This window comes from Rhinoderma darwinii, unplaced genomic scaffold (genome assembly GCF_050947455.1).
Source record: "Rhinoderma darwinii isolate aRhiDar2 unplaced genomic scaffold, aRhiDar2.hap1 Scaffold_957, whole genome shotgun sequence".
In the NCBI taxonomy this organism is placed as follows: Eukaryota; Metazoa; Chordata; class Amphibia; order Anura; family Rhinodermatidae; genus Rhinoderma; species Rhinoderma darwinii.
Window position 1 is genome coordinate 14,946 of NW_027464532.1, and position 72,089 is coordinate 87,034.

The 72,089-nt window shown below is 44.0% G+C and overlaps 1 protein-coding gene across 1 annotated transcript; it reads left to right on the forward strand.

The window, feature by feature from the left end:
• The first annotated feature begins 22,206 nt into the window (after positions 1–22,206).
• Positions 22,207–50,848, forward strand: LOC142733482 (cell division cycle 5-like protein). The gene is made up of 16 exons (XM_075849553.1): positions 22,207–22,386; positions 25,614–25,717; positions 25,853–26,014; positions 26,835–26,962; positions 31,006–31,105; positions 31,361–31,579; positions 32,565–32,712; positions 33,723–33,911; positions 35,288–35,436; positions 36,368–36,530; positions 39,916–40,080; positions 41,246–41,326; positions 42,106–42,345; positions 42,650–42,847; positions 48,690–48,902; positions 50,277–50,848. Exons 1-16 carry the CDS (start codon positions 22,342–22,344, stop codon positions 50,379–50,381), a joined length of 2,409 nt encoding a protein of 802 aa, XP_075705668.1. The 5' UTR covers positions 22,207–22,341; the 3' UTR covers positions 50,382–50,848.
• The last annotated feature ends 21,241 nt before the right edge of the window (positions 50,849–72,089 follow it).

The following is a 72,089-nucleotide window of genomic DNA, read 5'->3' on the forward strand; positions in this document are numbered from 1 at the left end:
GTACCTCAGGGGCTTCTGCATACATGACTTAGCACCAGAAAAGCTCCAGTAGGCCAAATGGTGGTCCTTTTCTTCTGAGCCCTCCCATGGGCCCAAACGGCAGTTTATCACCACAAATGGGGTATTGCCGCACTAATGACAAATTGGGCAACAAAATGGGGTATGTTGTTCCCTGTGAAAATAAGAAATTTTGATCAAAAATGACATCTTATTGGAAAAAATATAATTTTTTTCATTTCACAGCCCAATTCAAATAGGTGCTGTGAAAAACCTGTGCGGTCAAAATGATAACAAAAACCATAAATGAATTCCTTGAGGGGTGTAGTTTCCAAAATGGGGTCACTTCTGGTGGGTTTCCATTGCTTTGATACCTCTGGGCCTCTGCAAATGCGACATGGCACCCGAAAACCAATCCAGCAAAATCTGGACTCCAACAAACACATAGCGCTCCTTTCCTTCTGAGCCCTCCCATGGGCCCAAACGGCAGTTTATCACCACAAATGGGGTATTGCCGCACTAAGGACAAATTGGGCAACAAAATGGGGTATGTTGTTCCCTGTGAAAATAAGAAAATTTGATAAAAAATGACATTTTATTGGAAAAAATATCATTTTTTTCATTTCACAGCCCAATTCAAATAGGTGCTGTGAAAAAACTGTGCGGTCAAAATGATAACAAAAAACATAAATGAATTCCTTGAGGGGTGTAATTTCCAAAATGGGGTCACTTCTGGTGGGTTTCCATTGTTTTGATACCTTAACGCCTCTCCAAACCTGGCATGCTGCCTAAAATATATTCTAATAAAAAAGAGGCCTCAAAATGCACTAGGTGCTTCTTTGCTTCTAGGGCTTGTGTTTTAGTCCACGAGCGCACTAGAGCCACATGTGGGACATTTCTAAAAACTGCAGAATCTGGACAATACATATTTACTAGTATTTCTCTGGTAAAACCTTCTCTGTTACTAAAAAAAAATTGAATAAAATTGAAATTCAGCAGAAAAAATGAAATTTGCAAATTTCATTTCCACTTTGCTTTAATTCCTGTGAAATGCCTGAAGGGTTAAAAAACTTTCTATATGCTGTTTTGAATACTTTGAGGGGTCTAGTTTTTAAAATGGGGTGTTTTATGGGGGTTTCTAATACATAGGCCCCTCAAATCCACTTCAGAACTCAAGAGGCACCTTCAAAAAAAGGCTTTTGAAATTTTCTTAAGAATATGAGAAATTGCTGTTTATGTTCTAAGCCTTGTAACGTCCAAGAAAAATAAAATAATGTTCAAAAAACGATGCCAATCTAAAGTAGACATATGGGAAATGTGAACTAGTAACTATTTTGGGTGGTATAACCGTCTGTTTTACAAGCAGATGCATTTAAATTCAGAAAAATGCTATTTTTTGTAAATTTTCTCTAAATTTTGCAATTTTTCACAAATAAAGACTGAATATATCGACCAAATTTTACCACGAACATGAAGCCCAAAGTGTCACGAGAAAACAATCTCAGAATCGCTTGGATAGGTTTAAGCATTCCGACGTTATTACCACATAAAGTGAAATATAATTTATAGATAGATGTCTCACAGGAGCAAGTAAGTGGTTAGGTACCAATCAGCACATGTGTACAAAGTACCCCCAAATTGTTACATCACAGAGTAGCAGGACTCTACTATATCATACAAAAACAATGAGAAACACGAGTCACAGGGCTACATGTAATAAAAAAGACAATTTTTATTGCATATAAATACATAAACATATCAAATATAACATATATAATGATAAAAACACAACGAGGTATCTAAAAGACGACATGTAATAGCTGGATCACGTCGCAAGATGGCCAAATCGCAGGGAAAAAATGCATATAAGCACCTGGTCAAAAACATGACAAGATATATATTCCACCCATCCACAGGAATATGTATGTAGTGGACACTAAAAATGAATGGAAGATCAGGTGATCAGTGCGTATATTGCACAGATGTACGTTACACACAGTCTACTGACTAGCTCGTTACAGCAAAAGCACTGGACATGTTCCCATATATCATGAAAATCCCCCTTAGTAACTTTTAGAAAGGTTTTCCCAACAAAAAGAAGGGGGACCCCCCATATCAGGTATCACATGGGGAATATACCGTGTACACGGTATATTCCCCATGTGATACCTGATATGGGGGGTCCCCCTTCTTTTTGTTGGGAAAACCTTTCTAAAAGTTACTAAGGGGGATTTTCATGATATATGGGAACATGTCCAGTGCTTTTGCTGTAACGAGCTAGTCAGTAGACTGTGTGTAACGTACATCTGTGCAATATACGCACTGATCACCTGATCTTCCATTCATTTTTAGTGTCCACTACATACATATTCCTGTGGATGGGTGGAATATATATCTTGTCATGTTTTTGACCAGGTGCTTATATGCATTTTTTCCCTGCGATTTGGCCATCTTGCGACGTGATCCAGCTATTACATGTCGTCTTTTAGATACCTCGTTGTGTTTTTATCATTATATATGTTATATTTGATATGTTTATGTATTTATATGCAATAAAAATTGTCTTTTTTATTACATGTAGCCCTGTGACTCGTGTTTCTCATTGTTTTTGTATAAAGTGAAATATGTCAGATTTGAAAAATGGGATCTGAGCCTTAAGGCCAAAACTAGGCTGCGTCCTTAAAGGGTTAAAAAAATGTGATAAAAAGTGATCAAAAAGTTGCATCTACTCAAAAATGGTACCAATAAAAACTACAAGTCGTCCCGCAAAAAAAAAGCCCTCATACAACTGCATCGGCGAAAAAATAAAAACGTTACGGCTCTTCAAATATGGAGACGCAAGAACAAATCATTTAGAAAAAAAAGTGTTTTCACTGTGTAAAAGTAGTAAAACATACAAAAACTATACAAATTTGGTATCGTTGCAATCGTAACAACCCGCTGAATAAAGTTAGTGTTATTTATACCACACGGCAAACGGCGTAGATTTAGGACGCAAAAAAGAGTGGCGAAATTTCAGATTTTTTTCTATTCCCCCCCAAAAAAAAGTTAATAAAAGTTAATCAATATATAATATGTACCTAAAAATGGTGCTGTTAAAAAATACAACTTGTCCTGCAAAAAACAAGACCTTATACAGCTATGTCGACGCAAAAATAAGAAGGTTATAGCTCTTGGAATGCGACGATTGAAAAACGTAAAAAATAGCCTGGTCATTAAGTGGTTAAGACACTCCGTTTGGATGTTTGTAAACAGAAAAGCACGTGGTGTTTTCTGTTTACATTCAGAGTTTTAACAGCACTTGCGCGAATCACGCAGTTTGCATGGAAGTGCTTCCGTGCGACCTTCGTGGTTTTCACGCACCCATTGACTTCAATGGGTGCGAGATGCGCGAAATACGCAGAAATTTAGAACATGTCGTGAGTTTTTTTCAGCGCACTCACGGACTGTCTGCATGCCCCCATAGACTTGTATAGGTCCGTGCGACACGCGTGAAAAGCACGCGCGTCGCACGGACGTATATCACGTTCGTGTAAATGAGGCCTAAACCGCAGAACACGGCCGTAATAAGGCTTGCCCGTTCTTTCTGCGGTCCGGGCTCCTGGGCCATGCACGGACTGTGAAAACCACTGTCGTGTGCATGGCCCCATAGGAATGAATGGGGCCGCAAAAGCACGTTCGTGTGCATGAGGCCTTACGGTTATCAACCCATGAGCATCCTGCGCCTTTGTACTCGGGAACATAAAAACCCTTTTTAAACCCGTTGAGGAGCATTAGAGCCGTCTCCCTGTCTGGCTACATTTCTAACCATATTACCAGTCTTTGCCAGTTCACTGGCGCATGTGCCTTTAAGAAATGACTCCTTACTATGCAGATTTGTTTGGTTAGATCTCTTGAAGCATCGGAAAATTGGGTGCGGACCTGAACAAAATGAACATTCATGTGGATATTTACAATTATTTAACCACTTACATTGAGATTTGGTGTATGTGAAGCAGGGGCGTTGCTAGGGTCTTAAAAGCCGACCCGAAAATCACGGCCATGCACATGGCTACGGTGGTGTGAATGAGGCCTAAATTACTGGAGAAACATAAGGAAACTGTTCATCTAAAATTGAGCTGAAGGGGGGCTAGCTGGTCCACTCGCCTCTCCTCCTGTTACTAACTTTAGGCTGTCACTTTTGGGTATTGTCCCAAAGAAGGAACCAATGAATATAGGTTGATTCATCATCTTTCTTTTCCCGATAAGGCTTCGTTCACATCTGCGTTGGGGCGCCGTTCTGATGTTTCGTCGGAGGTTTCCATCAGAACGGGACCCTGAATAGACACAAACTGACAGCAACGGAAACCAGAGGTTTCCGTTTCCATCACCATTGATTTCAATGGTGATGGAACCAGTGCCCATGGTTTCCGTTTGTCTCTTTTGTGCACTGGACCCGTCGTTTTGACGGAAGCAATAGAGAAGCAATAGCGTAGTCGAGTACGCTATTGCTTCCGGCAAAACTACGGGTCCGGTGCACAACAGACACAGATGGAAACCATGGGCACCGGTTCCGTCACCATTGAAATCAATGGTGATGGAAATGGAAACCTCTGGTTTCCGTTGGTGTCAGTTTGTGTCTGCTCAGGGTCTCGTTCTGACGTAAACCTCAGACGGAACGCCAGAACGGCGCCCAAACGCAGATGTGAACTAAGCCTAAGACTTCTCTTAACCCTTTCAGGACCGAGGTCATTTTGGCCTTCAGGACCAGCCCCATTTTTTCAAATCTGACATTTGTCACTTTATGTGGTAATAACTCTGGAATGCTTTTGCCTATCCAAGCGATTCTGAGATTGTTTTCTCGTGACATATTGTACTTTATGTTATTGGAAAAATTTGGTCATTAAATTCATTGCTTATTTGTAAAAAACAAGAAAATTTAAAGAAAATTAGCAAAAATTAAAATTTTGCACATTTTTTATGTATCTACTTGTAAAACAGATAGTAATACCACACAAAATTGTTGCTAAATAACATCCCCCATATGTCTACTTTATGTTTGCATCGTTTTTTGAACGTGCTTTTCTTTTTCTAGGACGTTACAACGCTTAGAACTTTACCAGCAATTTCTCACATTTTTAAGAAAATTTCAAAAGGCTATTTTTTCAGGGACCAGTTCAGCTCTGAAGTGGCTTTGAGGGCCTTATGTATTAGAAAATCCCCAGAAGTCACCCCATTTTAAAAACTGCACCCCTCAAAGTATTCAAAATAGCATTCAGAAAGTTTAGTAACCCTTTAGGGTATGTGCACACACACTAATTACGTCCGTAATTGACGGACGTATTTCGGCCGCAAGTCCCGGACCGAACACAGTGCAGGGAGCCGGGCTCCTAGCATCATACTTATGTACGATGCTAGAAGTCCCTGCCTCGCTGCAGGACAACTGTCCCGTACTGTAAACATGATTATACTACGGGACAGTTGTCCTGCAGCAAGGCAGGGACTCCTAGCGTCGTACATAAGTATGATGCTAGGAGCCCGGCTCCTTGCACTGTGTTCGGTCCGGGACTTGCGGCCGAAATACGTCCGTCAATTACGGACGTAATTAGTGTGTGTGCACATACCCTTAGTATAAGACAGCACATAAGGATCTAGCAGGATCCCTATGTGCTGAGGAAATGAATGGAGAGGAGTGCATGATGCTGATTGGTCAGCGTCATACACTCCTCTGTACAACGCCCACTTGGTCTAAAGTAAAAACACGCCCACTTGGGCATTAAGCAACTCATTAGCATAAATCTAAAAACGCTAATAAAGTGGTAAAAATAGATTGTTTTATTAAATAATAATCATTACTGTCACCTACATTATAGCGCCCATCTCCTTATGTAGGGGACAGGACACTTATAATGTGGTGACAGAGTCTCTTTACTTATATAGGACATAGGACACTTATAATGGGGTGACAGAGTCTCTTTACTTATATAGGAGATAGGGCACTTATAATGTGGTGACAGAGTCTCTTTACTTATATAGGAGATAGGACACTTATAATGTGGTGACAGAGCCTCTTTACTTATATAGGACATAGGGCACTTATAATGTGGTGACAGAGTCTCTTTACTTATATAGGAGATAGGGCACTTATAATGTGGTGACAGAGTCTCATTACTTATATAGGAGATAGGACACTTATAATGTGGTGACAGAGCCTCTTTACTTATATAGGACATAGGGCACTTATAATGTGGTGACAGAGTCTCTTTACTTATATAGGAGATAGGGCACTTATAATGTGGTGACAGAGTCTCATTACTTATATAGGAGATAGGGCACTTATAATGTGGTGACAGAGCCTCTTTACTTATATAGGAGATAGGGCACTTATAATGTGGTGACAGAGTCTCTTTACTTATATAGGAGATAGGACACTTATAATGTGGTGACAGAGCCTCTTTACTTATATAGGAGATAGGACACTTATAATGTGGTGACAGAGCCTCTTTACTTATATAGGAGATAGGGCACTTATAATGTGGTGACAGAGTCTCTTTACTTATATAGGAGATAGGACACTTATAATGTGGTGACAGAGCCTCTTTACTTATATAGGAGATAGGGCACTTATAATGTGGTGACAGAGTCTCTTTACATATATAGGAGATAGGACACTTATAATGTGGTGACAGAGCCTCTTTACTTATATAGGAGATAGGACACTTATAATGTGGTGACAGAGTCTCTTTACTTATATAGGAGATAGGACACTTATAATGTGGTGACAGAGTCTCTTTACTTATATAGGAGATAGGACACTTATAATGTGGTGACAGAGTCTCTTTACTTATATAGGAGATAGGACACTTATAATGTGGTGACAGAGCCTCTTTACTTATATAGGAGATAGGGCACTTATAATGTGGTGACAGAGTCTCTTTACTTATATAGGAGATAGGACACTTATAATGTGGTGACAGAGTCTCTTTACTTATATAGGAGATAGGACACTTATAATGTGGTGACAGAGTCTCTTTACTTATATAGGAGATAGGACACTTATAATGTGGTGACAGAGCCTCATTACTTATATAGGAGATAGGACACTTATAATGTGGTGACAGAGTCTCTTTACTTATATAGGAGATAGGACACTTATAATGTGGTGACAGAGTCTCTTTACTTATATAGGAGATAGGACACTTATAATGTGGTGACAGAGCCTCATTACTTATATAGGAGATAGGACACTTATAATGGGGTGACAGAGTCTCTTTACTTATATAGGAGATAGGACACTTATAATGTGGTGACAGAGTCTCTTTACTTATATAGGAGATAGGGCACTTATAATGTGGTGACAGAGCCTCTTTACTTATATAGGAGATAGGACACTTATAATGGGGTGACAGAGCCTCATTACTTATATAGGAGATAGGACACTTATAATGTGGGGACAGAGCCTCTTTACTTATATAGGAGATAGGACACTTATAATGAGGTGACAGAGTCTCTTTACTTATATAGGAGATAGGGCACTTATAATGTGGTGACAGAGCCTCTTTACTTATATAGGAGATAGGGCACTTATAATGTGGTGACAGAGCCTCTTTACTTATATAGGAGATAGGACACTTATAATGTGGTGACAGAGTCTCTTTACTTATATAGGAGATAGGGCACTTATAATGTGGTGACAGAGCCTCTTTACTTATATAGGAGACAGGACACTTATAATGTGGTGACAGAGTCTCTTTACTTATATAGGAGACAGGACACTTATAATGTGGTGACAGAGTCTCTTTACTTATATAGGAGATAGGGCACTTATAATGTGGTGACAGAGTCTCTTTACTTATATAGGAGATAGGACACTTATAATGTGGTGACAGAGCCTCTTTACTTATATAGGAGATAGGACACTTATAATGTGGTGACAGAGCCTCTTTACTTATATAGGAGATAGGACACTTATAATGTGGTGACAGAGCCTCATTACTTATATAGGAGATAGGGCACTTATAATGTGGTGACAGAGTCTCTTTACTTATATAGGAGATAGGGCACTTATAATGTGGTGACAGAGCCTCTTTACTTATATAGGAGATAGGGCACTTATAATGAGGTGACAGAGTCTCTTTACTTATATAGGAGATAGGACACTTATAATGTGGTGACAGAGCCTCATTACTTATATAGGAGATAGGACACTTATAATGTGGTGACAGAGCCTCTTTACTTATATAGGAGATAGGACACTTATAATGTGGTGACAGAGTCTCTTTACTTATATAGGAGATAGGACACTTATAATGTGGTGACAGAGCCTCATTACTTATATAGGAGATAGGACACTTATAATGTGGTGACAGAGTCTCTTTACTTATATAGGAGATATGACACTTATAATGTGGTGACAGAGTCTCTTTACTTATATAGGAGATAGGGCACTTATAATGTGGTGACAGAGCCTCATTACTTATATAGGAGATAGGACACTTATAATGTGGTGACAGAGCCTCTTTACTTATATAGGAGATAGGACACTTATAATGTGGTGACAGAGTCTCTTTACTTATATAGGAGATAGGACACTTATAATGTGGTGACAGAGCCTCATTACTTATATAGGAGATAGGACACTTATAATGTGGTGACAGAGCCTCATTACTTATATAGGACATAGGGCACTTAAAATGTGGTGACAGAGCCTCTTTAATGTTTTAGAAGTAATGTTACCTTTTGTCTGTTCTTTAATTTAGGTTTAGGTTTTTCGTCTGGAGTTTCTTTCGAGGTGGTTGTCGTTCGTTTAATGATTATTTTCAGGTTAAACAATTTTTAAAAGGTTATTCTCTGTCTTTTACATCTGTTGATACTGGAAGGCCAATTTTTATTGACATTTTAGAGAATCTATTGGTTATTCTTCCTAAAATTTGTTTTTGAAGTTATGAGAGTATTTTATTTCGCACGTCATTTGTTCTGGCCTTTATGCAGCCCTGAGAATTGGTGAATTGACAGCAGTTCATAGGTCACCTGAATCGAGTTTGTTAATCAGTGATGTTCGCTAGGGATTTGTTCGGTATGGATATTAATCTGTAGATCTAAAACTGATCAACTAGGCAAAATGGTTGAAACTTAGAAAATGGGTTTGTTCCAATTGCTCTGTTTTAATTTGCCAATTATTTTTCAGTTAAACCAGTTTCGATTTGGATATTGTTATGACTGCGGTCGTGGACCGCTGCCACTCACCTTCGGCGAACGGCCGCGACCGCAACTTCCTGGCCGTCTGCCAGCGTCTCCCTTCCCGGAGACGCCAGCTGGCACGGCCCTCCCCATCCTGGACTGTGTGACATGGTGTGCCCGCTCGTTCCCGGCTTTAAAGGGCCAGTGCGTGCACTCTCTAAAAGTTCCCTAACCTATCCCCAGAGCTATAAAAACGGCTCTGCCCTTACTCTCCTTGCCTGAGCGTTGTTGTACTTCTCCTATGTCTGTATTGCAAATGGTCCGTTAGTGTATTTCCTGCTCCCAGTGTTCCCGTGCCCTGCTACCTGTCTCCTGTATCATGTGCTGGGTTTCGTTCCTGAGCCTGTCTAGTGTCGGAGTCGTGTTGTGCCAACTACTGGAATACACTATGTCTGGTGTCATCTGCCACTCCTGGTGCCATCTGCCCCATCTGGTGCAACCTGCCACATCTAGCCCCATCTGTGCCAGAACCTCTGCCGCCGTCTGGACTATCTCAGGTACCCTTGTGTTACGAACCTCTTCCATAGACTTTCATAGACTGTGAGTTGGTCAGCAGCCTCTCCGCTATGGTGGAGCAGCCTAGTGGGTCCACATACCCATAGATCGTGAAAGATATGTGGCCATTCTTTCATTTTCTGGGCATTGAAGAGAGCAGATGAACGCAATTCAATTAATTTATTTATGGATCCTGACCAAGTGAGAGTTTTCTGGATTGGTCGTAGGGATCTAAGATGGAAACACTTGATACAATATTTAAGAGTTGAAATTGACTTTTCAGGACCCTGATGCTTTCATTTTTCATGCAGGTGGGAACGACTTGGGCAAAGTTAAAACTTTAGATCTTATTTTTTAAATGAATCGAGATTTGTCTTTCATCAAATTAATGTTTCCAAATTCTATTATTTTCTTCTCCAAAATAGTTCCTCAATTTTCATGGAGCGATTCAGATTTTTCCTTCATGGAAAAAATCAGAAAAAGGATGAATAGAAATACGGAAAATGTTTTACCTTCTATTGGCCAGTGGTCGTTCAGGCATCAGGATCTTGAAGGTTTTGTTAGAGGTTTGTATAAAAATGACTTCATTCACTTACCAGATGTTGGTTTGGAAATTTTTAATTTGGGTCTAAACTCTATGGTTAAGAGAAAGCCGCAATGTTTTTGTGGGGGGGGGGGCCTTGTCGGAGTAAATGGGTTTAGTCGTCCAGTTTATGGGTGGACAAGGTCATGGATTATTGGTATAATATTTATTAGTTTTTAATATTTATTAAAATATTTGGTATTTATTACAGGTTTATTATTTATTTATTCTATTTATTATGTGACCCCTTAATAAATACCGCGGCCATTTTATTCCATATGAAGTGTCCCTTGGTCTTTATGTAAAGGATCTGCCAGGCATAGCTTCTCGGTGGAATGACCCTGCCTTAAGGTGCCAGTTTAGGTTGGGTCTGTCGAACGCCCTGAAAGACCTGCTAGTTAGCTATCCCTCTTCTGACTCCCTAGATCAGGTTATGGCTTTAGCGGTACGACTTGACCGACGTCTCAGGGAACGACTTGAACGTCTTGATGTTTTCTCCTCTGACTCCCCCATGATGCCTCCCGAGGTCCCGTTGCTTCGCTCCTCCCCGGAAGACTCGGAGGTACCTATGCAACTCGGGGCCTCCGTGTCCCCCCAACAACGTAGAGAGTTCCGCAGGAAGAATGGTCTCTGCTTCTATTGTGGGGATGACAAGCATCAAGTGAACAACTGTCCTAAGCGTAAGAATGCAGCCGGAGAACTTGCACGCCTAAGTGATCATCGGGGAGGTCACTTGGGCGCACAGGTATTTCCCGTAAATATGAAACGTAATAAAATATTGCTTCCCTTTCAGGTCTCTTTTGGTGGTAGGTCTGCTACCGGCAGTGCCTTCGTGGATTCAGGGTCTTCTGCTAATATTATGTCTGTGGAATTTGCTATGTCTCTAGCTATGCCTCTGATTGATTTGCCTAAACCTGTCCCGGTAGTGGGTATCGACTCCACTCCTCTTGCTAATGGTTATTTTACACAGCATACCCCTGTTTTTGAACTCCTTGTTGGCTCCATGCATTTGGAGCAGTGCTCTGTACTGGTGATGCAGGGATTATCGTCCGATTTGGTTTTAGGCCTTCCCTGGTTGCAGTTGCATAATCCCATGTTTGACTGGAATACTGGGGAGCTTACCAAGTGGGGTAATGAATGCTTGACGTCATGTTTTTCTGTTAATTCTATTTCTCCCCTTGAGGAGGTGAACACTCTACCTGAGTTTGTTCAGGACTTCGCTGATGTTTTCTCTAAGGAGGCCTCCGAAGTGTTACCTCCTCATAGAGAATACGATTGCGCTATCGAATTGGTACCAGGAGCTAAGCTCCCTAAGGGTAGGATATTTAATCTCTCTTGTCCCGAACGTGAAGCCATGAGAGAGTATATTCAGGAATGCCTGGCCAAGGCTTACATTCGCCCCTCTACTTCTCCGGTAGGTGCTGGCTTCTTCTTCGTAGGGAAGAAGGATGGTGGTCTTAGGCCATGCATTGACTACCGAAGCTTGAATACGGTCACTGTAAAGAACCAGTATCCCCTTCCTCTGAATCCTGATCTCTTTAATCAGGTTCAGGGGGCCCAATGGTTCTCTAAGTTTGATCTACGGGGGGCGTATAACCTTATCCGCATCAAAGAGGGGGATGAGTGGAAGACTGCGTTTAACACGCCCGAAGGTCATTTCGAATACCTCGTCATGCCCTTTGGGTTGTGTAATGCTCCCGCGGTCTTCCAGAATTTCATAAATGAGATTTTAAGAGATTACCTGGGGGTATTTCTGGTAGTGTACCTTGATGACATACTTGTGTTTTCCAAGGACTCGTCCTCCCACATTGAGCATGTCAGGAAGGTGCTCCAGGTCCTTCGAGAAAGCAAACTGTTTGCAAAGACCGAAAAATGTGTGTTTGGGGTGCAGGAGATACCATTTTTGGGCCAAATCCTCACTCCTCATGAATTCCGCATGGACCCCGCCAAGGTCCAGGCTGTGGCGGAATGGGTCCAACCTGCCTCCCTGAAGGCGTTACAGTGCTTCCTGGGGTTCGCTAATTATTACAGGAGGTTTATTGCCAACTTCTCGGTCATCGCTAAGCCTCTTACGGATCTCACTCGCAAAGGTGCTGATCTCCTCCACTGGCCTCCTGAGGCTGTCCAGGTGCTATCTCGGCCTCGGTGCTGGTTCAGCCCAATCAAATGGAGCCATTTATCGTGGAGGTTGACGCATCCGAGGTGGGAGTGGGGGCTGTCTTGTCCCAGGGTACCAGGTCCCTCACCCATCTCCGTCCCTGTGCCTACTTCTCCAGGAAGTTTTCGCCCACTGAGAGTAACTATGATATTGGCAACCGCGAACTCTTAGCCATTAAATGGGCATTTGAAGAGTGGGAGGGGCTGGTGATGATCCAGCTGTCGTGGTCCATGTCGGTACCAACGACAGAATAAATGGTAGGTGGAGGAGCCTTAAGAATAATTTTAAAGAACTAGGCTACAAGCTGAAGGGAAGGACCTCCAAGGTTGTATTCTCAGGAATACTGCCTGTGCCATGCGCATCACAGGAAAGACAGCGGGAGCTCAGGGAGTTAAATGCATGGCTGAAGTCTTGGTGTAGAGGAGAAGGATTTGGGTTCCTAGAGCATTGGGCTGACTTTTCATTGGGGTACAAACTGTATTCTGCAGATGATTTGCACCTAAATGGAAGGGGGTCCGCTGTGCTGGGGGAGAGAATTCTAGCTGGGGTGGCGGAGTATTTAAACTAGGGCTCAGGAGGGAGGTCAATGTAGAAAATAAAGGGGTAGTTAGGTTAGAGAGGGGTCAGACTATATTGGTGGGGGGAGAAACAGAATGTGGGGAGAGGACTAGACAACAAGATAAGGAGATCCTTTCGTTACAAAACATCAGTGTAAATAAAAAGGACCGATTAATGTCAAATCACATTTCTGATAATAAAAGTGAAAAACTGACAGGCAAGTTAAAGTGTATGTTCACAAATGCCAGAAGTCTAGCAAGCAAAATGGGGGAGCTGGAGGCCTTGATACTGGAAGAAAATATATATATAGCTGGTGTTGCTGAAACATGGCTGGACTCTTCACATGACTGGGCTGTAAATCTACAGGGTTTTACACTTTTTCGTAAAGACAGGACAAATAGGAAAGGTGGTGGTGTATGTCTGTATGTGAGAAATGATATGAAGGCGAGTGTGAAAGAGACAATAGTGGGTGAAGACTGTGAGGAGGTTGAAACCTTGTGGGTGGAACTAGAAAGGGAGGTAAACACTGAAAAAATTACTTTTGGTGTAATCTATAGACCCCCCAATATAACTGAGGAGATGGAAGGTCAGATATATAAACAGATGGAGCGGGCTGCACAGGCGGGTACTGTAGTGATAATGGGAGATTTTAATTTCCGGGATATTAATTGGTGTCATGGTTCGGCTTCAACTGCAAAGGGGAGACATTTCCTCAACCTGTTTCAGGAAAATTTTATGGGCCAGTTTGTGGAAGACCCGACTAGAGGTGAAGCTCTGTTGGATCTGGTAATTTCTAATAATGCAGATCTTGTTGGGAATGTCAATGTTCGTGAAAACCTCGGTAACAGTGATCACAATATAGTTACATTTTACCTATACTGTAAAAAACAAACGCAGGCTGGGAGGGCAAAAACATTTAATTTTAAGAAAGCCAATTTCCCCAGGATGAGGGCTGCAATTCAGGATAGAGACTGGGAAGAACTAATGTCAAATAATGGAACAAATGATAAATGGGAGATTTTCAAATCTACTTTGAGTTATTATAGTGCAAAATTTATTCCTACAGGTAACAAGTATAAACGACTCAAATTAAACCCCACATGGCTTACACCTTCTGTGAAAGGGGCAATACATGACAAAAAAAGGGCATTTAAAAAATACAAATCTGAGGGTACAGCTGCAGCCTTTGTAAAATATAAAGAGCTTAATAAAATCTGTAAAAATGTAATAAAATTAGCAAAAATACAAAATGAAAGGCAGGTGGCCAAGGATAGTAAAACAAATCCCCAAAAATTCTTCAAGTATATAAATGCTAAAAAGCCAAGGTCTGAACATGTAGGACCCCTAGATAATGATAATGGGGAGTTGGTCACAGGGGATCAAGAGAAGGCAGAGTTACTAAATGGGTTCTTTAGCTCTGTATATACAACAGAAGAAAGAGCAGCTGATGTAGCCGGTGCCAGTGCTGTTAATATATCAGTTGATATACTGAATCGGATGAATGTAGAGATGGTCCAAGCTAAATTAAATAAAATAAATGTGCACAAGGCCCCGGGACCAGATGGGTTACACCCTAGAATTCTTAAAGAGCTTAGTTCAGTTATTTCTGTCCCCCTTTTCATAATATTCAGAGAATCTCTAGTGACTGGTATAGTGCCAAGGGACTGGCGCAGGGCAAATGTGGTGCCTATTTTCAAAAAGGGCTCTAGGTCTTCCCCGGGTAATTATAGACCAGTAAGCTTAACATCCATCGTGGGGAAAATGTTTGAGGGGCTATTGAGGGACTATATACAGGATTATGTGACAATAAACAGCATTATAAGTGACAGCCAGCACGGTTTTACTAAGGACAGAAGTTGTCAAACTAACCTAATCTGTTTTTATGAAGAGGTGAGCAGAAGTCTAGACAGAGGGGCCGCTGTGGATTTAGTGTTTTTGGACTTTGCAAAGGCATTTGACACTGTCCCCCATAGACGCCTAATGGGTAAATTAAGGACTATAGGTTTAGAAAATATAGTTTGTAATTGGATTGAGAATTGGCTCAAGGACCGTATCCAGAGAGTTGTGGTCAATGATTCCTTCTCTGAATGGTCCCCGGTAATAAGTGGTGTACCCCAGGGTTCAGTGCTGGGACCACTATTATTCAACTTATTTATTAATGATATAGAGGATGGGATTAATAGCACTATTTCTATTTTTGCAGATGATACCAAGCTATGTAATATAGTTCAGACTATGGAAGATGTTCATGAATTACAGGCAGATTTAAACAAACTAAGTGTTTGGGCATCCACTTGGCAAATTAAGTTTAATGTAGATAAATGTAAAGTTATGCACCTGGGTACCAACAACCTGCATGCATCATATGTCCTAGGGGGAGTTACACTGGCGGATTCACTTGTTGAGAAGGATCTGGGTGTACTTGTAAATCATAAACTCAATAACAGCATGCAGTGTCAGTCAGCTGCTTCAAAGGCCAGCAGGATATTGTCGTGTATTAAAAGAGGCATGGACTCGCGGGACAGGGATGTAATAATGCCACTTTACAAAGCATTAGTGAGGCCTCATCTAGAATATGCAGTTCAGTTCTGGGCTCCAGTTCATAGAAAGGATGCCCTGGAGTTGGAAAAAATACAAAGAAGAGCAACGAAGCTAATAAGGGGCATGGAGAATTTAAGTTATGAGGAAAGATTGAAAGAACTAAACCTATTTAGCCTTGAAAAAAGACGACTAAGGGGGGACATGATTAACTTATATAAATATATTAATGGCACATACAAAAAATATGGTGAAATCCTGTTCCTTGTAAAACCTGCTCAAAAAACAAGGGGGCACTCCCTCCGTCTGGAGAAAAAAAGGTTCAAGCTTCAGGGGCGACAAGGCTTCTTTACAGTAAGAACGGTGAATTTATGGAATAGCCTACCGCAGGAGCCGTCACAGCAGGGACAGTAGATGGCTTTAAAAAAGGGTTAGATAATTTCCTAGAACAAAAAAATATTAGCTCCTATGTATAGAAATTTTTCCTTCCCTTTTCCCTTCCCTTGGTTGAACTTGATGGACATGTGTCTTTTTTCAGCCGTACTAACTATGTAACTATGTAACTTCCTGGAGGGGGCTAGTCACCAGGTAACGGTCCTTACCGACCACAAGAATCTGGTTTTCCTAGAATCTGCCCGGAGGCTAAACCCGAGACAAGCTCGTTGGGCGTTTTTTTTTACCAGATTCAACTTTGTGGTTACCTATAGGGCTGGGTCTAAAAATGTTAAGGCTGATGCACTGTCACGTAGCTTCATGGCCAGCCCTCCTTCGGATGAAGATCCTGCTTGTATTTTGCCTCCAGGTATAATCATTTCCGCTATTGATTCTGATTTAGTCTCTGAAATTGCGGCTGATCAAGGTTCAGCTCCCGGGAGCCTTCCTGAGAACAAGCTGTTTGTTCCCCTGCAATTCCGGCTAAGGGTACTTAGGGAAAATCATGACTCTGCACTATCTGGCCATCCAGGCATCCTGGGTACCAAGCACCTCATTGCCAGAAACTATTGATGGCCTGGGTTGCCTAAAGACGTTAAGGCCTACGTCGCCGCTTGTGAAGTTTGTGCTAGGTCCAAGACTCCCAGGTCCCGACCAGCGGGCTTACTATGTTCTTTGCCAATTCCCCAGAGACCTTGGACCCATATCTCCATGGATTTTATCACCGATTTGCCTCCATCTCAAGGCAAGTCGGTGGTGTGGGTTGTAGTAGACCGCTTCAGTAAGATGTGCCACTTTGTGCCCCTCAAGAAACTACCCAATGCCATGACGTTATTTACCTTGTTTGTCAAACACATCCTGCGTCTCCATGGGGTCCCTGTCCATATTGTTTCTGATAGAGCGGTACAATTTGTTTCATTGTTTTGGAGAGCCTTCTGTAAAAAGTTGGAGATTGATCTGTCCTTCTCCTCTGCCTTCCATCCTGAAACTAATGGCCAAACTGAGAGGACTAATCAGTTTCTAGAACAATATTTAAGGTGTTTTATCTCTGACTGTCAATATGATTGGGTCTCATTCATTCCCTTTGCCGAATTTTCCCTTAATAACCGGCTCAGTAACTCGTCAGGGGTCTCCCCCTTTTTCTGTAATTTTGGGTTTAATCCACGGTTCTCTTCCGTTTCACCTGGTAGTTCCAACAATCCCGAGGTAGAGGACCAGTTCAGTTCAGTTCAGAGGTCGTTCATCGGGAACTGTGCACAGTCTGGGCCCAGGTTCAGAAGAACCTAGAGGCGTCCCAGAGCATACAAAAAACTCAGGCAGATAGAAAACGTTCTGCTAACCCCTTGTTTATGGTCGAGGATCTGGTGTGGCTATCGTCTAAAAATTTGCGTCTTAAGGTCCCGTCCAAGAAGTTTGCTCCCCGGTTTATAGGGCCGTACAAGGTCATTGAAGTCCTCAATCCTGTCTCCTTCCGACTGGAGTTTCCCCCATCTTTTCGAGTACACGACGTGTTCCATGCCTCCCTCCTTAAACGCTGCTCCCCGTCCTTGGCTCCCTCGAGGAAACCTCCAGTCCCTGTTTTCACCCCTGAGGGGGCAAAATTTGAGGTAGCCAAAATTGTGGACAGCAGGATGGTCCAAGGCTCCCTCCAGTACCTGGTCCATTGGAGAGGATACGGGCCTGAGGAGAGGACTTGGGTACCCGCTCGGGATGTTCACGCTGGGATATTGGTCAGGAGGTTTCACCTTCGTTTCCCCAGTAAACCAGGTCCACTTAGAAAGGGTCCGGTGGCCCCTCATAAAAGGGGGGGTACAGTAAAGGATCTGCCAGGCACAGCTTCGGGGTTAACGCCCATAGATAATCAGTCTGCACCTGCTTCTATGTCTGTGAGACTGACTCCATCTTCCACCACTCAGGATGGCAGGCTTAGGAGTGGGAGAACCTATCCCAGCCTGGCCAGACGGAGCTAGCTCCCGCCATCTGTCTATTTATACCTGCCTTTCCTGTTCCTCCTTTGCTTGTGATTCTTCTCGTTTGATTTCCTGGCCCTGCTGCAGCTTCTTGTACCATTGTCCTTGCTTCTTATTGACCCCGGCTTGCTTACTACTCTCCTGCTCTGCGTTTGGTACCTCGTACACTCCTGGTTTGACTCGGCTTGTTTACTACTCTTCTGCTCTGCGTTTGGCACCTCGTACTCTCCTGGTTTGACTCGGCTTGTTCACTTCTCTTGTTGCTCACGGTGTTGCCGTGGGCAACTTCTCTTTCTCCCCCTAGCTCTGTGTACCCTTGTCTGTTTGTCTGTCGTGCACTTATTGAGTGTAGGGACTTTCGCCCAGTTGTACCCCGTCGCCTAGGACGGGTCGTTGCAAGTAGGCAGGGACTGAGTGGTGGGTAGATTAGGGCTCACTTGTCTGTCTCCCCACCCCCGTCATTACTTTTTATTTATTAGTTATGTGTGGCTTGTATTTTGGGTGGCGCTCGTGTTACCATGGCCTTGTTCCGGATGCTATTATACAAAGAGGAAATAGTGGCCTTTCGTCAAAGGTGTTCAGTCGCCTGTCCGTGTAATGAATTTAGTCTGTCCTTACAGAACTTCATAATTTGCATAATGTGGAAGTTATGGCTATATTTCTTTTAGCTCAAGCATAGTGAGCCACCTTGGGAATCCGGAGTGCATTAGATGTTGGGCAATCTTAATGTTCTTGTCCCTCCATTCTTTATAGAGACCATTTTCCCTACCCTGAGTAAACTACGGGTGGTCCCGAAGTGGCATCTATTTAGATAGTAACACCTCTTGCACACGACCGATTTCAGGCCATGAAAAACGGTCCGTGTGTCGGGACTCCTGGCATCATAGACATTTTATGATGCTAGGGGTCCCTGCCTTCCTACGGAACTGCCGCAAAATGAGACAGTACAGAACAGCAGTTCCGTGGGGAGGCAGGGACTCCTAGCATCATAAAATGTCTATGATGCCAGGAGTCCCGTTCACCTGTACCGTGCTCGGGCCGGGAAATCCTGCCGACGCTCGGACCGTTTTTCACGGCCCGAACTCCGTCGTATGCAACTGCACTAAGAATGGTACTTTAAAGAGGTTCCGTCACCAGTTTATAACGGCCCTATCGCCTACCTCATCTAATAGGCGCTTTAAAGAGGCTCTGTCACCACATTATAAGTGCCCTGTCTCCTATATAAGGAGATGGGCGCTGTAATGTAGGTGACAGTAATGCTTTTTATTAAAAAAAACGATCTATTTTCACAACGTTAGGAGCGATATTGGTTTATGCTAATGAGTTGCTTAATGTGGGTGTATTTTTACTTTCAACCAAGTGGGCGTTGTACAGAGGAGTGCATGACGCTGACCAATCAGCATCATGCACTCCTCTCCATTCATTTACACAGCAGAATCGCGTTCTTACTAGAACATGATCTGCATCCACATACACAGCGATTCTGCTTGATTAACGTTAATCAAGTGTCCTGATAATGAATACACATGACCATCGAGCCTGGACGTCGTGTGTATTCAGAATCCTGACACTTCTGACTCTTTTCTGTGAGATTCCAGCAAGTGAAACAAAATCTCGTTTATCTCCGTAATCTCACGAGATTTCGTTTCAATTGCTGAAATCTCAGAGCAAAGATTCAGAAGTGTCAGGATTCTGAGTACACATGACGTCCAGGCTGGATGGTCATGTGTATTCATTATCAGGACACTGGATTAACGTTAATGTCTGTGTATGAGGCTGCACATCGTGTTCTAGTAAGAACGCGATTCTGCTGTCTAAATGAATGGAGAGGAGCGCATGATGCTGATTGGTCAGCGTCATACACTCCTCTGTACAACTAATAACAGAAGACACATTAAAATTTAGAGATGATTGTCACAGTGTGAGTGAATACCAGACAGTGATATGCGCAGATATAATGCGCAGAATGTACATAAATGGTACTATATCAATATTGGAAGAATAGGACTGTGATGTTATATAATACCTTGAGTCCAAAATATTCTAAATGAATCACAAGGAAATAACAAGGTCAAAACCAGATGCACGGGATGCAAGTATAGCAACCAAATACATGTGTTGGTGGGTAATCTAATGGGTGTATAATGTAAGGTAACACCAAGAAGAAAGGCAAGAAAAGCCTATTGTATCGATAGCTCTAATTAGAGCACCTTACCCATATCACGGTCCACACTGTCTGGCATCAGCCCCGACGCGCGTTTCAGCCCTGGAGCCTTCGACTTTTTAATTAATTCTCGGTGTATCAGACTCCAGCTTTTAGGTTATTATTTCATTAAGAGAGTGCTTTCACCACTACCACCATGTTTATGATGGGCTTGTAAGCCCTTTCTTTCCCCTCTAGATATTATATTATATATCAATAAGGTTATTTATTCATTACATTTAATCTTTTGAGGGATTATGAATTAATTGATTCTGCTCTATTGGTGCCCTCCATATAGTCATACACTCCTCTGTACAACGCCCACTTGGTCTAAAGTAAACACGCCCACTTGGGCATTAAGCAACTCATTAGCATAAAGCTAAAAATCGCTCATAAAGTGGTAAAAATAGATCGTTTTTCTAAATAAAAAGCACTGCTGTCACCTACATTACAGCGCCGATCTCCTTATATAGGAGACAGGGCACTTATAATGTGGTGACAGAGCCTCTTTAATGTAGATAACAACAGTTTTTTCCGACCAAATTATGATCATTTTTAGTTTTATGCTAATTTGTTCTAAATGCCCAACTGGGCGTGTTTTTACTTTTCACCAAGTGGGCGTTGTGGAGAGAAGTGTATGAGGCTGACCAATCAGTGACCAATCAGCGTCATGCACTCCTCTCCCTTCATGTCCAGCTTGTTTCACTGCACAGCGTGATCTCGCGAGATAAGTGAAAAGTAAAAAATACGCCCAGTTGGGCATTTAGAACACATTAGCATAAAACTAAAAATGATCATAACTTGGTCAAAAAAACTGTTGTTATCTACATTAAAGCGCCTATTAGATGAGGTAGAAGATGGGGGCCGTTATAAACTGGTGACGGAACCTCTTTTTTCTCATTATCTTCCACGTTGCTATATTGTAAAGTGAGTGCTTCGTATAACTTGGGAGCTCGGCAAACGTAGTATGTAAAAGGGCCAGCGGGTTCCATGGGGACGCCAGTTGTTTTTCTAACTCCCAATTGGAAACATGATGAGTGCCTTGCCACCGGTCTGGCAGATAGACACGCTAGGTTATGGCTTCTTATGTTGGGCAAATGCATCCCGCCCTCCGCTTTATAATCCATGAATTTGGATAGCGCTATCCTGGGACGCCGTCCGTTCCAGGTAAATTGTGAGAAGGCCGCGTTACGTCGCCTCGTGTCTACATGTTTCAGCAGAATAGGAAACGTTTGTAATGGGTAGAGGAGTTTTGAAAAACTCATCATTTTCACCAGGTGGCATCGACCCTATACGCCAGTCTTAATAGACTGAAAGGTTGGCGCCAACTCTGACACATTTAAAGCCTCCTAATAAATGTATTGCATCTGTCAGCCGGGCCGTGCAGCACAACTGTGGCCATGCGCCAATCATTTCCCCCTTCAGCCGAAAATACCCCCCCCACATACTCACCTCAGCGCTCCTCTCCTCCCCTCTCCGGCTCCTTCATCATTCTAGCGAGGCTCATACAAGGACCTGACGTCGAGCAGCGCCAGGGCCTTATATGCGACGCAGCACTTTAACGCCATCATTACGTTGTATGAGCTGCGCCGGAGTGATGAGGGAGCCGGAGGGAAGGACTGGAGAGGAGAGTATCATTTGTTTGGGGGATTATTATTTTTTCTTTTATTTATTTAATAACTGTCCCGTAGAAGGTGCGGGGAAAGTAGACTGGTCGGGTGGTGGCAAGGTATGGGCCCAGCATGGACCACTACCTTGCTACACCCCACAGAGTGAAATCGGCTGGCGTAGATTTAGACTATAATGGCGTAAATGATCATATATTTGGTGGGCTGCTGTGGCCACGCTCCGGTTCCACAAAAGTGGTGAGGGTGGCGCAAAAAAAAGGGACTATTGGGCCCTCTTGCTACTTTTCTATGCCACTTAGGACAATCCATGACCCCTGTGGGTCTCCTGTACATTTCTGTAATAAAGTTTTGTGAAGCTGAGGGGGGAGGCTGCAGTAACAGTTCCGGCCTCCGGTCAGCAGAGGGCGCTGTGCTAATCACAGTCTTCACATTAGACGCTCTGCACGCCCCTGAACTGCGCGTCACCAGCAACCACAACAAGCGGCCGCGGTGTCGCGTGTTCCCGGTGTCGACCGATTACCGGACGTTATTCCCTGTGACGGAGAGCGCGCACCGCAGCCATGCCGCGTATCATGATAAAAGGAGGGGTGTGGAGGAACACGGAGGTGAGGAGAGAGCGCTATGCGGGGCCGGGAGAGGCCTCCATGCTGCCGGTTCTGCGGCCTGTGTGGTGCTCGGAGCCGCCGCTGCACAATGATAAGATACACGGCTGCTAGTCGGACTAGTAGTTCTTTACAGCAGCATGCTGGGAGCAGTTGTTCATTACACCAGAGCATGCTGGGAGCAGTAGTTCGACCTGTGCGGCAGAGCATGCTGGGACTACTATGGGGCTGTTGCTGGGACTTGCAGTGCCTCCTGAGCTTGTTGTTAGAATATGCTGGGAGTTGTAGTTCCTCTACAGCAGCAGAGGCCACATGCCTGGACTTGTAGCCCTTCGTATTTCTGGTAATCTTTTAGTGCTCTATGACTTGGAGCTAGGTAGAACTACAAGTACTAGAATTCCACAGTAACATACAGCGCCTATAGAGCTACAAGTGTCAGCAGGCTCGGTCAGGTCATCAGCGGCTTCTGTCCAGAAATCTATTTTTACCTGGGAGTTGTAGTCTTTACACTTCTGCTGGGTAGGTATTTAAAGCTTGCTGGGACTTGTAGTCCTGCAGGTCGTTGCCGTCTAGGTGGCAGGTCCCAATGGTCTGCGATCAGGAGAGCACTCCGAGCTGGTCTGAACTGTTCCTAAGCAGAGTCACTTCTTTACATTGTGGGTTTAAGAACCTCTGGGCAGTCAAATGTCAGGAGCCCGACTCTCAGAAAGACCATGAAGACTCGGGACAGATTATAAAAGTCGAAAAAAGAAAAAAAATAGTTACGTAGCCGCGCCGCATAAGTCTATACTTGCCCACCCCTTCCTAGCGCTGCCTGTCTCTGCTGCCGTCGTGTCACATATTGATGGTATGCAAAAAAAACTTGAGGACAGAATCCGTATGGCAAAGGTGTAAACGTGTTTAAAGAGGCTGTCACCACATTATAAGTGCCCGATCTCCTACATAATGTGATCGGCGCTGTAATGTAGATTACAGCAGTGCTTATTTTAAAAAAAAATGATCCATTTTCACCACTTTATTAGCTATTTTAGATTTATGCTAATGAGTGTCTTAATTCCCAACTGGGCATATTTTTACTTTAGACCAACTGGGCGTTGTACAGGGGAGTGTATGACGCTGACCAATCAGTGACCAATCAGCGTCATGCACTTCTCTCCATTCATTTACACATCACATAGGGATCCTGCTAGATACTTATGTGCTTTCTTAGACTGGGTTCACACACACTATTTACGGACGTAATTCGGGCGTTTTAGCCCTGAATTACGTCCGAAAATTCGGCTCAAAAGCATTGGCAAACATCTGCCCATTCATTTGAATGGGTCTTACGATGTTCTGTGCCGACGGTCATTTTTTTACGAGCCGCTGTCAAGAGGCGGCGCGTAAAAGACGCCCGCGTCAAAGAAGTGCCTGTCACTTCTTGAGACGTAAATGGAGCCGTTTCCCATTGACACCATGGAAAAACAGCTCCAATAAAGCGCCTGCACATGCCATGACGGCTGAAATTACGGTGCTGTCTTCTCCTGAAAACAGCCCCGTAATTTCAGCCGTTACGGACGCTGCCGTGTGAACATACCCTTATACTAACACATTAACGATACTGAAGTGTTTAGACAGTGAATAGACATTCCGCGGGATGTCTATTCATAATCTCTGCACTTTGTTACTCTGTCTGTGGTAGTTACAGCAGAGGAAGCGTGATCTCGCGAGATTACGCGGTAAATGACGGGTTACAACGAGATGACGCTTCCTCTGCTGTAACTACCACAGAAACAGCAACAAAGTGCAGAGATTGTGAATAGACATCCCGTGGAATGTCTATTCACTGTCTAAACACTTCAGTATTAATGTGTCAGTATAAGAGAGCACATAAGGATCTAGCAGGATCCCTATGTGCTGTATAAATGAATGGAGAGGAGTGCATGATGCTGATTGGTCAGTGTTATACACTCCTCTGTACAACGCCCACTTGGTCTAAAGTAAAAATACGCCCACTTGGGCATTAAGAAAGCTCATTAGCATAAATCTAAAATCGCTAATAAAGTGGTGAAAATAGATCGTTTTATTAAATAAAAAGCACTGCTGTCACCTACATTATAGCGCTGATCTCCTTATGTAGGAGACAGGGCACTTGTAATGTGGTGACAGAGCCTCTTTACTTAATTAGCAGGAGTGGTAACGTGTCACTTTGTTATTAGGATGTGTTCATTGAACCCTTTTACACCTTTGCCATACGGATGGCGTCCAAGTTTTTTTGCATCAATTGATCGTCCAGAAAGGATCTCTGGACTTGGAATTTGCATCCCGCTGAAATCGAGTGGAGATATCCCAAGTGAGTGAGTGCTGTGGATAACCAGTACACCGCATATTGATGGTGTGTGACGTGGCCGAGGCGGGGACATCCTCTCTGTACGGAGGTTCCATACATTGCACATACAGAGAGAGGAGGGGGGACATGCACGGACCTGAGCCCCGCAGCAGTGTCGGAGGGAGGGCATTTTTTTCTTTTATACATGTAATTGAGGAGCAGTCTTTCTTATTCATCATAAATAACACAGGCTACAGATTTGCGCACAGAAAGTCCGCCGCAGATTACCGTCCCAGCCATGCGGATGAGATCTGATCCACGTGCTGCAGAACATTCTCCACACAGATATCAGAGCACGCTGCTGATTTTCATGCTCATTTTGTTAAAGGGTAACTGAATTTAAAAAAAACAAAACTGGACATGTCATAGTGACGTGACAGAAGTCTTGGTCGGTGGTGGTCCGAGCACTGCGACCCCCACCGATCCCTAAAACGAAGCAGCAGAAGCGCTCGTCTGGGAGCTGTGCCCCTTTATTTCTGATCGGAAAGCTGAGCGAGCAGTATAGACTTTCTATTGAGCCCGTACACCGCTCCGAGGAAGGTCGATCAGAAACGAAGCGGCACGGCTCTCACCTGAGCGCTTTTGTCACTTTGTTTTAGCGATCGGTAGGGGTCTCAGTGCTCGGACCCCACTGATCAAAATTTCTGACTTGTCACTGTATGTCAAAAGTCTTTTTTTTAAAAAGTTTAGTTCCCCTTTAAGGATGTTCACAGGGGATTTCACGCTTTTTAATATAGAAGGGGTGAATCCGCACCACAATTCGCGCTTATTCCGTTTGGTTTAGCTGCGGATAAATCCACTACAAATTGGCCACGTGTGGGTGCACATTTTACTTATTACATTTTTTTTATTTCTCTAATAGGATGAAATCCTGAAGGCGGCTGTTATGAAATATGGCAAAAACCAGTGGTCTCGTATCGCCTCTTTGCTGCACAGGAAGTCCGCCAAGCAGTGCAAAGCCCGATGGTAATGTGGACGTCTCGTGTCCTAGTGAATCATCATGCAGAAAGATAGCGCCCTTTTCTCTACCAACCAGACGTGGCACCCAAAAGCTGCCGGCTGGGAAGTGTCCTGACTGCTGTTCTCTCCTGTGATCTGTAGGTATGAGTGGCTGGACCCCAGTATCAAGAAGACCGAGTGGTCACGTGAGGAGGAAGAGAAGCTGCTGCATCTGGCCAAGCTAATGCCCACGCAGTGGCGAACGATCGCCCCGATCATCGGCAGGACGGCCGCCCAGTGTTTGGAGCACTATGAGTACTTACTGTAAGTAACACTGGGTATACAGGAACCCTGCACACTAATGGCTCTCCGTCCTGAGGGGAGCCCCCACCTATGACGTGTATATACCCAGGTTATGTATATAGTGCTTAGTCATTGCATACTGCAGTAATTCACAACTTTTTTTTTTTTAGCATTGGGCGACCCCCCTACATACATACATTCCCCTGTGTGTTTTCAGTTCTTCACTAGTGAATAGGATTTTTCTTATTTGCATTCAGAAGTGGGAAACCAGTACAAATCTAGTACTTCACAGCTCTCCGCTGACTTTTTACAGCTGAGATTTTGTTCCAGTTGTATCCAGTCATATTTTACCTGCCCTGATACATTGTAGCAAACTACCAGAAAAAGAGATTTTTGCTGTATTCATCTGAGGACTCCCCAGGAAGCAGTGCATTATGGGAGTACAGTTGATACACAGTTTTACTTTAGTTCTGCGAGATCTGCTCTCCTTTTATTTTTTTGGGGAATGTTATTCTTCTCCATCGCAGCCCTTGATATGAATGGACAAGGCAACGTTATATGGAGATCGAAACGGAAATCTCAGAAGTGCCGTTACATGCTGGTAAACGTAACGATCGACTAATGTTGGCTTGCTGGGAGTTGTAGTTTCGCAACAGCTGGAACCGCAGGTTGGAGACTCCTGATCTATTGTGTATGGGAATAGCCTGACTGAAGGAAGGGTCAGAAAGGTTGGATTTAAACTCTTCCGATACGGTTTCCTCCAGAGATAAGTAGCGGCAGACGTGTCTGGTAACCGCTTATCCACAATTGAATTCAATTATTTTTCATTTTCCCTTTTCAGAGATAAGGCCGCTCAGAGGGATAATGAGGAGGAGGCGGCCGATGACCCTCGAAAGCTTAAACCTGGAGAAATCGACCCAAATCCTGAGACCAAACCTGCCAGGCCGGACCCTGTGGATATGGATGAAGGTATAGTAGCGGTTTGGGTTTTTTATATACCAGTGGATTATGCTGTAGGGACACTGATATCACCCTCTGCGCATTGCAATTTACCACGACATCTTTCAAGCTCTTGTATTATCTTCTACTGGTGAAAAACCATAACACTGATTTTCATTGAAGGTTTTAATGGGATATAAAGGGTATGTCCACTTTCGCACATTTTTAAAATATGATTCCAATGCATAGAAAATAAAAAATGAAGCAATTTGAAAAAAGCCAAAGATCCCCCTTTTTGTGTCTACAGTTCATATACATTCCTGTATATCCAAGGCAACAGACTACAAAGAAGCCCTGCGTAGTCTGATCCTGCAGTCACACTCCCTTCCGTCAATCCACTACTTACTAACGGAAAGCAATATGACTGCAGGGTCAGACCAGGCAGGATTTGTTCGGTTACCAGGGAAATATATAGGCCTGTATAGTAGCTGTAGACACAAAATGATAGGGATTTTTTAAATAAGATCATTTGCCTTTAAATCCCCAGAGCAAGCTTCCATTCTATTCGTGCATCTACACGGTGCCTCAACAAAGTTGAGGTGTTTGGCACAGTAGCACCCACTAAATGGTGAGACAGTTGGGGGCACCGTGTTCAGAGGCTGCAGAGATGTGTGTCCTGTGGGCCTTCTCTACTTCTCTGAATGGCTGAGTGGGCTCATAGATGGGAGTTTATTGGAAAATTATTTCTTATCCCTTTTATCATCACTTAATGTACCGTTCCTCTGTTATTCCACCTACAAATTTTTAACTAAATTGATAACTGGGTGAAACCAGTTGGAGGTGTGTCCCTACACAGACTGATGCTGTCCAATCACCAATCAGTGCTGACAGACTGTGTAAAGTCCCAGTTGTCAATTTTTTTTATAAATTTGTAGGAGGAATAATAGAGGAACGGCTCCATACAGAGTTCCAAGAAAAGATGTTGCAGAATAGTTATTAACCCCTTAGTGACCACCAATACGCCTTTTAACGTTCGCCTAGTCTAAGTCCTGCACGGGTCTCCTGTGCAGGCAGGAGCCGGGGCTCTGCTGTCTGATGACAGCTGAGCTCCTGCTCCAACGCCCGCGATCGAAGTTTACTTCGATCGCGGCCGTTTAACCCGTTAAATGCCGCCGTCAATAGCGACCGCGGCATTTAACTTTGTTTACAGAGGGAGTGCGCTCCCTCTGTCACCCATCGGCGGCCCGCGAATGCAATCGCGGGTCTCCGATGGGGTGTCATGGCAGCCGGGGGACTGATAAAAGCCCCCAGGTCTGCCCTGGACATATGCCTGTTAGGACGCGCCGGAGGCACGTCCTAACAGATTGCCTGTCAGATTTACACTGACAGGCAATAATGCTCTGGTATACGAAGTATACCAGAGCATTATAGCAGCGATCGGAAGATCGCACAGTAAAGTCCCCTAGTGGGACTAATAAAATCAGTCATCAAAGTGAAATAAAGATTATTAATAAAAAGTACAGTAAAAAAATAAAACATTTTTTTCCATAAAAAGTGGTTTTATTTAGTAAAAGTGTAAAAAAAAAAAAATAATTACACATATGTGGTATCGCCGCGACCGTAATGACTCCATTAATAAAGTTAATATGTCATTTAAACCGCAAGGTGAACACCGTAAAAAAAAACGCAAAAAACTATGGCGAAATTGCAATTTTTTTCCATTGCCCCCCAAAAAAGTCATAATAAAAATGAATTAATAAGTCCCATATACCCCAAAACAGTACCAATCAAGACTACGTCTCGTCCCGCAGAAAACAAGCCCAAAAAATCACTACATTGATGGAAAAATAAAAAAATGACAGCTCTTGGAAAGCGACGATGCAAAAACAAATAATGTTAGTTCAAAAGTGTTTTTATTGTGCAAAAGTCGTAAAACATAAAAACCTCTACACATGTGGTATCGCCGTAATCGTACCGACCCATAGAATAAAGGTAACATGTTATTTACGTCGCATAGTGAACGGCGTCAATTTAAAAACGCATTGAACAATGGCGGAATTTCAGTTTTTTTTTTTTATAATTCCCCCAAAAAAAGTTCATAAAAGTTAATAAAAAAATTATATGTACCCAAAAATGGTGCCATTAAAAAGCACAACTAATCCCGCAAAAAACAAGTCCTCATACAGCTATGTAGACGAAAAAATAAAAACGTTATAGCTCTTTGAATGCGACTATAGAAAAACGAATAAAATAGCTTGGTCATTAGGGCCTAAAATGGGCTGGTCACTAAGGGGTTAAATGGGGAATACAATTATTTACTAAAACAGACATGTCCGGAGAGGTGACCGCTCCTCTTTAAAGGAAAAGTGTCATGAATTTCATTTTAGTTTCATTATTTAGATTTAAGTATAAGGCTATGTTCACACGGAGTATTTTGGGGGAGGAATATCTGCCTCAAAATTCCGTTTGGAACTTTGAGGCAGATATTCCTCTCCCTGCATGCCGATTTTCGCGGCAATTATCGCGCCATTTTTCGCCCGCGGCCATTGAGCGCCGCGGGCATAAAACAGCGCAAAATACGCTTTCTCCTGCCTCCCATTGAAGTCAATGGGAGGTCAGAGGCGGAAGTGCCCGAAGATAGGGCATGTCGCTTCTTTTTCCCGCGAGGCAGTTTTACTGCTCGCGGGAAAAAGACGCCGACGCCTCTCATTGAAATCAATGGGAGGCGTTCTCGGGCCGTTTCTGCCGAGTTTTGCAACGCGGTTTCCGCGTCAAAAAACTTGGCAAAATACCCCGTGTGAGCATAGCCTATAGATGGAAAATGAGTTTGTTTTATTTTTAAGTGTTGCAGGTATTTATTTATGAAAACGTCATTGTGGGTATTGTCTGTATAGAAAGTGCAGCAAGAGGTGTGTGCTTTATGGCAGCTGAGAAGAACAGAAGTTCATTGACTGAGAAGTCTCTAAGATTCTTACAGTCTGCAGGAAGAGATGGAGCACAGCCTCTCCCCCGGAGACCAGGGTGTGACGGGGGAGCTGTATGCAGAGCCTTATCAGTGTATATAGAGTTAGGGTTCTGTTACACCGGCCAATTTTGGTCATAAAAACGAGCGCGGATCCGATAAATACAATGGAGCGGACCTCAATAGTTGGTGGGCAAGCAACAGTTAAATTTAAAAAAAGCTGCCTGCCGGCAGAAATAACGTTGGCGTTGGCCCCGATACCCCTGAGGACGCTACATCATAGCGAAACATGTCGGGGGGGCTTCTACCTTTGAATCTAACTAATAACTAACTGCATGTAGCGCTCTGTGGTTGTGGTACTTAACCCTTTCTAGACAGAGCTCTTACGTCTGGCACTGCTAATTGCTGTCAGAAATGGACATTAACTTTTAAATTTCATGTGGTCTGTCCTTGTTGCAAATTGAATAAAGACTTTTTTTTATTTTTACTCTTTAATAATGGTTGGAAAACAGGGCTTATTTCTGCCGGCAGGCAGCCTTTTTTGAATTGAACGGATCCGATAAATGAGACTGATCGGCACTTGTTTGCTCCTTACACAAGGAGCTATGTATGGAGACGAGCGCTTGTTGGTACGATCGCTCGTCCCCATACATTTCCATCATGTTGGCAGCACATCTCCCTGCTTACAGACGTGCTGCCGACAATGATAATATTTTGAGCTGCGTAAACAATACGATCAGCCGATGAACGAGCGGTTGCTCGGTCATCGGCTGATTTCCCTGTTTACACCGGGAATGATCGGGGAAGTGATCAATGTTATTCAGGATACAAAATCTCCACCCTGAAGGGGACACGGCACATCAGCGGGCGGGGCCTGTCATTCTACAAATCAGTAGGGGTCTCCGCTGACAGACCCACCATCCTATCTATTGATGGATCAGAAGATCGTAACGAGAAATACTTTCAGGGCCGTACCAATATTCCAATTTCCCCCACGAATGTAGCGACCAATCTGTTACTTCCTGTTTTTTTTTTGTTTCTTTTTTTTCTTTGCACCTTGTGACTTTTCTGACTCTGTAGCCTGAACGTATGCGATATCTATTACTTGCAGATGAGCTTGAGATGTTGTCTGAGGCCAGAGCTCGTCTTGCGAACACCCAGGGTAAAAAGGCCAAGAGGAAAGCCAGAGAGAAGCAGCTGGAGGAAGCGAGGTGTGTTGAGCACACAGGGTTATGGATGGATCCGATCTCCTCCTGTATTCAGTATTGTTACTTGTATGATTGAGCGGAGTCTTTTACTAGAGATGGAGACACTTCTGTCCAGCATTCTTATCCTACAAGGGTTAATATGTTCTGTATTTGTTGGACAGGTTAGTTTTAGTGATGTACCAGTTATTCCTTGTTGTGCCTGTAAATGATCTCCTGTCTTGTCTACACCTTTTTGACGATCATGTTGGTCGCTCTCAGGCGTTTGGCGGCTCTCCAGAAAAGGCGAGAGCTTCGAGCAGCGGGGATCGAGATACCGAAGAAAAGGAAAAAGAATCGCGGCGTCGACTACAATGCAGAGATTCCGTTTGAGAAGAAACCGGCCCCGGGCTTTTATGACACCTCTGAGGAGAACTATGACGCGCTGAACGCCGACTTCCGAAAACTGCGGCAGCAGGACCTGGACGGGGAGCTCCGATCGTAAGCGTTCTCTGCTAAAGACTGCGTTTAGGATGTATTCACACTAGCAGGTTTTGTGGTGCTTAAACAAAAACAAACTGCGCCACACTGCGCCGTTTTTGCCAGGCTTTTGCGTCTCAACGGCTTACTGACGCGTGACTAGTTTGCTCGTCCAGAATGACAGGATGTTGCCGCATCATGACCTGCAAACGTGTCATGCTGATCACATGGGTAGCGGCTGTAATGCACATCCGCAGCCTCGCTCTAACGACAAAGATAAGAGAAACCTCTAATCTCCGCTGTTAACGCCTTGAATGCCGTGATCAACGCTGATCGCAGTATTAAAGGGAAAGATTGAGGGGGAGGGGACCGTCCCCCCTTTGCTTGCGTCACAGGGACTCCCTGCAAACGAGGAACATGTCCTCTAGTAACAGACAGCCCCAGGTCTTATTGATGGACCTCAGGGCTGCCTGGCCTGTTAGGTTATACTTCGGTATTCCGTACACAGGCTAATGTCATAACGTATCGATATATGCCAGGACATTAAAGTTATAACATAAAAATCCTCCTTTGGGATTAAAGTTAAATTAATTTAAGAAATAGTAATGTTAAGTACAAAACATTTTTGTAAAAAAAAAACACCCACAAATGCTAATTTTTCACAATAAACAAACTTTATTATATAGAAGTCCCAAAACATAAAATAATATATACATATTTGGTGTCACGACCGTAACAACCTTTCGGGGACAAATTTGCCACTTGTGAATATGCCCTAAATGTGTTTTATGCAAAGTTAGATATTAAGTCCCCCTCCTTAATAATACAACAAGCCATAGCAAAGAACGACTGAAAGATTAATTGACATCGATTACTGAGGTCCACTTGTCCAGTTTTCCTTCGCACCTCATATCAATGGGTCAGCGTTACATTAGTCTATAGCGGGGGAGACAGAGTTTGTCTGGTTAACACAACTGAATTAATCATTTCATTATTTTGCGGCCAGTGAAAAAGAAACAAAAGAGAGAAAGAAGGACAAGCAGAATATAAAGCGGAAAAAGGAGTCTGACCTGCCGGCCGCAATCCTGCAGACTACTGTCGGGGTGTCCGAGCTGACGAAGAAGAGAAGCAAGCTGGTTCTTCCCTCACCTCAGGTTTGTATTTGTCTGTAAAGTTTGGAATTTTTATCTCTCCTTTCCAGACCTCACAGGGAACAGAATAATCCTGTGGAATAATGTTCCGGTTTCCTTCTTTACTCCCTATAAAATGCGGCACTGCTTACTCGTTGGCTTTGAAGTTACAAAGTTTTCCCAGAATCCTAAATTATAATTTATCCACAGGATAGGTGATCATATTTTGATCTGTGGAATCCCTACCGATCGTGAGAACAGGGGTCCCGATTCCCGGTATCCTCCTCACTGCACCCCCCCCCACCCTGCAGCGAGGAGGAGCTAGAATGGAGCGGCGGTCAAGCATGCGTGTGCCGTTCCGCTGACTGTCTATAGGACTGATGGAAACAACCAAGCTCTATACTTCACTGTTTCAGTCATTCACTTTTAATGGAGCAGCATCGTGCAAAATCGACCGCCGCTCCATTCAATGTCCTCCTCACTGCGGTTTGGGACCCCCGTTATCAGTGGGAGCCCCCAGTGATTCGAGTATTACGTATTCTATGGATTGGGGATAATTTATCAGTCAAAGGGGTATACAAACTACTGACATCTATGGCGTAGAATGCGCACATCTAGGGAGAATTTAGTGCTGCGAGCTGCAATTTGCCTAGCAAAAAGGCTGAGTAGCATTCATATGCCGCTCCTAAACCACGTGGTGGAGCCCTGTGGTCCCTCCGGCTAGGAAGCAGCAGCAACTACATCACTTCTATGCGCTTATTCAGAGTTGTACCTGGATATTCTTACACCTGTGTCTATTATTTTCTTTGTCGGGATTTCCGCACCGCGTGGCGCTTTTTCCTTCTGTTCTTCCTTCTTCCTCCCCGTAAGCTTGATTAACCATTCGCTTTGTGCTAAGGAATCTAAATTCCCTTTGACGGGTTTGTCCACAAGGGGGCGCTGAATGCGCCGTACTCTCACTCTGGTGGAGATATTAATAAATGTATATTATTCTACTCACAATGACTTTTTTCCGTAATCTCTTTTCCCTTTAGATTTCTGATGCAGAGTTAGAAGAAGTGGTGAAGATTGGACAGGCCAGTGAGGTTGCTCGGCAGACAGCTGAAGAATCTGGAATCACGAATTCTGCATCCAGCACCTTGTTATCGGAATATAATGTCGCTAATAACAGCATCGCCCTCAGAACACCCAAAACACCGGCCGCCCAGGACCGCATACTGCAGGTGATATAATAGCTGTCAGCCATAATGTCGTATGTTCAGAGTCCGGTAATATTATCAACCAGATATGATGCGTCCTAGTACAGTATGCCGCAACAGAAAAGTTTACTGGTCTAATCAGGAAATTGCCATTTCTGCATTCAGATGCATTAGAGCTGCGTACACAGTGGCCGGAAATCACCTGATAGGTGTCTGATTATCCAGTATTCTGAGTAAAGTATATAAACCCCACTTGTTAGCGATTTGGGGATTTAGGAAGATAGCCCAACGTAGAATGTAAAGACGCTATCCGTACAATGTGAAACAAACACGTGCCGGATTATTAGATTTTCTGAAATGAATGCTGGGTTATAGAAGATTCACTATACTATGACCTGGCGGTCCAAGTAGAGGAGTAATTGTCACTGAGACGTCATAAAACTTCAAGTGGAGACATGTCAATGTAAATATTGGCAAGCATGTGACTATGCTGCACATCGTCTATTACTATGAGGCCTGGAACTTTATTTACCTTGTTAGTTACAAGACTTAAATGGGTTTTTCAGGGACATTAATGACGTAGCCACAGAATACGCCATAAATGTCAGATAGATGTGGGACCCACCTCTGGGACCCGCACCCATCTCTAGAACGGGGCCCCATAAACTCCGTTCTAGCTTTCTCGGTTCCCGCTTCCACTTGTAATTTCCAACCATGTAAGTAGAAAACAGCATAGCTCGCTGAGCTGCGCTGTTTCTGTAACACCCATAGAAGTGAATGGCAGTTATGTGGATATGCCATAAATGTCCATGATGGGAAAACCCCTTTAAAGAAGTCCTTTTGTGCAGTAGAGAGAACCTATTTTCCTACATCCTATTAGAGAATTCTGAGTTAAAGGGTTTTCTACCTTCTGAGAACTGATGACCGATCCACCGTGTTGCAGAACTGCAGGTCCGCTTCTATTCACTTGAATACCCCAGTACTGCAGCTCATCCGCTCTTCCGTGGCCGGAGCTATCTGCTTTCGGCATGTACGGCCGGTGCACGGAGGCGTGTCGGACCCCCACAGATCATGAACTGATCTATCCGGTGGATAGGCCATTAGTTGTCAGAAGGTGGAAAACCCCTTTAATATATAGTGGGTCCTCTGTTCAGGATCCTCATTTCTTGGCCAGAGTGGATTGTGATTATAAAGACTCTCTCTTTTTCCTTATTGTCAGAGGAACCTTCTAACAGTAGGATTGTCCAAAGTGGACCCCTTTAACCTGTGGCTCTCCAGCTTTTGTAGAACTAGAGCATGCAGGATGTTGGGAGTTGTAGTTTCACTGCAGATTATGAGCCCCAGTTGTTATAGATGGACGTAAAATTGCATTTCGTCGTAATATTTTTGTGTATTTTCAGGAAGCCCAGAACCTGATGGCACTTACAAATGTGGATACTCCTCTGAAGGGTGGGCTCAACACCCCACTACATGAGAGCGACTTCTCCGGCGTTACACCACAGAGACAAGTCGTTCAGACTCCTAATACTGTGCTGTCCACACCATTCAGGTGAACCAAATTGTCATCATTCCATGTATACGGTGTGAGGTCTCCTAGAAGGAACATAGTCCTCCAAACGGCATGAGTGTCAGTAGTCAGAGACCGCAGCGTATATCTATGTATACAGGATGCAGAGCTGCTCGCCTGGAGGACCCAATTCTTAAATAAGGTTCTTTTTTATCTATACATTTCACATGGCTAAAAACGGCACAAAATTTAGTGTAGCTAAAAAGTTGCACTGTGATTGGTCAATGTGGGTGAAAACTTTTTTTTATTTTAACCGATGCTGCAGCTTTTGTTTCTTTTGCTGTTCTGAACAGTGAAGAGTTATAGGGGATCAAGACAACAACCCATCTATTAAACTAAAGATGGCCAGGTCGTCAACTAATTGCCCGGGTCCCCGACTAAATCAGCTGTTACTGTCCGAGGAGCTGCAGTCAGCCAGACATTTCACGCTGAAGGGCAAATGTATTATATGCTGGCCATTAAAAAGAATGGCTGGACCGGAACACCAAAGCAAGAGCTTCTGATTTGTCTCATAGAGAGGAGTCCGGAGTGAGTGTCCCTCTCCATAATGTCTTATCCCCATGAGATACTCTCTTTTTGGGATTATCTCATGGGTGTTCCTCCATTTTATGTAATGGATCGGGGCAGCCTTGCAAAGTTCTTCCGGTGGGAGACTAAGCCGGGGCAGCAGCCGGTCTAGTTTACAAGGCCGTCCTGCCAAGCTGGAAGCCTCCCTTGCAAACCTCCTATAAATTGTGGCTTTACAGTGGAGGCTTCTACATTGCCACATACTGACCCTATGGTCTGATCGTAGCTTCCACTAGTTTTTATACATGAGGCGCTGTGCGGTTTGCTCTACGTTAATAATTGCTGGGACTGATACGATTTAGTATCTATAACTGGTTTTGACCGTTTTACTCTTTCCGTTTTCTAGAACCCCATCTCAAAGTTCAGAAGGATTGACCCCGCGAAGTGGCATGACCCCGAAGCCAGTTATTGGAGCCACCCCAGGGAGGACGCCGCTGCGTGACAAGCTGAACATCAATCCAGAGGACGGATCAGTGGATTACAATGATCCAACGTATATTAAACATCTGGTAAATAACATTAGAAAATATATATTCCGGTACTAAGACGTACTAGCATTTAAAAGATGGTGAACGTGCTTCAGGGGCAACATTTTTACACTTTGAGGGCCTTCGTTTAAAGGAAAAAGGTGTCATAAAAAAAAAAGTAGTGTTTTTTTTTTAAAGTGTTTTTATTTAATTAAATATTTGATTTTATTTTTCTTTTATTTTTATGGGGACTGCCATTTTTTATTGCATCTGTGTATGTCTCTTCACGACACAGGGCATAGGAAATGGGGTCGGCTCCCGACTATCTCCTCCTATGCTTCTGTCGTCCTGACTGCGCATGCTCCGGCATGCGCACTTCATAGCGACCAGCATAGAAGCCAGGTTGTAGGGGGAAAGCCGGTAAGGTGTGTGTGCGTGCGTGCGTGCGTCAGTCAGTCAGTCCTTTGTTTTTTTCGTCTTGCATGTTCCGCTGGACCCATTGGACTACGTCATAGATTCGCTGGACTACTGTGATGATCATACATTACTAAGGCGGGGCTTAGTGTCAGCCAGTAACAAGGCTAGCACAACCGCCCTATTACCCCGCTACCCACCGCCACCAGGAGTGTTGGCAAGAGCCGGGTGCAGTCCAGTACTCCACCATCTGGAGCAGTGGTCGGGTAGTGGGGTGACTGCAGGCTGGTGGTATTATGCTGGGATGAGCCAAACACCGTGGACTTTCCCACCCTTGTAATGCGAGGCTGTGGCTGCTGATTATGAAAAATGGCTGGGGACCTGCAGTCGCCCCAGTACCCGACCATTGTGGCAGAGGGTCGGGTACTTGATCGTACCCGGCTCTTCCCAAACTCCTGGTGGCAGCGGGTCCCGGGGTAATAATGGGGGATAGTGCTAGCCTTTCCTAAGCCCTGCCTAAGTCATGGACGCTGTTAAACAGAAAACTGCCGTTACTAAGGCACTAATAAAATATTGACATAATGACATACGAAAAAAAAAATTTATTGAAAAAAAACTCCCCCACACAATCCTCGTTAACCATTTTATTTTTTAAAAAAACCGTAGATGATCGCAGTAGTCCAGCGAATCGATGACGTATTCCAATCGGTCCAGCGGAACCAGCTACACATTAAAAGAAAGTTAGTAATATGAAAATTTCCCAAGAACGGATTTCCGGCTTCTCCCCAGCGCTGCAATAGAAACTAGGGGTCAATGAAAAATAATTCCCTTAGGGCATGTTCACATGACGCTCCAAAAAAATAAAAAAAATGACGTGTAAACGTGTCAAATACACCAGCATTTCTCGTGAAGCACCTTTTAAAATAGACTTTTTTTTTATTACGCATTTTGTGTGCGCTTTTTTTGCACGGAATTAGGGCTCCCACTGACTAAGAACATTTGGCGCATTTTACGCACCGCAGAATTGACCACATGCTGCTTTTTTGGTGCTGGGCGTTTTTTTTTGTTTTTATTTTAAAACGCTTGCGTAATAAAGCATGTTGTATGTACTAACGCCTCGCTTTCCCATTGATGTAAATGGGGCGCTTAATCAAGCCTTTTTTGACGTGTTTTTCAGAGCACCAAAAAATGCATCCAATAAAAGTCATTTAAAACAGGGTCTTCCCTCTGGACTCCTCATTCTCAGCCTTTTGGTGTGACCTAGAGCTGCTGACATTGTACAATCACGCCCAAAATGGAGCTGGACAATGCTTGGCGTTTTGAAGACACCTTTTCCTGGCTTGTAGCCAAAAACAGGGAGGGGGCGGGTGAGTCTCCCTCCAGTATTTGCAGCGGCTGTGAGTCGGGTCACTTTGCCTGGTTCACCTTGCTGTAATTCTGGGAAGAGCTCCCTCTGGTGGCCAACATAGGAAAATATGTAAACGTATTTAATTTTTAATACTTCCCACCTTGTGGAAAGAAAAAAAAATACACTCAAAAAATATAATAAGAATAAGTAACTTTTAAATTTACGACAGATTCCCTTTAAAGAGAACCTTTCACCTGCTCATGTAATAGGCAGGGCTGTACAAACCTCACTATAAACTTTCTTCTTATCTTCGTTATTTAGATATTGGTGCTGTTATATTTGGCACCTGATATTTAAATAACCCCCTGAACTGTCAATGGGGCGTGTAATTGGCAAGGGGGCATGTAACATTTCAGTGACACTGTCCAATCTGCTACGGACTGTGTCACAGCAAGAGCTGGAGAGGTGAGCGCGTGTGCACGCAGCTCCACCGCCAGCACGGAACAGAAGAGGAGTAGGGAGTATCTGCGGCATCGGAGCTGTGCGCGCGCTCTCACTCAGTTTTCAGCTCTTGGCAGACAAGTACAAGACTGTGACCTGTCGCCAGAGATCACACAGTCCTGTCCTTGTCTGCCAAGAGCTGAAAACTGAGTGAGAGCGCGCGCACAGCTCAAAGCTGATTGGACAGTGACACAGGGATGTTACACGCCCCCTTGACATTACATGCCCCCTTGACATTACACGCCCCCTTGACATTACACAGGATTATTTGAATATCGGGCGCCAAATATAACGGCACCGATATCTAAATAACGGAGGAGGGTAGGAAAAAAATGTAAGTGCACCAGAGTCTGTGCAGCCCTCCCCATTAGATGCTGCACATAAATGGGCAGGTGAAAGGTTCTATTTAATGCAGGGATTTAATGAACACCAAATGGAATCGCTGTCATACTCCGTCCCCTCAGGCCTGGCACTAGGTATATATCCGTTTTGCCTGGAGTGTCCCTTTGAGTGAGTCCCTCTCGTCTGGTTGGCTTCATGTGGAGTGTCTCTTTAAGTGAGTCCCTCTTGTCTGGTTGGCTTCATGTGGAGTGTCCCTTTGAGTGAGTCCCTCTTGTCTGGTTGGCTTCATGTGGAGTGTCCCTTTGAGTGAGTCCCTCTTGTCTGGTTGGCTTCATGTGGAGTGTCCCTTTGAGTGAGTCCCTCTTGTCTGGTTGGCTTCACGTGGAGTGTCCCTTTGAGTGAGTCCCTCTTGTCTGGTTGGCTTCATGTGGAGTGTCCCTTTGAGTGAGTCCCTCTTGTCTGGTTGGCTTCACGGCTCTGTTCTTGCTAAGGGGAAGTTAATGCAGCCAAGAACGGCTCAGTACTTTTCATCGAGCGCACGCCTTTGGGAAATAGGGTTGGTGCGGTTCCTCCCGCTATCTTGTTTCTATTAGGACATCTAGTAGGTGCCCTTATTTATAGAGTTTTTGCCACTTTGACTAAATCGAGTTTTAAAATCTCAGTCTGAATACTATAAACTTTACCTTTCCGATATTCAGTCCGGGCTCACTAAGTTTTTAGATAAAGATGAATGTGAAGACCAGCAGAATAGGCATCGCGGGGAGGCAAGATGGATAAATGTGATGAATATATTTCATATCGTTTTTTATCTGTTGCTCGCAGGAAAGAGAGTCCCGGGAACAGCTACGTCTTGGCCTAATGTCTCTGCCAGTTCCGAAAAATGACTTTGAGATCGTCTTGCCAGAAAATGCAGAGCGAGAACTGGAGGAGCGAGACCAAGAAGACTCATTTATAGAAGACGCAGCAGATGTGGAGTCCCGCAAACAGGTACTGATTTATCGATGGATCAGACATGCCGTGTGTGTGTGTGTGTGTGTATGTATATATATAATATGTCTATCAATACCACTTTATTAATACATATTAATAAAGGGCTTTTCTGCCAAACAACCTATATCAAATCCCACCGCTGGTCACCCAGACCAATCACCAGTACGAGAAGTTTGACTAGCTGTGTGCTGCTGCGGAGAAGAAGCCGGGTGAGTTGGGAAAACCCCTGCCAAGTAATGCAGTGGGTACTGTTGAATCGGCTGAACAGAACCGGGGGATTGTCCAAGAGGCACCACCAGGCTGCAGCTGCAACTAGTTTCAGCACACAGGTGCCATGGCCGTGACCACATGGGGTATCCCAGCCAATCGGGCTGAGAGGCAATGTATTTAGAATATAGACCCGCTTTTGAGCGGTGCCAGAACTTTATTTCAGAGCGTTGTTCAGCATGTGCAATATCACTGGCATATGGGGCCCTAACAATGGCCGTCAGGTCTGCCACGTGTGAGCGCCTATGTTGCCCTGCCTGACAACCATGGTAAATTACTATACAGAAGAATTGCAGTGTATTATTGAAGCCATCAGCAGATCGGATTGGAAGTTAATACCAAAAAAAACAATGACTGATGTGCTTAAAAGTATCTATATATCTTAGTATTTCCCAACTCTTGGAAATTGTTATAATGGAATCCATAGTTGTAAAGACGATGCTTTCCTAAAAAAAAAAAGAATCAACTCTTCATCATAAACCTTTTTCATAGGCCGAATTCAGACGGACGTGGGAAAACTCGGATGTGAAAACCATGCCGGGTCCTATTTTCACGGATTCCTGTAGACTTGAGTCTTATGAGGGATACGTGAAAACGGAAGAAAATAGGACATGTTCTATTTTTCAACGGACCCTTTACATGGTTGTCATCGGGGGGGGGGGGGGGGGGGTACAGGCCTCAAACCGCTGCTGGCTTTACTTGTGTAGCTTGTAACCATCCTGCTGTCACAAGCCTGATCATGTTTAGTTGGTCATCGCCGGCATCACTATGTACACTAAGCTATGAATTATTAAAAATGAAAAATAAATGGTAAAGTGCTCTTGTGTATTTTACATGTGACATGTTTTGTGGGGGGGAAATATTACTGTCCGAACTGAATTCTTTATATTTTCAGGCAATTCGAGATGCACAACGAGCGAAGGAACTGAAGCAGAGACATAAAGCTATTCAGAAGGACTTACCAAGACCCTCTGAGGTGAGCAGGCGCTCCTTTATCTCCTTGTAATGGAGTTGGTGACTAGAATAGACCATATAGTTTTACTGAAGGTCGGCCCGCTGTATGTTTATGGCATTACACCGCTGTCACAGACTGCCGAGCACCCAGGAGAACAAAAAAGAGAAGAAGCCGTTCAACACTTCTGTCTGCTGATTCCTATGTACAGCACTTAATGTTGGCAATTTATTAAGACTGATGTTGCGCACACCTGTCCTAAACTAAAGTACATTGCAGTGAAATGCGCCTTAATCATTTAGGCTCATCTCGGGCAGTCCTAAAGACAGAAAATTAAATCTACACTCCCCACTTTTTAAAAGTGTTGAAAAAGGAGAAAGGGACAACAATTTCCTGTAGCTTTTTTAGATTTATCCTCTGGGTTAGTCAACCTTTTGCAGTTAAATTAATCAACTTTGCAAATATTAAGTCGTACTGTTTAGTGTATACAGCGATTTATGCAGAGCAGTGTGTCTCCATGGTTACAGACTACAAATAAACCCTGTGTAGTCAGATCCTTCTGTCACACTTCCTGCCATCTATCCTTTATTACTTGCTAACCTACTGATTGTTAGAAGTGGGAGACAGATGGGTGGGAGTGTTACTGCAAGATCTGACCACACCGGGTATGTAGTCTGTTACCGTAAAGACACCTAGGCCTGCAAAGGGCCTGTCGACACAAAACGATCGCAAACAGTCTTCATTAAAAATATCCTTCGTTTTTAAATGTTTGGAATAATACGGAGATCATTATCGGTTTGCAGGTAAATGAGACCATCTTGAGGCCCGTGAATGTAGAGCCGCCGCTCACGGACTTGCAGAAAAGCGAAGAAATGATCAAGAAGGAGATTATCACAATGCTGCACTTCGACTCCATGCATCATCCATATGGAGACAATGCAGCGAGCAAGAAAGGGAAAACTCCCGGCTCCACCAATGCTGAACATGTGGGATATTTAGAGCACAATCCATATGATAAGTTCACAGAAGATGATCTAAAGCATGTGAGTGTCTACATGATCTTATAAACCTGGTCCCTTCTGAGATTGGGGTGTTTTATCGTAGCTTCTGTGGTGTACATTTGGACAATCGCTTTCCGTATGTACGTCATAGCGGACAGTTACCAAGGCGGCCGTCCGATGTCCAGCAATTATCATGCGCGTGTCCTATTGGGATAGAATATGTGCATGGTACTTGCTGGGTGTTGGTCCCGTCTGGGGGGCAGCAGCATCGCCCCACCCCTGATGTCCGATCAGAAGAGGGGCGCGATGACCCCTTTTAAGCTTTATTTTCATGTTCCCTGTGCAGGCTGAGGAGCTCCTGCAGCAAGAGATGGAGGTGGTAAAGCAAGGTATGAGCCATGGAGACTTGTCTCTGGACGCCTACAACCAGGTGTGGGAGGAATGTTACAGTCAGGTGCTTTACCTGCCCGGACAAGGACGATACACCAGAGCTAACCTGGCCAGTAAGAAGGACAGAATAGACTCTCTGGAGAAGAGGCTGGAGGTGAGTGCCCCGTCATCATCACTACTTACATCGTGGACTTGCAGACCCGGCAGGGCAGCGCTGAGCGATACCAAGTAGTGACCCGCAGGATGTAAATTGTCCAAATACTGCCCGTTACTCCACTGCATCTGCCCCTCTTCTTAGTCACCTACAAACCTAGAGAAAGACAGAGGGAGTGGAATAACATAGGGCTGCATTTGGGCACACAGGTCTGCTTAGGAGCTGTATACACAAAAAGGAAGGAGAGTAACCCCGTGATGACCTGTGCCGTAATACCACAGCACAGGCAGGAGGCATCAGAAAACCTATGGCGTATTGTTATGGCGCTATTGCCACGTGGCACTGTCATGACATATGACATACATACTTGGCAGTAAAAGGGTTACGTTTCTGTTTACACGAAGTACACATCAGAAATATTCCACAACGATGCATGCCGCAATACCGCACCGTTTTTCGTCGTGGTGGCCAACTGTATAGCAAAGCGCAGTCTGCTGTGCTACCTTATACAGTCCAAAAAAATGTTTGCCATCCTCACGGAAGCCAAAAAGCCACTCTTTTGGCCTTTGTCGGTAGAACGGGGGCCTATAGCACGTTCTCAAAATTGAAAGTTGAGATCTCTGGGACCAGCTCTGTATGCGGCTACTCACATACTCGCCCATACGGTTTATTCTAAGAAAATGGCGCGTACATTTCTTTTTTTTTTTTATATGTTGCTTGAATGTAACTCCTCCATAAAGGGAGCTGTATGGATGAGCGTGTGTAATACAAACCACCCAGCGGAGGGGCCCTGAGATATCCGTTTTAGCAACTGGATTTTTAAAATGACTACATCGCGTCGTTCTTTAACGTTTACGTTTGAGGCTACACAGCCACACAGTAAAATTGTGGGTTTTCCGCAACTGCCGTATTTTTTATATGCAACAAGTTCACGGACAACTATGCTTACCAGAGTGAAATGTTGAGGTCACGGTATTTTACAACCAAATGTCGCTGCGTAGCCACAGCCTAAGTGTTCAGTACAATTAGCTGTAAATGTTAATATCCTGGTGCCACGGTGATGTTCTCGGTTTCACCACCAGAGGGCAGTAGTGTTCTTCACAGCAAGACTTGTCATCTTAGCGATTTCTGCTCTCCGTTTGTAGATATTTTGCGCGGTCTGTTTAGCTGCCGCCTTTTTGTTTCAAATGTTAATGGTTCATATATCCAAAAGATAATCACTTTCTCGTACATCATACTCCCTTAAAGGAGCCACTAAGTCAAAGAAGTTGTCTCATGTTTCTGAGAACATCTTAATATATGTGACCTCTTCATACATCTGAATCCTTCAGTATGTCCTGCTATAAAGGGGTTCTGTGATATAACGAGGATCGGTGTTTATATTGGTCTGTACGCTTCTCTGCTCGCATCTCCGACAAGAGCCAATCGCAGCCGACACGGGCACAGCATTTCTGCCCCTTTACATAGACGGTCGGTAAGGGTCTTATGACCCGGACTCCTATCCTCAGACACGTCATCAGGATGTTACTTTATAAGAGTCACATATATATTATTGCTAAAGCAGTATTCTCATCTAGGACATTTTTGGCATATCCACAGGATATGCCATAAATGTCCGATAGATGCGGGTCCCACCTCTAGGACCTGTCTCTGTCTCTAGAACAAGGCCCCCTGGTCCCCGTCCTACCTTCTCGCTGTGCTCCGCTGTTTCAGTAACTTCCATTTGCTTCTATGGGAGTTTTCGGAAACTAGCAAAATGTGCTCTCGCTGTTTCCAGAAAACCCTGCTACCTCGTCAGTCAGTGGCCGGGGACCAGCGACAAAAGGTAGGGCGAGGTTTAGGAGACCCGCATTTATCTCTAGAATGGGTCCTAGAGGTGGGACCTGCCTCTATCAGGCATAAATGGCCAAGATGGGAATACCCCTTTAAGCCGACAGCGTGGTCGTGATCCCCCCCCCTGTTCTTCAGGATTTTGATGATCATTAGAGCCTCCTGATTCAAATGAAGGGGCAGATATTTGCCGGCGCATTGGAGCCGTATTTTCAGACGTAATTCGAGGTTAAAACGCCCGAATTACGTCCGTAAATAGTGTGTGTGAACCCAGCGTTACAGCGAAAAAAGATGGTGTAAAAGAAAGAGAAAAAAATATATAAAGTTTCCCCAAAGGTCTTTTTTGACCTCTGAGGAACAGACCACAGTAATAAAAAAATAATAAAGTAAAGTGCAAAAAAAATTAATAATAAATACACAAAAAAAAACCGTTCCCCCCCGCTAATCACTGTTGTAAAGCTAGCGCTGACCCAATTACCCTAATATAGACATGTAATATATTAAAATTTACGGTAGACAATGACGATCACAAATAAAAGGTTATTTTAGGGTAAAACTATGTTATTACCAAAAAAAATTGCTGAAACGTAAAAAAGCTTATTTTTTTACTATTTTCAAACTTTATAAATAAAAATTCTAAAATAGCAAAAAGGATGTGTATAAAAGTGATAAAAAACTAAACCTGCATTGTCTACGGAAAAAACGTCGCAAAAATCACGTCGTTCGCCCAACAAATAAAAACGTTATAGCCATTTAACTAACACGTGCTAAAAATGGCTAAACGGTGTCTGGTCCTGAAGGCTCAAAATAGCCCGGTCCTGAACTGGTTAAAGAGGTTTTCCCATCAGGGCCATTTATGAGCTATCCACAGGATATGTCAGATTAGATGCGGGTCCCACCTCTATCTCTAGACCGGGGCCCCCTAAACTCCGATCTACCTCTGTGTCCCGGCTGATTTCCAACCATTGGATGATTTTCTTACTTTTTTCAGTTTATTTAACGGGAAGGAACACCAAGAGATTATGGAATAGATTTTCTCTATATAAATAACTTTTTAACATTGTATTGCTATAATTATTGTACGTAACCTCACAACTTTTAACCTCTGAAAATACAGGTTTTTTTTTTATATCATAAATAGAATTGGAAAAATATCTATCAATATATTGATTATAACTTCTGTGTTCCCAGCAGGGAAAACAGGTTAGCGGAATCTATAATCCATTACATACTACCTGCGCTAACCTCCCTCCGCCCGGCACCACCTCCGTCTCTGACATTGCACGCGCGAGCAGTGTCAATTGCAGCATGATCAGGCAGATGGCGCCGCGCGCGCACTCTGGGGAGAGATTACATTATAGGGTCAGGTCTGAGCAGGACCCCGTGCAGCACCGGGGGAAGCAGAGACCGGACGGGGCAGACCAGGCAGTGACGAGGCGGCGGGGGTGGAGCTTCCTCCTGCAGCGGAGCGACGCTAAAGAAGCGATTCAACCATTGTTAGAAAAACAGAATTGTGAGAGCCTTGAGGGCCAATTAATCAAATTAATTTGATTGCCAAGCCCTACTTTTAAATAAATATTTTTATAGTTTGGGCATTTTAAGACGCGGGGACACTAATGTGTGTTTTATTATTGTTTATTTTTCTATGTGATCTAGGGAAATGGGGGGTGACTGCTAAAAAAAATGTTTACATTTTAACTTTTTTCACATTTTATTACATTTACTTCGCTCCAATAGGGGGCTTGAACCTGCGATCATTAGATCGCTCATGCCATAGACTGCAATATCACAGTCTATGGCAAAATCCATTCATTGCTATTGAGACCTGTATTGTAGACCTCTCGATAGCCGGGTTGGGAGCGTTCACAAGGCTCCCTGCTGCTAGAGGAATACACTCACGGGAGCAGTTGACTGGACCCAAATTGAAAGGGGAGGTAAAAACCCCTCCGGTACCGGTGGTCATAGCTCACACCGGCATCCTGAGGGGTTAAATGCTTGCGATAAGAAATTTTTTGAATTGCAAGCATGGCCGCTGGGTCACACAGCAGAGACACGGAGGCTATGGCGCTGCTTCTGAGTGGGCGCCGTATTTAAATACCCTTTCCCAATGGAAATCGCCGGTGGAACGACGTTGAAAGTGTTAAAGGGCTTGTCTTCTGGTTTTTGGTTTGAAACATGGGCTGAAAATGCATCCGTCTGCGCCCGATGGCCTCCCCTCCACCTGATCGTTGGGATCCCGGTTGAATAGTTTTTGTCTGAGAATTTTTTTTTCTTGTGCTACAGCGCCCTATAAAAGTATCCACCTCCTTGGTGGTTTTAATTTTTGTTGCATTAGGACCTGGGATTAAAATGGATTTTCAAGAGGATCTGTCATTTCTCCTGACAATTCTAAATCACAATTCTGGAACACATTTTCTTAGAACTCTATGTTGTGCAGTTCCTCTATTATTCCTCCTAGAAATTTATGAATAAATTGTCTACAGTGCGCTGTTATTCCACCTCTGTCATAGGGGCGTGTACCTACAGTCTGTCAGCACTGATTGGACATCGTCTGTAAGGACACACCCCCAACTGCTAGTACTATGTCCATTCATTCATACATTTCCAGGAGGAATAACAGAGGAACAGCACAATGCAAAGTTCAAAAGAAAAGATTCTCTAGAATTGTTTTTTAATGGGGCATACAAGTATTTACTAAATTAGACATGTTGGGAGAAGGGACTGGTCCTCTTTAAAGTTGATTTTATGTAATGGACCTGAAAATAGTCAAATTTGTTTACAGGGGGGGGGGGGTCTTGTTTAAAAAAAGAATTATAAAAACTGAAAAGTTGTATCCCCCTTTGCTATGAAACCCCTTAAATAAGATCTTGTCAAACTTCTGAAGTCACATGGTGGTGGCAGGGTGTAAGGGGAAATGTCCTGCAATGGCCGAGTCACATCCCAGAGAACCCTATAGAGAATCTGTGACATGATCTGAAGACGCTCAACACAAAGATCTCACCTGAAGGAGTTGGAGGAGTTTTATCGGGGAAAAAATGATGTGATAAAATAATAGAGACAAACACCAAGACACTCGTATCTGTAAGTGCAGAAAAAGGCTCCACAAAGTGTTGACTTCCAGGGGGTGAATACTTATCACATCAAAGTGGTAGACGTGTTGTGTAAATCAAATGGTACAAATCCCCCAAAAAATACATTTTAATTCTAGGTTGTAATGCAAGAAAACGAGAAAAACACCAAGGGGGTGAATACTTTCGCAAGGCGATGTATCAAACCTGTGGCCTGGATATCCTGCCCTGTTCTCTTCTATATACCCTTTGTACCTTACGAGCAGGGAACATGTCTGACTATCCTCTCTGTTATTCTCTCGAATCATCCGTGTCCCGTTCTGGATAGCGCAGCGCAGGGATCCGGCAGCCAGGCCTGACACAACGATCTCCGCACCTCGCAGGCTGATGTGTTGCGGCATCTGGTGTGATTGTGGGTCTGGCAGCACTAGAGGCCCGGCACGCCACACCTAACTTGTACGACAAGGGCCGGCTATCCGCCTGCCATAGCACATCATCCATCTCGGTGTGCCGCCATTTCTTCTTCTGGAAATGTCTTTTAGTAGCATCTAAAAATTGGGATAATCTTGATCTTCGGGGCAGAAAACGATCCCTAGTGGGAACTCACATATACAAGGGAAATATCCAGTGCAGGTCCTGTAATAATCCTGATATCATGGAGCAATGTAAACAACCACACGAACACTTGGCATTGTGCATGGTCATCTCAGGTCATGGTTAGCCAGGAGTCTTGATTATAAAGCTCCTACTGTTTTGTGTATACAGCTCCTGTGCAGAGCTATGTGTCTCCATGGTTACAGACTACAAACCCTGTGTAGTCTGATCATGCAGTTATATTGCCATATTTTCCCTACTTCTTACCTACGTATATTTGTTAGGTTTCATTTAAGAAAATTGTGATTTAACATAAAGCTCCATTGTTTTTTTTTTTTGTTTTTTTTTAGGTAAACCGAGGTCACATGACTGCGGAAGCCAAAAGAGCGGCAAAGATGGAGAAGAAGTTAAAGATCCTGCTGGGTGGTTACCAGTCCCGAGCAATGGGGCTTATTAAACAGCTAAATGAAGTATGGGATCAGTATGAACAGGCCAACCTGGAACTCAAGACATTTGAGGAGCTGAAGAAACATGAAGATATCGCCATCCCCAGGAGGATGGAGGTAAACATGTGGTCTAAATATTTAAGATACCTATTTAAACATAATAAGATGTTAACCTGTATTAAACTCCAGAGCTGCATTCACAATTCTGCTGGTAACAAAAATCTGGCCATACACATGAGATAAACATCGGTCTTATCTGCTTATTTCGGCAGGCGAGTCCAACAATCCAATGTATATGGGGGCACCCCCGACTGTCCCCTGTCTGTAGAGGTCAGGGGAGCTGCTAAAGAGGGATCCGGCATGCAGCCCGAGGGGTCTTATACCCCCTCCCATTGAAATAAACATTCACACTCAATACAGTTCTTTTATTTTTTTTCTTATTACACTTTGTACCTGAGTGTGGAGGTCACTAAGAACAAATGGAGACTTCTTCTTCTATGGCAGCGGTGCACAACCTGCGGCCCGCAATGCCGTTTTATTTGGCTCCCGTCTCTGGCACAAACCATGTTTGTGGACTCTGCTCTAGAGAGGAAGAGATGAGGTGGCTGCGCATGATGGCGGCTGTGGATATGTTATAAATGTCCCTGGTGGTAAAACCGCTCTAATCCGGTTCATCGTGATTGCATCCAAAAGATGGCTGAGAGTGGGCGCCAAAACAAATCTTAATGATGTTGGTGAAATTGCCCCTCTGTCATTTTTATTGACATCAAAAAGGCGACTATTTAAAAGAAGTCAATTATGATGTCCAACCATTGTCCCGTTGTTTACAGCAGTGGTCTGCAATGCCTGACTCAACAGCTGGGGTGAAACTACAACTCCCAGCCAGCATTCCCCTGCAGCCTACCACCTGGGGGTTGGTATAGATAAAGGAGTTGGTCCAAAGGAGACAACTGGGCACAAATTTGTGGAGCCCGGGGAAAGGGGTTGTCTTTTTCCTCCCCCCCCCCCCCCCCCCATACAGCACTGGACACAACTCCTTTATATATTAGTCCAATTTATGAGATCCTGCATTTAGCACAAACTAATTGGGGGACTTTTTAATAAAAATTAAAACTGAGGGCAGGTCATTTTGATTTTACCACTTTTTGCTTAATGTTCTTTAAGGTCTTGTACGACCGTCCGACAATCCAGAATATCTTCACTATCAGGTCCCATTAAAGGACCAATATCCCTATTGTTTTCATTATCAGCTGGCTGAGGGGCACGGCTTTATTTCCTGGTCTGCTTTTTTTAGTGCGAGCAGTGGGGGAGGGCTCCTGCTGCAGTCAGTTGCCTTACAGGTTTGCAGAGAGAAAGGAAATGGTTGATCTCAGGGGACACAGAGTGCTTTTTATTCTTCTCACAATGTTCATTGCAGTTCAGCTTACCGGTCGTGTATTTTTCATACAATATACATGAAATTCTATACTTTTTCTTTCCCCCCCCCCACAGTGTCTTAAAGAAGATGTGCAGCGACAGGAGGAAAGAGAACGGGAGCTTCAGCAACGATTTGCAGAACTACTTCTGGAGAAGGAAGGTTCAGTACACAAATACTAAACAATGTGACTGTCTCCAGTTCACCGCCCACCACATCTGCATGTGCTCGTCCTGCCGCCTGTGATCAGTACCGACCTGCTCAGTGTATCTGCCGTGCGCTGACGATCCTGCTGTTGTGCGCTGAGCTTTATGCACTGAAGTCCTTTCTACATATAAAACGAGACGCATCCGGTTGAAAGACTTTCACTGAAATGATGAGAACAGGGACGGATATCTTTATTTTGTGATACGGAGTCCCTCCCGCCCTCCATAAATCCATACGACCGTGTGACCGTCTAAGGTGAAGCCACATACTTTTACCAGCTGTATATTTGTTGTGGTTTTTGTTTTTTAATTTTTTTTGTTTCTAATGAAATCATTCATTCCATTGAATGTCGGTAGCGACAGCGTTGTATCATTCTTTAACCTTTCAAGGGTTTCATTGCCTGCGGATTATTGATGTACAATAAATATTACTGTAAAATAAAGACTGACGACTTTCTGTGCTTTGTGACACGTGTCAGATATAGCAAAATTACTTCAAAGGGGTAAAATAAAAAGTTCTGCCACTTTCTAATATCGTTTCTATTACAGTTCCTGCTCGCGATCAGTGCATCTGATGAGGATAGAGCGGCTTGTAAAGGGCTATTCTGCTAGAAGAGGGTGCAGCTGCTTGTTAAGGGTATGTTCACACGCTAAACAAAAAACTGCTGTAAAATACGGAGCTGTTAACAAGGGTTAACAGCCTCTGATTTTCAGCCGTGTTTTACGGCCCTTTTTGGAGCTGTTTTTCTATTTAGACAATGGAAAAACTGCTCAAGAAGGGACATGCGCTTCTTTCTACGGGGCCCATGGAAGTGAAACACGGTTTTTCCCATTGAAATCAATGGGAAAATGTTTGGAGGCGTTCAGCCCCCGTATTTTCAAAACAACTGAAAATAAGCCTTGTGGACATACCCTTAGGGTTAATCTGCTAGTGGAGAATAGAGCTGTTAGTAAAGGGTTAATCTGCTAGAGGAGAAAGATACAGCTGCTTAAGGGTTAGGGTATGTGGACACAATCAAAAATGTGTTTTTTAATGGCCGCTTTTGGAGCTGTTTTTCTATGGAGTCCATGAAAAACTGCTCCAAAAAGGTCTCAAGAAGTGACATGCAGTTCTTTTTCGCGGCCGTTTCGAAAAACGGGCGCGTAAAAAAAGGCCTGTCGGAACAGAATGCCGTTTTTCCCAAGGAAATCAATGGCCAGATGTTTGGAGGCGAAAAACGGCCGAAAATAAGCAGTAACATACCCTTAGGCTACATGCACATGAAAACCGCAGGTGTACGCACATAATTCCGCAGCTAAAATGGTGTTTTTTGTTTTTTTTATGCGGTTTTAGGTGTATTTACATTTTGATGTGGAAATACGTGCGGTTTTATGCTGCGTATTTTGTTGCGTTTTTCTTTTAAACTACTCCATTACAATTCGCAAGCGGAAACGCAGAATAAATTGACATGCTGCGGATTTTAAAATACGCACCGCAGGTCAATTTACGTGCAGAAAAAAATCTACACCGTGTAGATGAGATTTCATTTACTTTGATGGTACTGTATTACGCTGCGTATTTGCCGCGTGAAAATCTGCGCGGCAAAGCCGCACGTAATACACAACGTGTGAATTCAGCCTTAAAACGCAGCTGTGTCCTTCTCTAGCAGATTAAGGGCTAATCTGAGATACTACTTGCACATAGAGCCGGCAGCAGTCATTGAGAAGAAAGCTGTGACAGGATTTACCTTCGCTGCTGGTTTTTCGAGCCTCCGCCTCCATAATACACAGGAATCAATCTTACATTGCTGCTAATATAACAACATCCAGCCGGAATTACCATTGTGGAAGAAAGACGTTCATACTTACCCCCTCAGTCTTCTCTGCGCGTAGTCCAGCATCCTACGATGACCTTGCGGGCCATGCAACGCTGCAGCCTGTGATTCGTTTCAGCGGTCACATGGGATGAATAGTCATCCCTGGAGTTCTGAAGGAGGGTGTTCTGGGTAAGAGTTTTTGTTTTCCGTAGTTGCGATTTGCGCTGTGAATACGCCGCAAATGTCTCAACACTTGGCTTTCTGTTTTGCGGAACTTGCATCCCCATTGATTTTCCGTTGCAGGTTTTCCCCATTGAATTCAACTAAAACGCAGCGTAAATTGACATGCTGCGGAAGTAAATTCCGCACCGCAGGACAATTAAAGTTTATGCTGCATTTTTTTTTTTTCCGCAGCGTGGGCGTGAGATTTTCTGAATCTCATCCACTTTGCTGTTTCCGTAAATGCTGCGGAATTTCCACAACGATTTCTGTTGCAGAGATTCTGCAGCGTTTACGCTACGTGGGAACCCGGCCGTAATCTGCTCAATGCACCAGTCACCCATAGACAGTATGGGTATGTTCACACATCGTAACAAATTACGTCTGAAATTACAGAGCTGTTTTCAGGCGAAAACAGCTCCTGAATTTCAGACGTTTTTGCAAGTAGTCGCGTTTTTCGCGGCGTCCATTACGGACGTAATTGGAGCTGTTCTTCATTGAAGTCAATGAAAAACGGCTCCAAAAACGTCCCAAGAAGTGTCCTGCACTTTTTTTTTTCGTGGGCGTCTTTTTACGCACCGTCTTTTGACAGCGACGCGTAAAATTTCAACTCGTTTGAACAGAACATCGTAAGACCCATTGCAAGCAATGGGCAGAAGTTTGTAGGTGTAATGGAGCCGTCTTCTCGGGCGTAATTCGAGGCGTAAAATGCCCGAATTACGTCTGAAAATAGGTTGTGTGAACAGACCCTAACGGTATACGTTTAACGGATTCATCATGAAAAGCTATTGGAAGCCAATGGTGTTTTTTGGATGCCTGTGATGGATGGCTTGCAGTAGCGACCGCCACCCATAGCCCTACATGTTTAAAAAAAACAACTTACGTTGAACCTATGTTTGTTGTTTTTTTTGCCGGATGAAATAGGGAACTCTACGCTTTTATTCCATACTTTGGTGTTTATTTTCATTTGTTTTTGCCGTAAATTGACATATACCAACCAGGTGTGTGACAAGACATCTTTAGCGTGTTGCTCTCCCGATGTACATGCTGAATTTTAACAAAAAACGTGATGTGATCAGCCCCTAAGAAGCAGACCGTCTCACAAAGCAGTCAAAGTTTTCTGGGACTTTGACTGCCATGCTGCCTGCGTCTCCCTTTAAAGGGCCACAACTCACTAAATTAGGATTTTTTTTATAATTTTCCTAATTCTATAAATTTGAGAAGGGTTTTATTTTTTGGTCTCCTATTACTACTTCATGAGGTCTCCCAGGAGTCCTCTTTAAGGCTATGTTCACACGGGGTATTTTGCCGAGTTTTTTGACGCGGAAACCGCGTCGCAAAACTCGGCAGAAACGGCCCGAGAACGCCTCCCATTGATTTCAATGGGAGGCGTCGGCGTCTTTTTCCCGCGAGCAGTAAAACTGCCTCGTGGGAAAAAGAAGCGACATGCCCTATCTTCGGGCGCTTCCGCCTCCGACCTCCCATTGACTTCAATGGGAGGCAGAGAAAGCGTATTTCTCGCTGTTTTATGCCCGCGGCGCTCAATGGCCGCGGGCGAAAAACGGTGCGATAATTGCCGCGAAAATCGGCGTGCAGGGAGAGGAATATCTGCCTCAAAGTTCCAAACGGAATTTTGAGGCAGATATTCCTCCCCCAAAATACTCCGTGTGAACATAGCCTATGGCTATGTTCAGACAGAGTTTTTTTACGCGAAAACCGCCTCGCAAAACTCGTCAAAAACGGCCCGAAAATGCCTCCCATTGATTTCAATGGGAGGCGGAGGCGTCTTTTTCCCACGAGCGGTAAAACCGTCTCGCTGGAGAAAGAAGGGACATATGCCCTATCTTCGGGCGTTTACGCCTCTGACCTCCCATTGACATCAATGGGAGAAAGAGAAAGCGTATTTTGTGGCGTTTTATGCCTGCGGCGCTTAATGGCCGCGTGCGAAAAACGCTGCGAAAATCCGCTTGCTGGGAGAGGGAAATCTGCCTCAAACTTCCAAACGGAATTTAGAGGCAGAAATTCCGCCTGCAAAAAAACTGTGTGAACATAGCCTAAGGCCCCATGCACACGAACGTATTTTTGTCCTCCTGTAAATACGGGTCCTTGGTCATACGTATTCGACCCGTATTTCACCAGTATTTACGGACCCGTGCCCGTTAATAAGGGTCCGGTGTCACCAGTATTCCACCCGTATTTACGGTCACGTTTTCGATGCAAAATTGCACTGCACTAATCGGCAGCCCCTTCAGTGCAGGATAGAGAGAAGGGGCAGCCCTTTCCGAGGTAAAAGTAAAAAATTCATACTTAACTGGCCGTTGTCTTGGTGACGCGTCCCTCTTCCAGCCCGACCTCCCTGTATGATGCGGCAGTCCATGTGACCGCTGCAGCCTGTGATTGGCTGCAGCGGTCACATGGGCTGAAACGTCATCCTGGGAGGCCGGACTGGAGGAAGAAGCAGGGAGTTCTGGGTAAGTATGAACATAATTTTTTTTTTTTACAGGTTGATCTATATTATGATCGGTAGTTTCTGTCCAGGGTGCTGAAACAGTTACTGCCGATCGTTTAACTCTTTCAGCACCCTGGACAGTGACTATTTACTGACGTCGCCTAGCAACGCTCCCGTAATTACGGGTGCACACACGTAGTCACCCGTAATTACGGGAGCCCCATCGATTTCTATGGGCCTGCCCGTGCCGTAATTACGGCCTGAAATAGGACATGTTCTATATTTTTCAACGGCCCAGGCACCTTCCCGTAAGCATACGGAGAGGTACCCGTGGCCAATAGAAGTCCATGGGCCCGTAAAAACGTGCCGTAATTACAGGGGTTTTTACGTTCGTGTGCATGGGGCCTAACTTTGCCTAGACTGAATACAACTGTATCAAACCTTCAGCTGAGAGAAGTATTATGTCTGTATGGGATTTCATCCTCTGGTTGTAGACCATCATTATTCTGTTTATTGACGTCAAGCAAAGATCCTTAATGTGATTGGATTCCGATTTTCTTAATGTGGCTGCAACACCTAAACCTCCACAGAGGTATTTAGATAATTATAGGCTTCTGTGGGGATCTAAGTTTTTGATTCAGTTGAACCATGGACAAAGGGGGAATGTCTGGATGTTACAGCTGTGTAAAACCTGCCCTAGTCTCACATAGACATTATTTAAATGCAGCAGATGGGCTAGGCCAGATTTTGCTGTGACTGCCTGCTGTGGGAGAGGCACATAGCACTGCTTAATTCATAATCTGGACACAGATCTGTTCACATGGCTGCTGCAGAAACCTCACACGAAGGCCAGATTCACACGAACGAATGCAAACTTGGACGTGAAAAACTGCAGGTTTTTTTTGTGTACTAGATGCACCCCTGTGGGTCCCGTTTTCACAGATCCCCAAAGACTTGAGTCTATTGAGGGATCCGTGAAAACGGAAGGAAATAGGACATGTTCTATTTTTGAACGGACCCTTCACATGATCTGTTGAAACAACGGCCGTGTGAACGGCACCATTGAAATAGTCATCCGTGTGATGGCCGTTGTTTTAACTACCGTCACATGGACCTACACTTCGGTTATCTAAATTCGGCCGAAGTCATAATAATCTCATATAACCTGATGATTTTCGTTGGGGCTGAAATAGTCATTGTACGGGGGGGGGGGGGGGATGGTTCTCTTCTCCAATCTGGGGGGGGTCAATCCTTGTATTTACAACCCAATTAAGTTGAGTGTTTGACTCTCACTGCTGACATTTTATTCTTCGTCCTATAACTGTATATTATAATGTATTCATGTAATAGTCCTCACGCCCGGCTGAATGATAGGCTTGATGTTTGCATGGCTGTGCCAAAGAAAGCCTCCCGTATAATGAGTGGCGTACCTTTTACGACGTGTGACTGGAATCGCGCACAACTATTTTTCTTCTTCTTTGTTCACGGCAGAAACTGCAAATGAATTTCATCTCCTCAGCTGAACACGGGGCGGCTCCAAGCTCCTCTCCGTTCTCTGTAATGTGAAACAGACGTGAGGACAGATTCTTCATAAACTGAGCTCACAGATACTTTACCGCGTGAGTCTGAAGTGGTGGCTGAAAGTGATTGTTATAATATGGCGAACGCCTGTCTGCACATCACTGCGTGGAGCGGGAGCACTTTACTACGGTTACTGATCCCACTGGTCGGGGAGCGGGGCCGTAGTCCAATCACTATATACATGATACTATATCAAGTCTTCCTTTATACAGCACACAAGAAACACCAATGGCACCTAAACACTATAAATAAATATGCATTGCTGCTGAATCTACTTATTACCCCAAGTGCATAAGATCCAACGCCTCGCCCTGCAGTCGTCTTTACAAACGTTTGTGTTATAACGGGTCGTTGTAAAGAGATCACTGAATTCCAGCGTGGTCCTGTAATTGGACGCCACCGATGTAACGAGTCAGTTCCTGAAATGTCTCCCCTCCTAGATATTCCACCATCATCTGTGAGTGATAATAATGTAAACTGGAAGGAACCGCAGTAACTCAGCCACGAAGTGCAGACCACGTAAAGTTACAGAGCGGGGGCGCCGAGTGCTGAGGAGCATAGTGCAGAATAGTAGCCAACGCTCTGCTGACTCAATAACTGCAGAGTACAGACCTCCTCTGGTATTAACATCAGTACCAAAACTGTGCCCGGGAGCTTCATGGCATGGGGGCCGAGCAGCTGCATGCCAGCCTTACATCACCAAGCACAATGCCAAGCGTCAGATGGAGGGGTGTAAAGCCGCCAGCACTGGACTCTGGAGCAGTGGACACGTGTTCTGTGGAGTGACGCTTCTCTATCCTGCGGTCTGATGGATGAGTCTGGGTTTGGTGAATGCCAGGAGAACGTTACCCGCCTGACTGCATTGTGCCAGCTGTAAGGTTTGGTGGGGGAGGGGTAATGTTATGGGGGTGTTTTCAGGGGTCGGCTCCTTAGTTCCAGTGAAGAGAAATCTTAATGTTTCAGCACACTAGACATTTTAGACAATTGGGACTTCCAACTTTGTGGGAACAGTTTGGGGTTCAGCCTTTTCTGTTCCCCCATGACTGCGCCCAGTACACACAGCGAGTTCCATAAAGACTTGGTGGGTTGGGGGAGTTTGGAGTGGAGGAACTTGACTGGCCGCCCAGAGTCCTGACCTCAACCCCATCCAACACTTTTTGGGATGAACTAGAATGGAGATTACAAACCAGACCCCCTCCCCCAACGTCAGTGTCTGACCTTACAAATGTTCCTCTGGATGAATGGGCAAAAATTCCCACAGACACAAAATCTTGTAGAAAGTCCCAAGAAGAGTGGAAGATGTTTTATCAGCAAAGGGGAAACCAACTCCTTATTAATGTCTATGGATTTTAAATGGGATGTCTAACAGGCTCATATAGGTGTAATGTGTAAGTTTCCCAATCTTCCTTGCACATGGCTCTTTACTGTGATTAAAGTGATTGCGAATGGGACCAAAAATTAGGATCAGAATTTACATTCAAGTTGGCAATTGTGAATTCATATATCCCAAACCTCTCGAATTGTCCACCGGATGGAACACTTGATGTCAGGAGAGGAAACGACAGGGGATACTAAAGTATAATAGATAGATAGATAGATAGATTAGATAGATAGATAGATAGATAGATAGATAGATAGATAGATAGATAGATAGATAGACAGACAGACAGACAGACAGACAGACAGACAGACAGACAGACAGACAGACAGACAGATAGATAGATATGAGATAGATAGATAGATAGATAGATAGATATGAGATAGATAGATAGATAGATAGATAGATAGATAGATAGATAGATAGATAGATAGATAGATAGATTTGAGATAGATAGATAGATAGATAGATAGATAGATAGATAGATAGATAGATAGATAGATAGATAGATAGATAGATATGAGATAGATAGATAGATAGATAGATAGATAGATAGATAGATAGATAGATAGATATGAGATAGATAGATAGATAGATAGATAGATAGATATGAGATAGATAGATAGATAGATAGATTAGATATTAGGTAGATTTGAGCTAAATTGGCAGATAAATAAAGATATGATAAATTTATCTGATGTAGATAGATAATAGATCTGAGATATATACACTATATGGCCAAAAATATGTGGATCCCCCCTCCTAATTGACTTCAACTTTCTCAGACACACCCATTGCAAACAAGTGCATGACATCAAGTACACAGCCATGCAATCTCCATAGACAAACTTTGCTTATAGCATGGGTTATACTGAAGAGCTCTGTGACTTTACAAGTGGCACTGTCATAGGATGGCACCTTTGCCACGAGTCTGTTTGTGAAATTTCTGATCTGCTAGATCTGCCCCAGTCATCTGTAGCTAATTTTATCTGCTAGATCTGCCCTGGTCACCTGCAAGTTCTATTATTATCTACTAGATCTCCCCCGGTCACCTGTATGTGTTGTTATTATCTGCTAGATCTGCCCCGGTGATCTTTAAGTGCTATTATTATCTACTAGATCTCCCACAGTCACCTGTAAGTGTTATTATTATCTACTAGATCTGCCCTGGTCACCTGTAAGTGTTATTATTATCTACTAGATCTCCCCCAGTCACCTGAAAGTGTTATTATGTGATAGATCTACCCCAGTCAAGTGTAAGTCCTAATATTATCTTCTAAATCTGTCCTAGACACCTATGAATGTTATTATTATCTGCCCCAGTCACCTGCAAGTGCTATTATTATCTGCTAGATGTGCCCCGGTCACCTGTAAGTGTTATTATTATCTTCTTCATCTGCCCCAGTCACCTGTAAGTGCTATTATTATCTGCTAGATCTGCCCCGGTCACCTGTAAGTGCTATTATTATCTGCTAGATCTGCCCCGGTCACCTGTAATTGCTAATATCTGCTAGATCTGCTCCGGTCACCTGTAAGTGCTATTATTGTAAAGTGGAAATATCTAGGAGCAACAGCAGCGCAGCAAAGCAGTGGATTACGCAAACTCACATCGTGGCCGCTGAGTGGTGAAACCTGTGGTATGTAAAAACCTACTATCCTCTGTTGTATTATTCACTACAGAGATCCACAACATCTTGACTGGAAGTGACATCAGAACAATAACTATGCGTTCGGAGCTTCATGAAATGGGTTTCCATGGCCGATGCACACAAACCTAGATGTATCAGCGCTGAATGTGTCATTTTAACTGTTCTTCTCGTGCATTTTGAGAAAGTGTACTCCAATTCTGAGCTACCGCTCAATCTGACATCGGGCGTTGGGAGAGGCTAGTGCACTCTCGGCGGTACAGTTGCCAAAGCAAATATACCATGCCTGGGGACTGTCATACACGATTTGTACGGTTTTCTCGGCAACTGTATTACCCAGCGTGTACTAGCCTCTCTCCTGATGTCGTATAAGGCAGAAATTGGAGAGATATTTTAAGATAATGCAGTAGGTTTTCTTGGTGCCACATTGTGGTATTATTAAATTCAGCTCTGCTACATCTGTGGTCTAGCAATGCAACCATATTGTGGATTATACCATGAGAATGCATTCATCAATATCAGAGGAAGTAGAAGGTTAAAAAATGGGATGTGAGGCATAAAGTGACTCCACCTCTTCTCTGTGTTATACATAGCTCCCCTAATTTAGAATTTTATTTTGATACAAATCCTTTAGTCTGTCATTTGATGGTTTAGATATCTGTCTCCCCATGCATCCATAATAGCCTTATTAGTCTCAAAGGGGTTGTCCAGAACTAGAAAATAGGGGCTGTCTTTTTTTCTTCGAAATAGCGCCACTGTTGACCATTGGCCGTATCTGGTAATGCAGCTCATCCTTAATCACTTAAAGGGGTTGTCCACCTTCTGACAACTGATGACCTATCCACCGGATAGGTCATCAGTATGTCATCGGTGCGGGTCTGACACCCAGACCCCGCACCGATAAACCGCTCCGGTGGCCTGTGGGCACCGGATGTTGTGGCACATAATGCTATGGACAGAGCCCGGAAGCAGTTGGCTCCATACATAGCATAGCAGCCGTGCTGCAGAACTGCAGGTTCGTTCCTATTCACTTGAATAGGAGCAGAACTGCAGTACTGCAATTCGGCCGCTATTCCGTGGCCGGAGCTAACTGCTTCCGGCTTGTACGTCTGCTGCACGGAGGCACCGGACCAGCTGATCTGTGCAGGGCTCGGGTGTCGGACCCCCGCAGATCATGTACTGATGACCAATCCGGTGCATAGGTCATCAGTTGTCAGAAGCTGGAAACCCCTTTAAAGGCTATGGACACCTTTGACATGGAAAAAATGCTTTATATATATGTGTGTGATTACCAGAAGTTCAAAAAAAAAGTTGTACTAAGTATCAGGCTGCAATCTTCATTCCGTCCTTAATTCATTCTCAGACCTTGTTATGTAGTTTACAACCTATAGTAGGGTGATCCCTCAGGGATTTCAGATGAGTCATAGGTATCCATGGCAAGCATTTCAGTGGGAGATCCGTAAAGCCCTGTTCCACAGCTATCCAATCTTTAAGAAAAGCATGGCGACACCAGTCGACTACTCTAGTCAAGTGTATGGCATGATAATATTGCTCTACATCAGGCAGCCCAATCCCTCCACGACGCTTGGCAAGCACTAAAATTCTCCTCTGTAGTCTCGGCGGTTTATCAGCCCATACAAAGGAAGCGATGTACTGATATACAGTTTTAAAAAAGGACGTAGGTAATTTAATTGGTAATGCCTGCATCGGGTATAGAAATCTGGGTAACACATTCATCTTAATAATGCTCACTCTCCCAAACCAAGAGAACGTCCCCCTTGTCCATCGAGCCAAATCAGTCCTCAATGTTTGTAACAGAGGTAGGAAGTTTAGCTGGAATGTCCGTTCTATACTGGCCGGCAATTGAATACCCAGGTATCTGATCGATTCCCGCGCCCATCTAAAGGAAAAACTAGCACGTAGGCAATTCCCTAGATCATGTGGAATATGTAACATCATCGCCTCCGACTTCTGAAAGTTGATTTTCAGGTAGGACAATAGGCCATACTCTCGAAATTCTTTCATGGGATTGGGCAGATTGGGAAATGTGCGGAGAGGTCACAAAAAATAGCAGATCATCTGCATAAGCCGCCACCTTGAAAACTTTACCCTTCAAAGTTAAGCCACTCACGTTAACATTGCCTCTGATCTTACACAAAAAAGGTTCCAGAGCTAAGGCAAAAAGCAGGGGCAAAAGAGGACATCCTTGTCTTGTACCGTTATGAATCATAAACGGGGAAGAGTAAGTACCATTCACCCTAACAGAAGCCGAAGGCGACGAATATAGTGCCCCAACCAAGGAACGCATGTTAGGTCCCAAACCCAGATGCTCCAGAATTCCAAATAAGAATGGCCACCCGACTCGATCAAAAGCCTTTTCCGCATCTGTGGATAAAATGACAGCAGGGCTCCTCTGTGAGTTGGCCCAATGGACAAGGTTGAGAGCCTTAGTCGTATTATCTCTCGCTTCCCTAGACGGAATGAAGCCTGTTTGGTCTCCGTGAATTACAGTAGTCATCAATGGGGCTAGCCGATTCGCCAGTATTTTAGAAAACAATTTCAGATCTACATTGAGTAAAGAAATCGGTCTATAACTAGCACATGAGGAGGGATCCTTTCCATCTTTCGGTATAACCACTATGGTAGCCCTCAATGAATCTGAGGGAACTGAGCTGCCCGATGATACCGCATTAAAAGCCCCCAAAAATCCATCTGCTAACTTATCTAAGAACATTTTATAGTAACCAACCGTCAGTCCATCTGGGCCTGGGGCCTTACCCTTTTTTGTATCCTGCAGTGCCCCAGAAAGTTCTTCATGAGTGATTGGATGAACCAAAGTGTCACATACATCATCAGGTAGTCGTGGGAAACCTGAGGAGGATATATATTCCTGTATAGCTACCTTAGTGGGAGGAGAATGAGGTGTTAATTGGTATAGGGAGGAGTAGAACTCCCGAAAGGATCGGGCGATCTCCCTCGGAGAGGTTATCTTTACCCCTGTATGGGAAGTAATATGAGGAACATATGCTGAAGCTCTCTGGGTTCTTAAAGCATTTGCCAGTATTTTCCCTCTTTATTTCCATACTCAAAAAATATTCTCCGGCACTTAACTAATGTGGCTTTAGCCTTGACTTCATAAAGTGCTCTAAGTTCTTCCCGAAGTGACAGCAAGACTCCCCTAGTTTCTGATGTCTGACAATGTTTATGTTTGACCTCTACTTCACTAATCTTAGTCAACAGGTCACTTGTTTTTGCCACTCTCTCTCTCTTGATGAAAAAACCTCTTATGTAGCATTTATGGGCCTCCCATAAGATGAGCGGGTTTGCTACTGAGCCAGTATTGGTAGAAAAGTAGAGCTCCAGCTCGCGACGAATTTCAAATTGAGCCTCAGGATGTTGAAGTAAAAACTAGTTGAGTTTCCACCGACCTTGTGTCTGTGAGGGCGGGGCGAAAGAGAGAGAGAGCGCAATTGGCGAATGGTCCGACAAAGGTGATGTGTGAATGTCTGCTCCCACTACTCTATCCAGATGGAAATGACTGATGAAAAAATAGTCTATTCTGGAGAACATATCATGAGTTGCTGAGTAATACGAGTAATCCCTAGATCCCGGGTACAGAGTCCTCCATACGTCCACCAGTTGGTGATCATGAATAATTTTCCTAATGGAGCTGAGTTGAGAGTAAGGAAGATGGGAGGCGCCCCTTGAGACATCCAGGTGAGGCTCCATTGCTACATTAAAATCCCCTCCCACTATGATCACACCTTCCCCAAAAGTCTGGAGCTGTTCCAGATATGCCGCTAGAGCCGCTGATTGTCCCGTGTTTGGTAAGTACAGGTTAGCTAGTGTGACTACCTGTGAGAATAGAGTGCCCTTGACAAATAGAAATCTACCCTGAGGGTCAGCTTGAGAATGAAGATCCAAGGTACATGTTGTGCAATGAGAATACTCACACCCCTAGATCTGGAGTCCTCTGAGCAACCATGATAGCAATATGGAAAGCGTCTATTGGAAAGCCTGGGTACCTTATCTTTCCGGAAGTGTGTTTCCTGAAGAAACGCCACCTGAGTTTTAAGTCTCCACAGTTCAGCAAGAATCATGGAGCGCTTCTCCGGCGTCCCCAGGCCTCGTACATTATAGGAGATCAACTTCGTATCCGTGTTCATGGTTCCCGAGTGCTGCGAGGGAAGAAGCCGAAGGGAGGGAAGAAGAAAAGGGAAGGAAAAGAAAACAACAATAGAGATCGAAAAAAGGTAAGTATATAGGGAGAAACAGGGAAATCTCTAAGGAAGGTTAAAGAAACCGAGGATACTCAGCCAGCGAGACACCTCAGAGGGAATTCCTATAGGGGAGAGTTGGTAAGGAATCTAAGGAAGTGGAGACCACCTCCCGTGCAGATATCTGTAAATCGTACGATTTCAGCGATCACAAACACCCACCCCAAAGCTCTATTAGTAATTCACCAGGGAGAACGGGGAGGTGATACTAATTCAAAACTCGTTGCAATAAAGGTATAGCACAGCTCTGTAGGGATCTCAAACCACTTCCCAGCCCTGGTTAGCTCGCTCATGTAAAGAGGCCCATAAACTCCATAAAGAGCCCTACCCTATGTACTAACCCTTGCAGCGACACTCGTGCTAGCATGAAGCCCCTTCACCCTTTTCAATGGAATCCTGTAAGTTCCCTCGTACCCAGAAGGTGTTATGACGCGTACTCCTCTACCCAGAAAACATCTCCATAACCAATAAGTCCCAACTAACAAATCTTAACTCAACTATTTGGAATAGCCCTATGTATGTCCCATCAAATGTCGCACTACGAACCCTGAGGCCCACATTATGCAGCTGTGTGTGTCTATCTCTTTCCCCTTAAACACAAGTGGCCCATTCCGTGATTTGTTCTAACAGAAATATCTAACCACTAGAAAAACATGTTGAGGGGACTATTCCTTCAGTATGGCTCAATTTGGAAGGATACATTATCTGACCATCTAGTCATTAGATCAGGAAACCAAACATTTGCATCAGGGTGAGCAGGGAGTCCAGTGTCATATGTAATCATGACTCCACAGCACGGCAAGACTATCACAGATCTTGGATTCTCTTCTATGGCGGTTGTTGCCTCGCCGGTCTGATGCGCTGCGGTCTGGGTTGAAGCGGGTCGATAGGGCGGTTTCTGCCGCGTCTAGCAGGGCGATAGTTCAAGGATGCCGCAATCCAGTCCGGAATGGAGCTCGGTGGGACTTCCAGGAAGACAAAAAGGCGGGTAGATCTTGTGGCGAATGTATAGCCATCACTGAGCCTTGTTTCTTGACAATAAGGTGGAACGGAAAACCCCACATATATGTCGCTTCAGCCTCTCTGATGATATCCAGTAGCGGTCGCATCACCCGTCTCATATGCAATGTACGAGCTGATAGGTCAGGCAAGATATGAATTTCACCCCCTCTAAATTTCACGTGGCCCATGGTGCGCATTTTATGCATTAAATTTTCCTTCACTGTAAAGTAGTGAATCCTACATACAATGTCCCGTGGACGATCCGGATCCGCTGACACCGGGCCCAACGCTCTGTGTACCCGATCCAGTTCTATATGATTGCTCAGTGGTTCTCCCAGAATACCGTTAAACAGTTCTACAACTATTGCGCGGAGATTGTGGCCCTCCTTATCCTCTGGCAGTCCCCTGATATAGACATTATTGCGCCTGTTGCGGTTTTCTAGATCATCATGGTCCAGAGTCATAGCTTGTATTAGTGCATGTTGTGAGCGCAGTTGGTCCTCCAACCTATCTAGTCTGTCGCCATGAGAAGATGTCTGTTGCTCAATGGCTGAGACCCGAGAGCACATCTGCTCAACAGATTTTTTAACGTGTTAATTTTTTCCCTATAATAAAAGTCTTATTATAGGAAAAAAAGCAGTTCTTGTTTATATCACTTATAACTTTTATTTTTACACTTTTTAAAAACATTTTTATTATCTTTTTTTTACTTTTTTCACTTGTCCCACTAGGGGACACTTAGACTTACAGCTCTGATCGCTGCTGGAGTACATTACACTACACACGTAGTGTAATGTGTTCTAACTGCTATTGTGACGTAACAGTCACACTGACAGGAAGCATCGGAGGACCGGCCGGAGGCTGATCCTCCGAGGCTTCCGTACATGTCTGGCCTCTGGTTGCCATGATAAGGATCGCCAGCCCCCACAAATGCATGTGGGGGGCTGCCGATCCGCTGTAAACCTCTTCGATGTGGTGATCGCAATCGACCACCGCATCGAAGGGGTTAATTGCCGATTTCAGCGGCGACAGGCCGCTGATCGGCAACGGGGAGAGCAGTGCTGACACCCTGCATAGTTAACCGCTGCTGCGTTGTAGCGCCGCGCGGCGGTTAACTGTTAAAGCGCGGACGTAACTGCACGTGTAACGTGCATTTACGCCAAGGTGTGGGAAGGGGTTAATCAAACAAAAATCGCCAAAAGGTCTGGTGTTTGGAGGAATGGGATGATGGTGGTCAGGCAATCTAATGTCCTGTGTGAACAGGGCAGCGATCAGCAGATGAACAAGCAAACGCTGATCGTATTCTTTTAAAAAAGTTAAATATTATCGTTGTTGGCAGCGCATGTAAACAGAGGGACGCGCTGCCGACATGATAATAATGTACGGGGACGAGCGATTGGAGCAACGACTGCTCATCCCCACCCATAGCTCCGTGTGACAGGAGCAAACGAGCGCCGATCAATGAGCTGTCTCGATGATTGGCAATCGCTGCACCGGCCATAATCGCCCAGTGTAATAGGACCTTAAAGAGGCTCTGTCACCAGATTTTGCAACCCCTATCTGCTATTGCAGAAGATCGGCGCTGCAATGTAGATTACAGTAACGTTTTTATTTTTAAAAAACGAGCATTTTTGGCCAAGTTATAACCATTTTTGTATTTATGCTAATGAGGCTTGCAAAAGTACAACTGGGCGTGTTGAAAAGTAAAAGTACAACTGGGCGTGTATTATGTGCGTACATCGGGGAGTGTTTACTACTTTTACTAGCTGGGCGTTCTGACGAGAAGTATCATCCACTTCTCTTCAGAACGCCCAGCTTCTGGCAGTGCAGATCTGTGACGTCACTCACAGGTCCTGCATCGTGTCGGCACCAGAGGCTACAGATGATTCTGCAGCAGCATCGGCGTTTGCAGGTAAGTCGATGTAGCTACTTACCTGCAAATGCTGATGCTGCTGCAGAATCAACTGTAGCCTCTGGTGCCGATGTGGCCGTCACGATGCAGGACCTGTGAGTGACGTCACAGATCTGCACTGCCAGAAGCTGGGCGTTCTGAAGAGAAGTGGATGATACTTCTCATCAGAAAGCCCAGCTAGTAAAAGTAGTAAACACGCCCCGATGTACGCACATAATACACGCCCACTTGTACTTTTACTTTTCAACACGCCCAGTTGTACTTTTGCAAGCCTCATTTGCATAAATACGAAAATGGTTATAACTTGGCCAAAAATGCTCGTTTTTTAAAAATAAAAACGTTACTGTAATCTACATTGCAGCGCCGATCACATGCAATAGCAGATAGGGGTTGCAAAATCTGGTGACAGAGCCTCTTTAAGACTCTTATGAGCTATCAGCAGCATATTCTCTCTCCAGTCCTGATAATTTGTTACAATGTATAAGTGCAGGTAAAATGTATAAGTCTGAAGTCCAGACTGTTTACCTCACAGAGGACGGTATAGACTGAATGTAAAAAAACAACTCTTGAAAATGATGAGGAATTGAGACCCAAAGAATATAAGAAAACGTTTAAAAAAGAACAAAAAAAACACCAAAGTGCTAAATGACAATACGACACTTGCTACATATGACATGCAAGTGGAGATACAAATTAAAGGGATTGTCAAGGATTAATAAAATTGAGTTTACTCTTGTCCATGGGTTGTTTCTGGTACTGCAGATAATCGACATTGAAGTGAATTGGTCTTGGCTACAATACTAGTAACAGCCCATAGATAAGAGCGGAGCTATTTGTGAAGAAAATAAAAAAAGCGCCAGACAGTTTTTCTTTATCCTGGACAACCCCTTTAAGTGCAAATCTTCCAGCACTGTGAGCACTAGGGACACTACTAACACGTCTCCGATACATGTCAAGAGTCCTGTTTTTTGCGGGACTATCCTGTGAACCTGACCACAAAAGGGGTGTGGCTTATGCAAAACTGCGCTAAGGCCAAATTCACACAACCCTGTTCGGTCTCTGACTTCCGGTCCGCATGTTGGGGCGCATTTCCCAGATCGAACACACTGCAGGGAGCCGGGCTCCTAGCATCATAGTTATGTACGATGCTAGGAGTCCCTGCCTCGCTACAGGACAACTGTCCCGTACTGTAATCATGTTTTCAGTACGTGACATTAGTTCCGCGGAGAGGCAGGGACTCCTAGTGTCGTACATAATTATGATGCTAGGAGCCCGGCTCCCTGCAGTGTGTTCGGTCCGTAAAACATGGCCCGAACAAGCTCGTGTGTATTAGACCTAAAAGGGATGTTTATGGACAGTTTTGGGAGCTTAAAATGTTCTGTGTTACAGCAAAGTACACATTAGGGTTCAAAGACATGGTCAAATTAGGGGATTTCTACGACTACACTTCAACTGGCAATTTTTCTTTTTCCTTATAGGGAAACATTAAAGTGACCTTATGGCCACGCTACAAAATCCCACAAATTTGAATCTTTTGCAATGGTTGTAAGGTCACCTGCAACTTTTTTTTCCCCATAGGCGGACATTCAAGAAACACTGCGGTCGCTGTAATCCGGTGATTTTACTGCAATTTGTAGGCGACGCCATGAAGTCCTAGCCTAAAAACAGCAAAAAGTTGCAATCAGGCCGTGCACAATAATAACAATGTCAACTGAAAATCCCTATTTTCCCAGCACGAGCAGCAGTACAGATGATTGAGTGATCTCCGTACAGTCAGGAAGAGGGTGAAGAAATGAAAACATAGCTCCAGAGCCGCTGTGGTTATGGTTCCTCTGCACACGTCTCATTCTTCACCTCGGAAGATCAGCTTTTGCTCACATATTGTTATCGGGGGAGATTTCTGGTCAGCTAAAATGCTTCTTTCAAGTAGGAGTCAAAGGTTTTCCCTAATCCGATAAAACAGGCTTGTCCTGCTGGCTCGTGAGATCATTTTTACATTTGCAGCTCGTAACAATGTTTCTGAAGTATTTAAATTGCCGTTGGGTTACTATCCCCGGTGGAAATACCGAAAAAAAAATTCTATCCTCCTCAGATCATTTATGGGCAGTGATAACATTTATGAGCTGTCCTGGGAAGCAGAGACCACATTTTTCATGTACGCAGCTCATTCATCAGCTTCATTGCCAGCTCCATGTCACAGGTAAGCGCCATTTCGCATCTGACCGAACGCATCTTGTCTTTGATATCGTGTGCCGACACATCGCAAGGTTCTCAAAAACATAATTACCCACAATGTAATTCTAATCATCTTTCATAGGGCAAGCACGCTCGTATTGCCGATACAGTTGAGTTCAATGTGATCCAAGATTACACAATATGGGAGCGGGCTATAAAGTCTACAATATGGGCTTTATAAAAATACACCTATAATATAACAAGCGACGGGAAAATATTCTACTTTGTCACTTTAAAATAGACCTCCAGTTAAAAATAAAAAATTGCCTGAGTCCTTATGTGCCGTTACTGTCTTCAAAATATTCCCGAATCCGGTTTTTGGGACAGGAAGTAACTGTCTGGCAACTATCATATCAGCCATATTTGCTCCCACAGGGCTGCTTTTCCTGTCACCTGGTCACCCAAGGTCAATCACAGTTAAAGAACCATCCCTCTTGGGGACAAATGCAGGAATTTTAAAGAAGGATTTCCAAATGTGTGGATGCCCACAGCGGAGACGGTGGTTTAGGATGGTGAAGAAGTCAATGGTATTGTGGTCCTTCGCAGTAAAGTGTACATATAATTTCATTTTATTATAGTTAACCCCTTAAGGACGCAGCCTAGTTTTGGCCTTAAGGCTCAGAGCCCATTTTTCAAATCTGACATATTTCACTTTATGTGGTAATAACGTCGGAATGCTTAAACCTATCCAAGCGATTCTGAGATTGTTTTCTTGTGACACATTGGGCTTCATGTTCGTGGTAAAATTTGGTCGATATATTCAGTGTTTATTGGTGAAAAATTGCAAAATGTAGAGAAAATTGTGAAAAAATAGAATTTTTCAGAATTTAAATGTATCTGCTTGTAAAACAGACAGTTATACCACCCAAAATAGTTACTAGTTCACATTTCCCATATGTCTACTTTAGATTGGCATCGTTTTTTGAACATTCTTTTATTTTTCTTGGACGTTACAAGGCTTAGAACATAAACAGCAATTTCTCATATTTTTAAGAAAATGTCAAAAGCCTTTTTTTTAAGGTACCTGTTCAGTTCCGAAGTGGCTTTGAGGGGCCTATGTATTAGAAATCCCCATAAAACACCCCATTTTAAAAACTAGACCCCTCAAAGTATTCAAAACAGCATTTAGAAAGTTTTTTAACCCTTGAGGCATTTCACAGGAATTAAAGCAAAGTGGAGGTGAAATTTGCAAATTTCATTTTTTCTGCTGAATTTCAATTTTATTCAATTTTTTTCTGTAACACAGAAGGTTTTACCAGAGAAATACTACTAAATATGTATTGTCCAGATTCTGCAGTTTTTAGAAATGTCCCACATGTGGCCCTACTGCACTCGTGGACTAAAACACAAGCCCTAGAAGCAAAGAAGCACCTAGTGCATTTTGAGTCCTCTTTTTTATTAGAATATATTTTAGGCAGCATGCCAGGTTTGAAGAGGTGTTGAGGTGCCAAAACAGTAGGAATCCCCCAATAGTGACCCGATTTTGGAAACTACACCCCTCAAGGAATTCATTTATGGGTGTTGTGACCATTTTGACCCCATAGTTTTTTCACAGAACTTATTTGAATTGGGCTGGGAATTAAAACAAAATTAATTTTTTCAAATAATATGTAGTTTTGGCTGAAAATGTCTTATTTTCACAAGAAACAAAATACCCCATTCTGTTGCACAATTTGTCCTGAGTGCCGCAATACCCCATTTGTGGTGATAAACTGCCGTTTGGGCCCATGGGAGGGCTCAGAAGGAAAGGACCACCATTTGGCCTACTGGGGATTTTCTGGTGCGAAGTCATGTATGCAGAAGCCCCTGAGGTACCAGTACAGTTGAAACCCGCAAGAAGTGACCCCGTTTTAATAACTACACCCTTAAGGCATTCATCTAGAGGTGTCATAAGCATTTTGACCAGAGACATACACCCCATAAACAGTAATGTGGGCTCTCCCGGGTATGGCAATACCCTACATGTGGCTGTTATCAGCTGCCTGGGCACACAGCAGGGCTCAGAGGGGAAAGACGAGGGGGGATAAGCTGTGTGGAGTGCATCAGGGTAAGTAAAATTGGGGTAAATTATAAACCAAGGGATGTATGATAAATTTTAAAACACTTTCAGACAGAGCTCTGGTTATTCGGGACACGTGTCACATTGATATATTGTGTCATCCATTATCGCCCTCTTATAGCAGACTTTGCACCTCTTTTGACTTTTTCCCTTCTTGCCAGTTTGGGGAACTTCTCCTGGAAAGTGTTGCCCTGGTACGATGCGTGTGGCCTCACTTCCAGGAGTACTGGGTGCCCCCCCCCCTTCTTGGTCCCTAAAGATTAGGTTCTTGATAATCACCTCTTGAAATTCCAGGAAAGTTCCCGTCTGGCCTGCACATTGACGTAGCACGTACGCATTGTACAATGCCATCTGTATGATGTGCCCGGCCAGCTTCTTATACCACACCGCATGGCACTGTAGGGCTTCAGGACTTGATCTGACAAGTCCACCCCTCCCATATACCTATTGTAGTCCAGGATGCAGTCTAGTTTGGGGGTCCCTGTACTTGACCTGCCTAGGTAGAGTCGTGTGTTAACCTTAAACCATACTATCCCCCACCCCCATTTAGTAACGACACATGACACCGAGGTTGGATGTGAAATGGCCACAGCAGCCGTTTATTAATTTCACAGTTTTATAAAAACAATTTAAATCCGAAACATTCGGATAACTAGTTAGGAATCCACCAGAGAATTCCTCCTAATAATTCACATGACCCAACATGGGTCAGAATCATAAATAACAATTAAACGTTAACATTAACCCGAGCAGAGGAAGTCCTTGAAGCCCCTTCAGATGTTCCTTTCAAGAACACACCGAATTAGCCATCTGCAAACCACTAATTACCTCCAGCCGTAAACCAGCTCGGAAGCACCGTTCACCTCTGCAGATGGCTCCAACCACTAGAAGTCCACTTCAAGGGGATAACACCCGTTGAAGCCCTCAAGTGATATACCGACCACTAGAAGTCCACTTCAAAGGGATAACACCCGATGAAGCCTTCAAGTGACATACCTTCTACCAGAAGACCACTTCAAAGGGATAACACCCGATGAAGTCTTCAACCATGTACCTTTTTTGGGGGACGCATACCCCCGATGCGACCCCCCCACCATTTTGTACTGACTGGCCTCAAGGACTCCCCCCGC

Coding starts and splice junctions, on each gene's coding strand:
- LOC142733482 (XM_075849553.1), top strand. CDS start 22,342: ATGCCGCGTATCATGATAAAAGGAGGGGTGTGGAGGAACACGGAG. Junction 31,580..32,564: donor CTGGACGGGGAGCTCCGATC/GTAAGCGTTCTC, acceptor TTTTGCGGCCAG/TGAAAAAGAAACAAAAGAGA. Junction 36,531..39,915: donor CAACGTATATTAAACATCTG/GTAAATAACATT, acceptor TGTTGCTCGCAG/GAAAGAGAGTCCCGGGAACA.